The sequence below is a fragment of the Anser brachyrhynchus genome (genome assembly GCF_964034855.1).
Source record: "Anser brachyrhynchus genome assembly, chromosome: 2".
NCBI classification, from domain to species: domain Eukaryota; kingdom Metazoa; phylum Chordata; class Aves; order Anseriformes; family Anatidae; genus Anser; species Anser brachyrhynchus.
Window position 1 is genome coordinate 98,537,058 of NC_137695.1, and position 60,948 is coordinate 98,598,005.

The window sequence follows — 60,948 nt, forward strand, 5'->3', positions numbered from 1 at the left end:
CAGACAGCATGTATATTAATCCTGCAGATTGTTGCATTTGAAAACCCTTGGTTTCTCAGTGAAGAGATGAGACATTTGGACACCAGCTGAATAGATGTTGCAGAATAAATAATGTTTCAGAACACAAGCCTAGTTTTCTAGGAGCCTATTATTCTCAGGTGGTAAGATGATATACCAAGAAAATTGCAAGTTAAATCATCAGATAAATAAGAAACAGAACAAGTGAGATGAACCATATTGCCTTATGCACTCTGAAACTTTGATAGAACTGAATAATGGAATGAGTGACCTACTACAAGGGATCTCCATCTGTCAACAACGTCAAAGGTAACCTAACAGAACTGCAGAGAGTTTTAAATATCTATCTTCAAAAAAATGAAAATAAGGACATTACTTACTAGCATCTATTTATCCTGGTACTGTGAACATTGCTTCTGTCACAATGAAATAGCGATGTTTGCATGTTTATCTATAACATATTTTTTGATTTTTTTTCTCCACTGACAGTAACTGCTAGTATGATCTTGCAAAGATAAATCAGAAGGGAACTGTGTTTGCCAACAGAACACATTGCAGATATGTTTTCTAAAGTATATTCTAGCTATTTTGTTTTATGATTCTGGTTTGTACCCACTTCCAATCAGAGCATCAATCCCATGAGATAGACCCTGGACGTTGCACAGCTTATAGTAAAGCAACAAAATAGACTGGACTAAAATGTGAAAAGCTATCAAAGGGCAATGCAGATACAGTTGAGACTGCAGAGTCCCTTAAAGTTGCTAAATAATTAGCTTACAAATGCAGATGCAACTTTACATATTTTGATTCAGAGAGCTTCATCTCTAACTTAGTTACTGTTTTGGGGCTGTGGGGAGGGAGAGGAGGTTGAAGGTCTTTCTAGGAATGTCACAGAACTGGTGTGTTGGTAGAGGTTTGGCTTTTTTTTTTTTTATTAAACAAAATAAAAATATGTATTTCAGGTACTGTTACATCATGCATAGATGATGCCTCACATCTGGATGTTGCCTCTAGCAATTACTTTCATAGACTGCAATGCCATTTCTGTCTTCAAACTTTGTCTCTTTGTTTTTCAGGTAAGCATTATCTCTTCAAAGTTATTTGTAGTCCCCTTTCTTTGCAAAAATAAACAGTTCCTCTGTTATTTTTAATTTCCAGGACATAAAAATGTATGTGTGTTTTTAATTATTATTTGTACATTTGTAACAGTGTCAATTACCGTTACTTGAAATCTCAAGGTGTTTGCTTTGAAGTCACCCTCACTTATGTTATTTAACATTTTGTTAAGTGTGTTGATATAATTACCAGAAATTATGTTTTTCATGTATTTCAAAACACTGAATATACAAAGAAAATCTTTGTGCAATCAGATGTATTCATAAGCAGTTCTGCTTCACAACGCAGGTACACAAGGTTATTCACGTGGTATGAGCTACCCTACAGCAGCGTTCACAACTGAAATGTAATTACAGCTTCTAAATATATGGTTTGGAGTCTTCTCAGCCACTAGGACTGCTCCAAATAATATAAAATGTATATACCATTTCTCCAATTTAGACATTTCTACTCTTTGTACAACATGCAATACATAAAGAAGGCTTTGCCCTGGCAATCTCAGTGCATTTTTTCTTGGAGTTTTCAGTTTGGGGAAAATTTCTGATTTTAGAGCATCCTATTAGGTTTTGTGTAATTAAATCAAACAAAGAATAATTTCATTTCTTTAAATATTTCAAATTAAACAGGTACCTTTCAAATTGGATTTGTATAAAAACAAACTGAAGAAGCCATGTTTCCTCAATTATGATTTTAAGACTAAAGTTGCTTGAAGGAACTATCCACACAATATGAAAAAATAAAATAAATCAACCCTCTTTTGGTAATCTAGCATACTGAGAAACATGGTTTCTCATATCAGCATTGATCTTCCTCAGAAATTAACTAATTTTTTTTCCTAATAGATCTTTTGGCATGCAATTAGGGGGAAAAAAAGTTGTACCTTTAGAAAGGCAGTGCTACTTGCCTTTTAAAAAATAAGATAACATTAATTACTTGCTTCTGAATATGTGTATATGCTCTTAAGTTCTATGCAAAACTAAATCACATAAATAGCTTTTAAATAGAAGGAATTTAAAATATCACTTCTTGGATAGGAATCACTATAGAAGTGAAAGAGCCCATATAAATCAGAGATACAATGTTTTTTATACAATTGGGCATAGATATAATTAGATAAATAGTTCTGAAGGATAAGTGCACATTAAAACTGTCTTCTTTTCCTCAGTTTTTTGAGAGAGGCATCATGGACTTAAAAAAAAATAAATGTTTTTCCCAGTCCTGACTAATTGTGCATTGAAAGAGCAGAAATCTCAAGGCAGCAGCTTTACTTTTATGAGATTTTTTTTTCCCAATCAGTGTAACAGGATCTCATAGTCTCAGATAATCTTTGTCAAGTACTACCATTTGAGCATGTAATCTAGAAATATCTGCCTAGATATGATAGCAGCATGAATCTGAACAAAACCATTATCCCCAGTTGAGGTTTGAAGATAAATACAATATTGAAGCAAAACTTAATCCAGAACTGAAGTATACATTTTTCTGTTTGCTTACTATTTACAGTTCTTTGAAAAAAAAAAAAAAGTTCTGTTTGTTTTTGCTTTTCTCTTACACAAGTAAGACATATTCACTTTCTGTCCTTCAACAGATACTTTTTTTCCTAGGAATAAACCTCAAAACCACAGAAGGGTGAAGGCTGGAAGTGTTCAGTGTTACTATTTTTCAAAACAGCAAATTTCCTTTTTATTTTTAAGCTTTCTTCACTAGGCTTCCCTGTTTTTTCCACTACCAGGGAGGTGTCATTAGGCTGGATCTTCTATGACCTGATCACTATGGCTTGTTTTATAGTCCATATTTTCCAGTATTACCATAGTCTGCCATAACACATATGTAGCATTCCGTTGCATTGAAAAAATTAAGGCTAAACTTCAATTTTTAGTAAGAAATTGGCTGCCCATTGTTAACTTAGAAAATGGACATATACCAATTTCTTTTCTGTCCTCAGTGAAGTGAAGAATTCATGCTAGAAGAACCCATGAGATCTGGAAAACAAAAAGATTTCAGAAGCATTTTCTCAGCAGACGTTTCATCCCCTGCATGCAAGTTCCTGTATTTTCTAGAGTGAGATTTATCCTTACACATCATGAACATCTCAAAATGGCAAGCTCTGATATGAAAAGTCATCCAGAGATGCATACCTGTGGTGGGTTAACCCCAAAACGTGAGCGAGGCATTGCTGCAGGCTGAGGGATCCCAAAAGAAGGCAAAACTCTGCTCTCACCTCCCTAATAGGGCATCCAAGCAGAGACCTGCACTACTGGTGTAATTGTAGTTTATTAGAAGTAAGTTTATTAGCAGGTATCATTTTACCTGCCTTTCTGATGATTAATATATACATACATACATATATATATATATATATACACACACACACCCTTGCTTAGCTAACCAACATGTTTGCAAGATAACGTACCCCACATTGCTGGCCAAGCTGGTGCTTTACACTGATTCCTGAATTTTTAATCTGTCCCTTGCTGTAGCCAAATCAAAACCTAAGAAAGGGTTGAATTAGTAGCAAGTGCTTCAGAACTATTTTCTTAATTTACTTCCCCCCCCCCACTATTTTCTCTTTTCTGCTAGGCTTCAATTTTATTCCCATTGAAGTTAATGATAAAATTAAATTGATTTAATGGGGGCCAGCTCAAATTCCCAAAGAACATAAATAGAGTTCAGACTGCACATCTTCTTATCACATTTTTTAACATCATTTATGAAAAATAATTCTTTTCTGGATTCAGTCAAATACTCCTGAACACCAGTGTGCTATTACTCAATTAAGCTTGCCTGCTCAGTGACTTAAAGTTAAGCACAGATGATGGAGCATATGTGAGAAGCAGAAAGATCATAAACTTCCATGGAAGATCCTGGAATACACAATACTGGGATACTGTGAAATAATAACATTGAAATATGCCATTATCTATATTTATGCTAGCCTGTGGCATTAGAGTTATGTGTTTTCTAAGTATTATTTTATGTGAAGAAGAGTCATGATTTTGAAAAATTATAAAAATGAAACATGCCTGTAAGACAGATAAGATACAGGCAGCAATAAATAACCTATTCTGCCAAAATCAAGAATACTCAAGATAATTGCTTTCTGGATAAGCCCTAGAGACGGAAAAATGTTTCTCTAAGAGAAAAACAAGCAGTGCAAGTTGAAAAAGAAAAAGAAAAATCCTGGGAATCTGTCTGAAGAAAGCAATCCCAGACAATAAGATAAGATTGCCTCATGATTTAACACAAAGTGAAGTTTCTGCAGTTCTGAGGAGAGCGTAAATACTCCTTGATGAATTGCATTTCCTATTAGTCCTTCCAGAAATAAATTCAAAAGGATGTTGCATGTGAGTAGATGTAGCTCCATTCAAGCTGTAAGAAAATGATGAGTTCAGTTAGTGTTAAGACTGCTAATACAGTATGGGAAACACATTAAATCTAAAGGTTTGTCATTTGTTTGAGGTAAAACTTTAACAACTACAGGAAAGAAAAATACAATATTTTTACACAATTGCTTTAAAATATTTAACAAATAAATACTTGTTATATAAGTAAAATTACCCATTTTTGCACACTCTTCACTCTCTCTTACATCTGAAAAAGAGCTGTTTTTCAGGAAGTTTGAATGAAGTAAAATCATATGAGAATTATGCCATATAAAATGGAATTATTAAATATATAGAGAACTACATTTAGGACTCAAACTTATAAACAGCAAATCAATTAGAGGTGCAAACATGACATGCAGTAAAGCATTACCTGCATACTTTTCCACAGAAGTAGAATGGCTTTATTTCACTTTAAAAGAAGCCAGGATAATTCAACTGCATTTACACTGTGCATTTCATTGAAAATCCAGCAAAGCTGTTGAAAGGAAGAATTCTGATTTAAAAACCCAACTAGACAAAATTTGTGAAAACAATCACCTCGAATGGCCACACACTTTACTGTTGTATAAAGAGCACCGTGAATAAAAATCACACACTGTTCCCATATGAAATTCTAATGGATAGACCCTTGACTTACTGCACACCCCACCTAAGCTTCTGCATCAAACCAACTTACAGATAACTGATGGCACTATGCTAAATTATTGCAAAGCTCTAGTAAAATGTGTGAGGACTATTTACTCACAGGTAGAATTTGCCCCTCCAGAACCTGCTGCTGAACCATTACACTGTTGGGAATGTACAGACTGGGTCCACGTCAAGGTGCATCAACTAGAAAGAATAAAAAGAGGGAAAAAATAAAAAGTAAAAAGAACAAGAAGAAAGAACTCTGGCCTATCCAGTCTAGATAAGAAAGACCAAAGGACCTTATCAAATGACTCTGGCAAAATTGTTAAATATCGGGGTCTTCCAACCTGGGTATCAGCTTCTCATTTTAAAACTTTGATGACTCCATTAATCTCCAACCCAGTGCTGTTAGCACTAACAAAGAAAATAAAAATAAACAAAATAAAATAAAATAAAATAAAATAAAATAAAATAAAATAAAATAAAATAAAATAAAAAAGAGCCAAGTGTTGAACAATAAGATTTGGATCCAGGGGAAGACCAAGACTCAGGATAAAGAAAAGGATAAAGAAAACAGGATAAAGAAAATCTGCCAAAACAAAGTTTCTGTGCCCTCTGGAAAAGAAACTAGACCACTACCTAACTCTTTGTTTCCCAGAATGGCTGTAGTGGGTTTACGTGGCAAGGTTTTGGTAGCAGGGGGCCATAGGGATGGCTTCTGTGAGAAGGATCTAGAAGCTGCCCCATGTTTGGTTAGGGCCCCACTGCTGACCAGAGCTGAGCCAATAAGTGATGTTGTTTTCCACCTCTGTGAGAGCATATTTAAGACAGGGGAAAAACAAAAAAAAAAAAACCAAAAAAAACAATGCTGCACCACACAGCAGCTGGCAGAGTGAGAGGAGTGAGGAACAGCCTTGCAGGCGCCAAGGTCAGTGAAGAAGGAGGGGGAGAGGTGCTCCAGGCGCCGGAGCAGAAGTCCCCTGCGGCCTGTGGTGAGGACCATGGTGAAGCAGGCTGTCCCCCTGCAGCCCATGGAGTACCACTGTGGAGCAGGGTCCCACACTGCAGCCCGTGGAGGAGACCACGGTGGAGCAGGTGGACCTGCACTGATGGAGACTGCGGCCTGTGGAAGAGCCCTGCTGGAGCAGATTCCGGGCCGGACCTGTAGCCCGTGGAGAGGAGACCCCGCAGGGGCAGGTGACCTGGCAGGAGCTGCTGCCTGTGGGGGATCCAGGTTGGAGCAGTTTGCTCCTGAGGGATGGACCCCGTGGTATGGACCCATATCTGGAGCAGTTCTTGAAGAGCTGCTGCCTGTGGAAAGCCCACGCCGGATCAGTTTGGGAAGGACGGCATCCCGTGGGAGGGACCCCACGGCACAGGGGACAAGAGTGACCGAGAAGGAGCGCGGAGAAGCGCTATAGACTGAACATAACCCCCATTCCCCCGTTCCTCTGCGCCGCTCGGGGGGAGGAGGTGGAAGAGGGTGAATGGGGAGGAAGGTGCTTTTGGTTTCTTTCATTTGTTTTTCACTTCTCTAGCTTGTTAGTAATAGGTAATAAATCTTACTGTCTCCCTATGCTGAGTCTGTTTTGCCCGTCACGATAATTACTGTGCGATCTCCTCGTCCTTATCTCAACCCTTGAGCCCTTTTCATCGTATTTTCTCCCCGTTCCTCTTTGAGGAGGGAGAGTGAGAGAGCGGTTGTGGTGGAGCTTGGACGACCACCCGGGTAAAACCACCACAGCTAGTCATTCTCTGATTATTTTCAGTGGCACTAGTCTGGATCATTTTGTCCTGGCCAGATAACACACAGATAACACAAGATCAACAAAACAGAGCACAGAAAGACACCTTGTCCTCCAAAAGTCAACAGTCTTTATATCATCACATAAACCATAAAAATACCTTTTTTCAGTTGGCCTACCATCATGGTAAAGAATTAGATGTTTCTTTGCAGGTGTTTCTTTGATAACTCACAAAAATGTGAGTTATATCATTCTATTCTATTCATCTGCTCTACATGCCTCCTTTGGAGCCTATTTCTTTTGTGGTGCGTTTGCATACCTATAACCCCTATAAGTATTACAAACCCATTTGTCATGTTATATGGGCTATATAGCCCTAGCTATTTGACATTTGTCTCTCAATACTACCAAGAAAGCATGAGAAATTTTTGTGTACAATTGCATTCTCCATGAAAGAAATTAGTTTATTAGGGATTATTTTAGGGAAAAACTGACACTACAGATTCTTTTGACCAAGTAACCATTGAAATGACTGCTACCCATCCAGTCATCCATCAAAACGGGTTAGAGACTGACTTTATACGAGTTTGTAAGGGCGCAGTATGCAATTTAACTGGAAAATAAAGTAGTGGATATATTCCAGACAATTCTGAAATTATTATTGGAATGAGCACATTAAAAAAAAAGAGGCAGGCAAAGCAAAACAACCCAATATTTGGAATTCGTGGGGTGGGTTTTAAAACATATTTGAAAATATAGGGTTGTTAGGTAAAAAGAAATTGTATAATATTCTATTCATATTACTGCTGTTAGTCATACTGCCTGTGCATATTCAAATAATTCTCTGTATGGTAAAATTGTGTATTAAGAAATGCAGAGATACTGCTGTAATCATATTAACCCCAGCCTTGAAAACATGAGTCATGTACCCAGACATGAAATGAACGGGTTGGAAATAGAAGAAAAAATCCAGAAGCTGATGTTACTCAACCCCCAAGCCTAGGGGCAAGAGCAGATGACAAGACAGCACGGTCTGAAAGATGCTTGGTGTTTAGGAGAAGATGTCTGTGGCTTGTCTTCCATACTGTAGGATCCTCTGGGGACTATGACACTACAGAATCTCAAAGGGCTGAATGCAGAAGCAGGACTTGTTAAGCCTAAAGATTGGTCGCCTATGAGAAAGAGGTCACTGCCTCTGGGCACTGAGGCACAAAGCACTAACCCTGCTTGGGCATCTCTCTGCTTCCAGGCCTGCTCCTCTGTCTCTCTCCCACCTCCTGGGCTGGACTCTGGACTCTGTCTCTTCCAGATAACCAGTCCTGGTGCTTCCATCTCAACTCAATATCAACTTGAGAGGCCTTCCTCGGGACTTGCTGGCGTCCCTCTGCCTTGCCCTGCCCCGCTTCCTGAAGCTCCTGCGGCAGTTCCCAGCTGTGATTAGGGCCCATCTCCTCTGAAGCCTGGCTGTGCTGGAGCCATGATTGCCTCTTGCAGGGTCAGACAGGGTGCAGGGGCAGCTGACCCCCGCTTTGGGAGAGCAGGCAAGCACCTCCTGCCACCACCCTGCCCATGGTCCAGGACCCTATGTCAGTCCTAGAGTTGTCAGCCCCTGCCCCAACAAGGCCGCAGAGCAGATCCTTACAGCCCTGCTCTGCCCAGCCATGGACCCTGCCCAGCTGGGCCCACACATGGGCCCATGTCCAGGTCTTGGATGATCCCTGTCCCCAGGGAGGCGCCCATTGTTTGGGGTCTGGGCTCCCCCTGTGCCGGATCCTGGTGGGGTGGTGGGATGGGCCCGATCTGGGAGGCTGCCCCATGGGGAGCTCCCAACGCTCCTGTCTCCCAGCCATGGGGAGCCATTGTCCCCACAGTGCCCTGATATATACACTAGAGATTCTTAGATCTTTGCTACCTAGTACAGGATAGATTATTATAGAAGAGCTGATGATCAGCTGTGGGTAAAATGGAAAAGAGACAGCAGCAATATCCTGCAGCTCCCTTGTGAGAGTGAACTGCTGAACATGTAATTGGCTTCTTCGTTAGTAAAACCTAAAACGACAGTCGCAGAAAGGCCCTTGGGGAAGAATTACAGTAACTTGCTACTTGAAAGACCACTGTTTTTTTTTTTTTTTAAATAAAGTCAATATTGTAATAGGAATGAATTAACATACTGTAAAAAAAAGTTTTGTTTCTAGTCTGCCCAGCTGAATTACATGAATGGAGATCATGGTGCTTCTGAATCGGAACGTGTGTTGATTGTCTTCTAAAACTTAATACCCCTTAGTAATTCACCTCAGCATTTTACTGATGGTCACTACGTAGAGGGGGGGACCTCTGAACTGAGAAACCTTGAGAATTACCCAAGTGACTGAACTAAGTTGCTGACACGCTGAAAAAGTGTGCTTTATTTGGTTATTTATCTATTTGGCCTGGTGGGCATCCTCTGAGAGTAAGTAGGACAGTGTTGTCCCTTGTTCCATTGCCAACAACCACAACATCAAGAGTAGGAAAAGTCTTGCATTTTGGCACTAAGCTAGTCCAGTAATTAAAATACTGACTGGATAGAAGCCCCGGTAAAACTTTTTTTTTTCTTTTTTTCCTTTTTTCCCCTTATAATTATCAGATAAAGTGATAAAGATGCCATAGTTTCACCTAATTTCTCACGTGTACAGCACAGGTTTGTCTCTTAGAAAGAAAGAAGAAGAAAAAAATATTACAGACAAACAAGGCATGGAATATTATGATCTATCTCATATGTTGAGTAAGACAACAGTTCTTAGGAAAAATAATATCAGTAAAGTCTTGCATGTCAGCTTGTATACAAGCACTGAGATAGCATTGGTACTGTTTAACCTGTTTGCAGCTTTAATATTCTTTGAACTTGTTATACTAAATTGCAGTCAAAAGATGTGCTAAGCAGGTAACAAACACATGAAACATATATACCTCCATCTTACTGATAAAAAAGTACTTTTGTGGCATCAATGTTTTCAGTTTAAAACAACATCTGTTATTGCAGGTGAAATTGGTTGGTTAACCAAACTATTAAAAGCAGATATAGCAGATATAAAACTCCATTTTATTCAACTGTTATTAGTTACATTGTGTGATAACACACAGTAGTGTGCAATTAACTTCATGACTGCCCCTTACAAATTGTGCAGTTGTATCCAGTTTATTTTCCAAGATCTCTATTGCACACAATTTTTGAGCAGTTTGTTACCAAGATGCCAGATTACAGAGTAAGATTTCTTTCCCTACAAAATATTTTTGCCAATATGTTTTCACTTGCCTTAGGTATCTTTTCTTCCTGCTTCTGTTATTTTAATTGCTGTGTGATATTATCGTATTTTCTGACACAACTGGGACTGATGAATGCTTGTCATAGTCATTCTCTCCTTACCTAAAACAAGCTAAGTACTCTCTAATTTGTTAATTAATTGATTTGTGTAGTCTGGAAACTATGTATTGAAAATTGAAACAAAGTACAGTTCAATGTATTAAAGGCACAAAATCAAAGGACTTAATCCTAGCAAGACAAACTAGAAGATTTTTGCCCTGAAATGAACAGGTGCAAAGCAACAAGAAAATTATTTCTATTTAAAATATACTATCTTTTTATGAGTCATCAAGGAAATTAAAAGCATTTCACCAGAATTTCCTGACAAACTCTTTTACCTTTTATAGGGAATGTTTTTTTTACTGCGATAACACTGAAATGCTAGCAAGTCTTTAGCAAATTGTTGTACAACCATGACTGTTTAATTGCAAATGGCTATTTTAACAGCTTAATATTTTTGAATCCAAAGTACCACATAAATTGCTTATTGAATTGCTGACTAATTGTTGAAAATACCCTGCAATTCCTCCTCAAGTCTTAATGCTGACCTTTACAAGCTTGGCAAATTTGAAATAATTTGAAGCCTCGCTAGCATCTGTTTTTAAGTTGCCAGTAACTGCTGTTACTGTGTAGTAACTGTACATTACTTTTACTTAGGGCAAACTATGATTTCTGTAATACTCATTTATTTCCAAACAAATTTGATGGATATAAGGCATGCTCAAAGTTCAGTCCTCCAAATGATGAGTCATTTGGCTTCAGTCCACCAGAGCAATAGTTGTGTAGAGTGATCAGCTTCTGGGTATAAGCATTAGTATAAGGAAAACTTTTTTACTCTTCTTGTAGGACATGGACATACCATTTGTCTAGTCTGTGTTGGTACAGCCTGCAGTTGTAGCTAAATGATTAAGGAATTGAAATTAGGGTACAGTATTCATTACTAAAAGGTGTCTATAGCTTTTGATATCTCCCCTAAGCAAGAGTTATGAAAAATAACTGGGATCTGGAAAATGCTTTAACTACTACGAGACTTGGATGAAGGGTAAAAATGTTGGAAACCTTTCCTATCTCGGTGTCATCAAAGCAAATATTTACTTTTCTTTTAATTTGTACCTGAGAAAAAATGCACAGAGTATTGTTAATTCTCAAATGGTTTTCCGCATGGAAATACCTGTGTCTTAATACAGTTGTTGAATGCTTCTGTTCAGTATTGTTCATCTATATCACCTAAAAGTTACATATATCACGTTGCAGACATGAAAATACATATAATTACTTAAGAGTAGTTTAACACTATTTTTTTTTCATCATTTAACAAAACGGTACTTAAACAGCTTTACTAGCAGAGAAGTATTTGGCAAGCAGCTGAAGAATTTTTTTAAGTTATTTTATGAATAATTAAAAAAAATACAAGTCATTTACATTTCTAAAACTATCTGGGAAAACAAAACAATACAAAACAAAAAACATAATTTGTCTTCCTATTGCATGCCCGCTTCCAGAAAACAAGTGAACACGAAGGTATAAAAAGTTTCAGAACATGAAGGCTTGTTCTTTGGGTATTCAAATGCCCACAAAATGTACATTGTTTCCTGTTGAGTGGCTTAGGCATATTGCAGAGGATGTTAGAGCAAGTGTTTTGTTTCCTTTCATTGTTATCTTATAGAAGCAAAAGCAAAAAAAGCTCCAGTTCCTCGTAAAATTATGGGGAAGATTATTCTGGAAATTATTGAAAAACACCTGAAGGACAGTGCAGTCATTGGTAACAGCGAACATAGATTCACAAGGGGAAGATCATGTTTAATAAACTTGATTTCAGTTTACAACAAGATCACTCATCTAGTTGACCAAACGAAGCCAGTTGATGTAATCTTTCTGGCTTTCAGTGAAGATTTTGACGCTGTCTCTCACAGTATTCTGGACAAAATGACCAGAATACAGTTAGATAAAAGTGTAATAAGGTGGCTAAACAATTGGCTGATGGGTCAGGCCCCAAGGGTTCTTTTAAATGGGGTTACATCAGGATGCTGACCTGTGGGGTTACCAGGTTCCCCAGGTCTCCATTTTAGGACCAGGCCTCTTCAATGTTTTCGTAAACAATTTGTATATAGAACTTGAAGTTTTTTTCAGCAAGTTTGCGGACGATACCAAATTGAGTGAAGCTGTTGACTCTGTTGAGGGTGGTGAGGCCTTGCAGAGAGATCTAGACAGGTTGGAGAGCTGGGCAATCGCCAACAATATGAAGGGGCAACCCTGGCTATACACACACACTGGGGGATGAGGTGCTGGAGATCAGCCCTGCAGAAAGAGATCTGGGGGTTTTGATCAATAGCAAGCTGAATATTAGGCAGCAGTGTGCCCTGGCAGCCAGGAGGGCCAACCGTATCCTGGGGTGCATCAAGCACAGCACTGGTAGCCACTTGAAGGAAGTGATTGTCCCACTTTTCTCTGTGCTGGTGCGACCTCACCTCCAGTACTGTGTGCAGTTTTGGGTGCTGCAGTATAAGAAAGACATAAAACTGTTAGAGAGTGTCCAAAAGTGAGCTACAAAGATGTGAAGGGTTGGGGGGGGGGGGGGGCGTATATGTATAAAGAGCAGCTGAGGTGCCTTGGTTTGTTCAGCGCAGAGCAGAGCAGGCTGAGGGGAGGCCTCATGGCGGCCTGCAGCTCCCTCACGAGGGGAGCGGAGGGGCAGGCGCTGAGCTCTGCTCTCTGGGGACAGCGACAGGACCCGAGGGAACGGCATGGGGCTGGGACAGGGGAGGGTCAGGCTGGGCGTTAGGGAAAGGTTCTGCTCCCAGAGAGTGGTCGGGCACTGGAACAGCCTCCTCAGGACAGTGGCCATGCCACAGAGACTGCCAGAGTTCAAGAAGTGTTTAGATAACACTCTCAGATGCATGGTCTGATTTTTTGGGTGGTCCTTTAGGGACCCAGGAGTTGGACTTGATGATCCTTGTGGGTCCCTTCCATCTCGGGATATCCTATGATTCTATGAAAGGACATTTTGGGGAAGACCAAAATATTTCATACAGCAATCTTCAGTTTAAATTGCTGTTTTCTCATGAGATATATTCAAGAAACTGTAAGTGATAAACATCTAAATTTACTTCTGTAATGTACATAAGCACAATTATGGTATCACTTTAGAAACACTTTTTAATAATCACCTTACTATGGCATAGGAATGAGTCATAAAAAATGTTCATAAATCATAAAACCAGAAAAGCAATAATCCCCTGCAGCAACACACTTCCTGAATGGAAAAAAAAAAAAAAAGATTAATCAATGTCATCGTTTGTGTAGCTATTGTCAAGCAAGTCAATAATAAGATAGAAAATGATAACAGTAGGTAAGGCTGAGAAGTCTCCAAATGCACACATCATTGCAATTGTTTCATTTTACTCAGTATTAGTTCCACAATATATTCATAATAATTTTGAAACATTTTTAATTCAAATAAAATAATTTTTGGACATGAATTTTCACGCACTATAAATCTACAAGCATCTAGAAAGAATATTCATTTTTAATATATTGGTTTTGTCTCATCAAATCAATTTTTTTCTCCTTTATATAGTAGCAGCTGAAACTGCAACAACCAAAATGGAAATTTTCTGTATATACAGTGGAACTAGGCATTTATTTTGTTTCTTCTTTTTAAAGAAAAATATCGGAATAGATTAGGGTGATAAATTGACTGACAATATGCCATATCCCTGCACATCAGAGCATGCTGATGATCTTTATGTATTAGAAAAAGCATATATTCAAACCCAGTTTGGGACAGCTTTACATTTTTACAGACAGAGTTATGTTTAAGTAGCAGTCAAAATATGCACCTTATGATTGCTTTATTTTAGTTAACAACTTCATGCCGAAGGTTTGAGCTTCTCACTGGATTTTCTTTTTAAGAAAAGTGGTTCTTGGAAGATTGCTAAGGAGCAGCAATATGTACTTTCGTAATCACTGTAATTACTACCTTATCACCAAACTCAAATAGCCAGTCCTGTCAGTCAGCATTGTTTCAAATACTCATCTTAGATTTGCCTTGATTTTTAAGACTGTTTTTTACAAACTCTCTGTTCTCATTTGTGTTTTGCAGTGTCAGATGTGTGTCAGGTGAGGAGGAGGAGACTATGTTCATGTCTTGTGCTCACCTGTTTGCCAGCTGTACCTTTCCCAAGATGGTGGGGGAAAAACTCACGTAAGGAGCTCTAGCAAACTTGTGCATGAAAGGGCTGCAACAACTGTGAAAATGCCCTCAAAAATTCTCACTCTAGCATAAGAACTTGTGAATGTATAATACTAAAAACAAACTGCTTTTATCATCTAAGTCTTCCTGATTGCTGCATGCCTTTGAATTATCAAGGTGCTGTAGATCACTTACAGTGTCACCTTTCTCTTACTGCTTACTCCCAGATTACTAAAGAAATTGTAACCCATAGAAAGATGTAATTTCACTTATAAAATGTTACATATTTATTTACTAATTAATCCATATTATTAAGGCCCCCTTTCTTCTATGAACTCTTCTCTAGACAGATCCCTAGGTCCCTAGGAGAATAGGGATATGCCATGCAGACACTTGTGCAGGACTGAATATGAATTTTTCAAGTTCCAAAAATCACAAACCTAGTTTGCAAAAAAATGAATGTTGTTAACCATGCCATTTATAGGATTTTTTTTTGTTTGTTTCTGCTAGTTTTGTGTGTGTGTGTGTGTGTGTGTGCTACAAACATAAATGAGTTGTTATATGTATGGACATTGCTATGTCATGCTTAATTAAGTGAATTTGATTTCAGTTTTGGAACAAATATTTAACACCAGAACTAAGTATTATCCTATCACCTAAGTCTGCCACACATAGCTATATAACTATTATTACATTTCATGGTAAAATTTTTGTTATATAGGGCTTTTCATTGAGAAATAGAAAAAGAATAAATCACCTATCTACTAATTTTGATATGGAAAGTCTTTTTTTTTTTTTTCTGTAAAAGGTATGGGTATTGCTTGTTTAATGGCTTTGGCTGTATTGTCTTCCTTTTACTGCTACACAGATCTTTAAAATTTATGCTCATTTTTTCCATAATTACAGATAAAATAATCAAATGTCATTTCATAAACAAATAGATCAAAACCAAGCCTGTGCTAAGGGCCTTTAAAAGGTATAATTGCTCTGCATGAAAACAGTAGTAACACACACGGTGACATCCCCTAAAAGGACCAAAAGAAACATGCATTTCATCTGATAGGATTATGGAACTCCTGACATTAACCACATGCTCTCTAACACTGAAACGAGGAGCCTATTAGTCTGGGAAAAGATGGGCTGAATGGTCATACGTGCAAATGATTTACTGGCATACCTACAGACATACACATTTCAATGTTCACTGAGGGATTCAGCAAAATATCTCCGTAGTGGATTAACTTTAATAAATTAGAGATAATACACTGAGGATTTGTAACATCTCCAGACTGTCCTTGTGCTACATTAAGTTAGCTTCAGATCAAATAACAGAACAATGACCTGAAACCTCCTGAGGCACCAAGGGAGATCACGGGACATACCTGAATTCAGTGTAGGCTATTGCCAAAGGAGACCAAGGCAACTTTTTTTTCTGTAACTAATTGCCTGACTGCTATAAAATGTCCTTCAAAAAAAAAAATAGAATTGGAAAAAGGTTGTAATATCTTAAAAAGAGGTGAACGATGGTACTTCTGAAGGAAGGCTTGTGTCAGAATTAAAAGATCTTAATTTGCTTCTGGGAAGATTCATTCATAAGAACAGACAATGACAGGGTAAAACTATTTTAATTCTAGATTCATTGTGTGTGTGGTTTTTTTTTTTTTTTTTGCTTGCTTGCTTGTTTTTAGATGAATATTTTCATTAAGGAGGTTATCTGTTAAAAAAAAAGTTCTGATTACTACCCAAATGTTTTTGTCATTACATTAAGAACTTTTTCCCTACATGCTTAATCTGGCTTTACTTATATAATTCAGCAAACAAAAAGGTTTTGAGGTGTACTGTGTCTGTCTGGGATGGAGTTAATTTTCTCCACGCCATCCTATACAGTGCTGTGCTCTGCACTTGTGGTTAACAGCTCTGGTATCACACCAATGTTTTGCCTATGGCTGAGCAGTGCTGGCTCAGCCTCAGGACTCCCTCCAACTCCCCACAGAGCCAGTGGTGGTGGGCGAGAGGTGGGGAGGGGACATCACCAAGGCAGCTTACCTAAACTGTCCAAAGGGGTATCCCGTACCACCTGGTGTCACACTCAGCATAAAATGCGGGAAAGGGGAAGTAGAGGGGGTCACTCGATATGAAGATGTCTGTTCTCCCAAACAACTGCTACGTGTATTGAGGCTCTGCTTCCCAGGATGTGGCCGAACATTGCTTGTTGATGGGAAGTAGAGAACAATTGAATAATTGTAGAGAATATTTTTCCCCTGTGCTTCCACATGGCCTTTGCTTGTTTTTCCCTCTTTATTTTCCCTTTAATTAAATCATCCTTATCTCAACACATGAGCCTTTTTCTTTCCATCATACTTTCTTCACCCCTTTTCTTTTGAGGAGGGGGAGAGAGAGCACGATTTTGGTGGAGTTTAGCTCTATGGAAGGGTAAAACTACCACAGTCAGGGCATTAAGATTTGATTTTTTTTACCCCAGGTTCTTATGTACAAATCCTACTCTCATTGCTAGCAGGACCATACAATCCAAAAGCTGCCTGCATGTCTGTGAAGTTAATTGAAATGAACTTAATGAAGCTCTTGTTTCGTGATGAGCTCTGCCAATACAGAGATCTGCTCGGACTTATTTTTTTTTTGTTGATAGTCTTGTTGAAGTCCTTTGCACCAGTATTAGGTCAGATTGGCTTGCTGATAGCTGGCTCTCTGAAGATGCATCTGTTTCAGACAAAGGGAGGTAGGCAGTCTGCTTGGTTCATTATCAGTTACAAGCTTCTCAAGGACTGAAAGTGATGGAAAAAAAAATCCGTATGTGACAGAGGGGTGGGTTTTGCCTCTTTGAGCAACAGCTGATCAGGAAAATGCACCCTCTTTAAAGGGAATTTTACTTTTATTCCCTTTATGGGGACTGACACTTTATATGGGAAGTCCCCATATTTTTTAATCGAATTCATTATTTTGATTTTTTTTTCTGGTCTCAGAACAGAAGGTTTATAATTTAATTATAACATTAGCAAAATTCAAGGAGAAACCAAGCAGAACAAAATTATTTAAGAAGATTTTAACTAAGTGTGGATTTAGAAAGTAGAAAAAAAAGTAGAAAATCAAAGTGGCCAAAAAGAATATCCATGAAACATATAGTATGACATAAAGGTTATTAGTATGTGTAACCTGTGATAAATTATTTGACTTTTCTATAGTGGTAAAACGTTTTCTATGTGATAAGAACAAATGAAGTAAGTTCTACTGCATTGCAGGTAATCAGAAGAGTGGGTTACTCTTACACATCCACATATTGTTTATTTTCAAATAATTCCCCAAAACTCAATTTGTCTCTGCTTACAGTATATGGCATACTTTTCTCAGTGTTCTAGCATGCCTGCGGTTCATGAGTCATACAGACTAAAACATGATAAGAAGCAGATCTAAAAGATTAAATTTGAGTAATTAAATTAATGCAGTGTAATTACAACACTGACCTTAAAATCTAGCAAATTATTCATACTCTTTGATTTTTATGTTGAAGACAATGTCCTAGTGTCAAAGTCCATCATATGTTAACTTTAATTATAAGCATAATTAATGACAGTCATACTGCTCAAGATCAAGGTGATAGGAAATTGCCTGCATCAGTTGAGCATGAATTGTGTTTGAAGATATGACCAGCTTAGCCATGCCTTTCTTCTAATGATATTTCAGATCATTGCTATTATCATTGCTTTAAGCAGCGTCTGAAATCTTCTCCATGTTAGCACAAGAATGAGCAACAAAGGAAAAAGAAAAACAGAAGTTAGGGTATATCTGATGATTTCAAAAAGGCACCACATGAGAAAATCTGCAAAGAAAACCAGAGCTTCTATGGCAGCAGTGCTGAGCTATGCTCTGCAGTGCCCAGCCAAGAAGGTGCAAATCTGTCTCCAGACAGCAGCACCAGAGGCATGTGTGGGTGGTTCAGGATGTCCCCCTACCCTAACTGTCCCATACATCCAGCTTCCCAGGAGCCTCCTTAGACAACTTCCAAGCATTCTCTTTTTGCCACCCTCTTCTTTCTGCAACAAAGATGCTCACTGGGTATTTTTCACACTTTCTCTGCCTTAGCTGTGACATAAATTCAGAAGTGTGCCAGTGACTACAGTTATTGAGATGCCCAAGCTCTACCTATATTCTGCATGAGATGATTAGACCAACTAGACCATGTATTTCCTTGATCCCTGCTGCAGTCATGCAATACGAGGAGTTTTAGATAGTTTGTCTGAGAGGCAGGATATTTATGATGGATTAGAATGGCCTGTAGCAATGGTATTTCTTTCCACAATCTGTAATTAAACAGACAAAATTTTTGCTGCAGAAACATGAAGACAGACAAGCAGACAACAAAAACAGACAAACAAACCCTTCTGTGTAAATGCAAAGATTCCACCCATGTCTCAGAAAGTTACAGAGGAATAGGGATTTATTTCATTCCTAGTCACTCTTCTGTCCTTCATTCTTCACCCTCTTCTGTTCATTCTCAAATGCATATCAGTAGCTGGTCCATGTGGCTCCAGCTGGGAATGGTGTCTTGCATCAGGAGTCTGTGAAAGTATAACATCTACAAGAGGCAGGTGGGTTTCATCGTGAAGAGATCATACGTGGGGTGAAGAAAAATCAAAATTTCTCAACTTTGCCATATAACTGAGGACTTCTGGCTAAATTTTCATATTCATTCTACTTAGTGGTTTTTCTTTTTTTGTATAATTTTTAAAATCACTATCATATATGAAAGTATTAATAGCTGTAACATGTCAATAGATCCAGTAATCTTTCAGCTTTTTATTTTTTATTTATTTTTTATTTTTTTACTTTTTGTAGAAGGAATGGTAAATTGAATATGAATCCAGAGACAGCAAAGACAGCCCACTGTATTTGCCTTCATATATCTGATGTTTGAGTATATCATGTATTTTAACATTTCCTCATGTATTATGTTAAATATGCCCTCTTCTTTCAGGTTCTTAATGTCAAAATGCTTATGAAACACAGCAGATTTGTGTTAAATATTAGGAGACATCCACTTGATTCTGGCTACCAAATTAGTCATTAGTTATTTTGTACCAGGAATTAATACAACTAAGAGTGAATTTTTGTTCTCAATTTGACCACAACTCATGCTTATATCTTCATTCCACCATATAGTTTATATATATGTATAAAAATTAATATATACTTTACATATGTGTGCATATAGATATGAGTAGTTTATATGTGTATATGTAAAAACTACATATATACATATACAGGGAAAATTAAATGCCTAGGAAGGTAATTAGCTACCTCCTAATGAAATATTTTCAGGGAAAATACTGTTCAGAATTATTTAATAAGTTGAAAGATATGTAAATCATTTGCAGCAGTCACATTGATAACAATGCTCTTTCAGTAACAACCACTTTGGAATGATGAATCTGTTATGGTCCTGATTAGTCAGCTGATACAAAATTGAATTTTGCAAAACTTCCTCCAATTTTTTTTTTTTGAATGTGAATATTTTTCTGAAACTAGAGTCACACAGAACTACTGCTATTTTCAAGTGCAACAAAACTAAAAGATCAAATCTAAAGGCTAAGTTCTTATCCCAGTAGGATCCAAAAGACTTTCATCAGTGGGATGAAGTTATGAAGAAAGGGAATAAACGTTAGATAAAGACACATGGACATTAAAGACCAAATACCCAAAGCCCTCTTGTTCAAAATAAAACTTTGTATCCTGCTGGATCTGTACATTCTTAGGACAATTAGGACCATAAAACCCATTGAAGGTAAAGTTCCCTGCTCAAATCTCACTGAAAGTAACCTATTTAGCAACTTAAAAATTTCCTGTTGTATGATTGTAATACTTTGACATCTAGAACACCTTTGCAAATCTGGACCTCAAAAGACTGCAGGTTTTATTGTAGGATTTATTTTATTTATTTAGGGTCACAAAAACACTGTAAGTAAAAGGCACATTTTGCACATTTTCTAGTGCCTGAAGCCTGAAGCTAGGAGTGGGGCAGCAGATCACTTCAATGCAGCTGATGATGCCCATCAAACCATTAAGTTTGCTCCCACTGCCTAAGGAAAAGAACAGGCTGTGTAGCATTAGAAGGCAAGTTGAGTTTTCTTTTCTTTTCTTTTTTTTTTTTTTTAAGAAGACGATCTCTGTTAATCAAGATGTTATTGGAAATCTGCCAGCATTAAAAAGATAGCTTCATGTGAGAGGTACCAGACTAAATTCATCAGTTAGAACTCCATTTGAATCAGTAAGTTATCCTAGGATGAATTTAGGCTTCCCATTTAAAAAACAAACAAACAAAAAAAACTTACAAACCACCAAGCAAATTTGGAGTTAACTTAATCTTATTTAAAAAATAACAAAACTGAAAATGCAGACAAAAATAGTCTATTTCCTTTAATGAACTGATACTTTGCAACAGATATGATTCTAGTTACATTAAAAAGTAGGCTAAACAGGAGTTTTGTTTATCTCTATTTTCAAAATTTGAATCTGTTACCATCAGTGCTCAGTTTACAGCCACAAGTGAAAATGAGAAATCCAAAATTGAATTACTTATTGAATTACTTGCCCTCGATTTATATTCATTAGAAGAAAACACTTTAAAGGAATTACACTTCAGTCAATAAAGTAGTTTCAAATGTAATTGGAAAAAGGACAAATGAAAACATCAAATTAGGAAAAGTCTGAACTGCTTTCAGCCACCCAGAGGATATTGATGTAACAGCAAGTGAACCATGCTGTTATAACAAAAAACAACAGGTGTGACTGTCCATAAAATAATAACAGTTAAATCATAATAATGGATCTTGGTAGATACTGTATTGCCAGCAAATATTTACAAGTTTGTGACGTATAAGATGAAATCATTCAAGGGAATAGATATTTTTAACCTGTCAGTTTCCAGAAAGGATAAGGCAAAGGAGGTAAATGTGTGTGTGTGTCCATATATATCTAAAGAAATCCTAGCTTACTTGGCTGATAAAGATTAGTCTTTCCACATTTGGGTAGTTAAGAGTGACGACATCTGGAAATAGTTGTGAAACTCTGACATCAAGTCCTCATTCAATAAGTGTAGAGCAAATATGCCCATACAGCAGGCTGAATGTCTTATGGTGTTAAGGTAGGAGGATGAAGAAAGTGAAGAGAAATAGGATGAGAAAGTAAGTGGTCCATGAGTGCACCCAAAGAGACTCAAAGGTGCTGCTGCCTCCCTCATCGCTGGCAGTAACAGCTGACTAGATCCTGCCTGAGAAAGCAAGACCAGGCCTTCAGAAAGGCAAATGGAGACAAAGGAGATTCTTTCTTGAGACTATTTATCACTCTTTCTCAACTCTTTTAGCTCTCATGGTAGTTACCATGGAATTTTCTTTATTTTGTTTTATAACTTTTCTCTTACACTGCAGTTGGAGACACTTTTCCTCTGTGGATATTAGCAGAAGGCCTTTCCTGTTACTGTTTTGTTTCTACCTGTTCTTAAATATGTAATGTCACGTTATGATACAATTCTAAGAGTCCTGTGAGATATCAGCTCTAGTTCCCAAAGAGATTGAATGGAAATTTTCACTTTCTTGACAAATGAGAAACAAAATGGAGGTAAAACCAGCTTCCTAATTCCTCAGGTGGGCTCAGTGCTGAAAGTAGCTCACATACTACTGAAAGAGCCCATCTATTTTTATTTTTAGTACTCCGAGAAGAAGTTACACCTGACTGCAGAGGTAGGAACTTTTCCCTGAAAAATTTTCCCTGCTGTGGTGCTTGCTGCATGTTATTGCTTGTTATTACCAGCAGCAGTGATGCCTTTCTGTAACGTACTTAGTATTGCTCTGCAGGGAAATAATTACAGGATTTTGGTTGTACTGAATCTGGTCCTCAGGAGAGACTGATGGTATTGCATGTACAACGCTAGACAGAATTTCTTCACTCTGCTTTCTCACTTCAGTAGTTTAGAGAGTATCTGCTAGCTTAGGAAAAAAATAACATTGAAAGTCAGCTTCCAGTTTTAATGATCTCATAAATCCATAGTGCATTTATGAATGCATGGGAAAATATTCAAATATTTAGGTTGATATTACTATTTTTTCTAACCTAAAGAAAGTATTTTTTAACCAAAGAAAATAATGCAAAATGCATACAGAGCTAACCAATTTTATTTGTTTTTGTCATAGCTCCTGTAACGTAAGTCAAGGTTTTATTATTTAAGGAAAATAGCACTTTGACTTTCTTGGGATCTGAACATAAACACAAAGTAAACAGAAATAGTACAGAATACAGACGCACACACACAGACATTTACACTCCTACCTTTTCTTAAAATGAAGCTGAAAGCTGCAGTTTTGTTTAAGTCAATCCTTGATGCCCAAACTGTATTTCTAAGAGAGGAGCTTTATTTTTTTTTCCTGGAAAAAAGAGACAGACAGATAAATAGATAGATATGGACACTTCTTCAAGAAAAACTGAAGAATGAGATAATTTGTTTCATGAGTTTTTATTCTATTCCATGAGCACCACTTAGCCCATGAAGTGGATCACATTAGAAAAACACTTTTACAGTTAAAATGCTATTGAGCAATTTCTTTTGAAGGCTATCAAGGACAAAAAAAAAAGAGATTGTGTTATTTATGCATACAAGATACAAGTCTTGATTGCATTCACTTTATCAGCCAATACTAAAAAAAAAAATAAAAGAAAAAAAAGAAAACCATGACCAAGACCTATTTTAATGGTAAATCATCTGCAATAGTCAAGTTAGATTTTATGTGTATAACAATGTCAAAGTAAAATATATCATTGGACTAATACAAGGATGTTGATAGTATTGCTGCTCATCAAATCTCATATATGAAAGGATGACCATTTGCCTTTCCTTTCCAGTGATGATGATGTTTAGCTGACACGTTTAATCAGTCAGTAGAAAGAAGAAAACCTGTTTTGCATTCGTTTTACACTTGCAAACTTTTACAGGTAGCCAGCTGGTCAGAAGAGGTGATTCACCCACTGTATTTAGCATCGGTGTGGCTTCACCTTGAATATTGTGTGACATTCTGGGTTCCCCAATATAAGAAGGATGTTAAGGTCCTTGGAAGCCTACAGAGGAGGGCACCAAATCTGGTAACGGGGCCGGAAGGCCTGTCCTGTGAGGAGAGGCTGGGGACACCTGGGTTATCCAGCCTGGAGAAGAGGAGGCCGAGGGGCGGCCTCTCGGCGCTCTGCGACCTCCTGAGGAGGGGACGCGCAGAGGAGGCTCCGGTCTCTGCCCTGGGATCCCAGCGCAGGACGCAGGGGAAGGGCACAGAGCTGGGCCAGGGAAGGGTCAGGCTGGGCACTGGGAGCCGTGTCTGTGCCCTGAGGGTGCTCTGGCACTGCAACTGGCTTCCTAGCCAGCTGGATGTATTTTCACCTGTCTCAGAAGATTTTTTTTTTAAACCATTCTGTCATGTAAATTGATCTATCTTGATATTTTTCAGCGGCAGGTATTATTCACAATCACAAAAAAAGGGGTTCTGCTTACATGACCCACTGTCAGTATCTATACATACACCTGCTTCTAAACTGCATACTTGGTGTTCCTTCTTTAGGGGAGCATAGAAAGAGGAATATTAGGACACAATTAGTCTAATCCTTAAGTCAAGGTTTAGAATTAATCAGATGAATGCTGCAGAACAGCCCATTTTTCCTCCTATGGGTATGAAGGGAGCCCAGCACGCCTAATTTAAATGAGGAAGTATGCATTGTAGTTTTCTGAAGTTAACATGGTGAACACCATAGCAGGTGCCCTGAATTTATTAACATTCTTTTAGTGTCCCTCTCAGGATCTAACCCATAGGGGGATTTCTATTGCCATTGCAAATTAATTTGAGGTTTTTGATTTTGAAAGAAAGTCTCTCATAGTTCCATAGAGATATAGACTGGCAGTTAATAAATAAGAATATACTTTCAAAAAGGTGGCTAGTGTTCATCTAACAGCACAAAGGGAGTTCTTCATTTCCATTTGAATATTCACTAGATTACTTGATAGAGTATGCGTATCCTATAATATATGTCTCTGTATCCCAGTGAAATGTCATTTGAAATGAAAGTATCATGGACAGTGTCTAGAAAAAATTTTCTAGTGAATTGACTGAACTCACGCTTATCTTTAAAAAGACTTTAATTAAGGACTACTCCTAAAAAAGGTTATTGATTGAGCACTTTATGCATATTATAAGTATCCTTTACTATTGAGACATAAAATCTGTTTTACAGTGAACAGAATACATTTGACATTTCGTCTTTGGCGGTGACATAAAATAAGGAGTAGTTGCAAAAGGAGATAATAGCCTTGGAAGATAATGAATTAAAAAAAAAAAAATCAACAAAAGATAATGCAACTTACTTCTCCAGTACAAACCTTGTCAGATCATTTTCTATTTGTCATGGCTTTTACAAGATGGCCATAATGACCTGACAATTACACAATTTTATGTTATGATGCTGCATGTATTTTGGTTTTGACTATATGAAATGAACTAGTACAGCTAATTTGATAAATCCCCTCACAGGGACAGTAACCAGCAGCAAAGTTCTGAGAATATTTTGTTGCCTGTTGAAAGCCCTCCCAGTATACCACACAGAGTTCTTGCTTTCCCCACAGTTGCTAAATAGCAGCTTGACTGTATCTGAGTTGATGTGACAGCTGTTTTTGTCATCCTTCACTGTGCAAACATACTACAGATGCTTGCACTGGTGGACTTTCAGTAAAAAGAAGTGAATTATAAATTCATTCAGAGAAAAGGTGTTAGACAGATGTGCCACAGTTATGTAGTTATCAAGTGAAGGAATGGCAAGCTTACTCTCACAAATAAAGAAGAAAACATGGTAATGGTGACTTCTGTTTTTTCCATGGAAATATTTTCTGCAAAACTGCTATGAATTTTCTAAGAAAGAAGTCTAAAATGCAGGGAACAATCCAGCAGTGGGAGTACAGCTTGATTATGCTGGGTGGTACCTTATTGATCTTAGATAGGTTGTCTCTTGTGAGAATATATGATTTGCGTCAGAACGTTTGTCCTTTTTCCCACGTGTATGTCATTTTGGCCAAGAATTAATTTGAGCATCAAGACTCTTAGATGCATGTGTCCAGGGCACTACAATGCATCACCCTAAATATGGAAATAATGAATTTTTATCTGGATCTTGATAGCCATTGTAAGAGTGGGTAATTAATGGAAGAAAAGGTAGTGTTTGATGTTGTTGTTGTATGTTTGTAGTATTGTCTTTGAAGATGTTGGTTTATTCTTGCTGGGGAGAAATTCTACTCTACAAGGAGTTTTGCCAGGAAAATCAATTTCAAACTAACATGAAGGGATACAGACTTTCTCTGATGACATGAGCTTTTTATTTATTTATTTATTTTTATTAATTTAATCAGTAGAAAAGGATACCTCTTTGTATTTGGACAAATATATATTTTTTTTAAATTTTTGAGTATATAGTGATCTCTGTTGAGTCAATTCCAACTAGCAGCATCCAAAAAATATTTTCTTCTTCCATGTCCTAACTTTCTGAACATTTCTATTTGGCAATAAGATATTATCAAAGCAGATTTATGTGAGTACATAAATAATATAGCCCCTGAAATTCTAAGAACTGTATCTGTGAGTTTTCTCAGAAGGTCAGATGCAATACCTGTATATACATCATTAAAGCTGCTGGTATCCTTTATACAATGTCAATCATTTCTATGTAAAAGAGCATTTTTTATTCTTCTTCTACTTCATTTACTTTTCTCTCATTTCCCACATTTCGTCTTATGAGTTTACCCATCAGTCTCCATATTATTGAGCCTGTCATTGTCTAGATTTCACCATGATAAAATCTTTCCTCACATCAGCACTCCTGAATTTTTCATTTCTACAAATCCCTATTCCATGACTTCCAAAAATCCCAGATCTCTAGACTGTGGTGCATACAGACAACTGCAGTCCTTCCTTTCATTTCTCAACTGCCTCAAAACAATTCAAAATAACAATCTTATCCTGTTGAAATGTCTGCTCGCTATTAAAATCTTTGGGAAGCTAGAGATTTGTTCTCTTGGCATAAACCTGGAAGATGGGTGCAGGCTATTACTTTGCTATAGCTCCCATGTATCACAGTGAGCAAGTCAAATGCTACCACCTCCTTTAAAAGATATGCAGGCACCTGCTTTGTCTTGGAACTCCTTAAGTCTTCATGGTAGTAACATTATCAACAAATTAACATCTGCCAAAATAATTTCTGACCTGTTATTTAGCTAATAAGTTGGTCAGAGCCCAACTTATGTCAGAGCTAAAACAACCCAGAGAGATTTTGAGACTAAAGAGTAGACTCCAGCCTCACAGCAAGGCACAGAGCACACCAAATCTGTTTACTTTATATACCTACTCTTGCTAAAGGCTTGCTAAAGGCAAGCTATTACAGTCTGCAGAAGCAATTTCATGAGAAGATAATTGGCAGGCATAGAGAAGTCTGGACAAGCATCAAACAGATACCGAGTCTGAGACAAGAGACAGCTTTCCCAGTGGGTACTGGAGAAAGTAAGCAATCTGGCAATACTGGCTCAAGGATCCTCAGAAAAAGTAATGCTTTAATTTTTTCATCTTTTTTTTTTCTTTTCCCCCAGAGAAAAGGCTCCAAGAGGCTCCTGAGACATCCAGAATATCCTATTCCCTCAGCATCCTTACTTTTTTTCCCCAACTCCTTCAAAAAAAAAAGAAAAAAAGAATGTTTTCCTCAGACTTCCAAAATGCTTACCGTTTCCATCCTCCTATCATTGCTAATGCATCACTTACCTTTGAAGCAGCTCTTTAACTGTGTGAGAAATAATACGTTGCTGTCCTGAGGTCCCATCTATGCCGATGAATCTGTTGACTGGCATGTATTCAAGTGGTTTTAGTTTTTCACAAAAATCTGTTTTAATGAGAATTCCACATATCAGTTATAGATTGCAAGAGAAACTGTATCTGACATGAAGCTGTATTGTACCACTGTTAGGGTTGACTGTCTCAGGATCTCTCTTTTTTTGTACAAGCCTTTATACTGACTGGTGTCCAACATCCTCCCAGTTCATAAAGCCTATGAACTGAAGCTAGTATATTCATCAAATTGTTTGTATAAGGAGCTTTGCTGAAGAACGAATTACATTTTTTTTTCAAGTATTTTGATGTCTTAGCAGTATGAAAACTGCCACTGCCAAACTTAGTGTTAATAACAGAAAAGCCTTGCTGAAAGCTAATTTACCAGGATCTCTATTTAATTGCAAAATCTTATTTCATGTAGATGCCATCGTTTTTCATCCAGAGAGAAGGCTATAAGGCTAACTCTGAAGTATGGTCATGTTTAAGATTTTTCCATTTTGCTGTATATGTTTTCTCCATTAAATAAAGCAGTAACATAAATATGCATTTCTCTTGAACAAGCATGGGAAATAAGGTACCACAGTAGTTATGTCTGGCCTAGCTTACTTGTTTCATTGCTGTTGACTCAATGCAACTTTGAACTTCCTCTCACACTTACTGGAGAAGGAGAAACGCCCAGATGGGCTACAATTACTAGAATTGAGCAGATGATTTTGTAACAGATACAGAACTGGTTGGATTTACCTCTGCAGTTCCAGGAGGACTCTGATAAATATCCTGATTTAACCTAGAATATTTCCTACAGACTTGTGGGAAGATAACTTAGTTTCAGAAAAGGGCTTTTAGTTCAACTTAGTATTGGTTGCATGGAAAATGCAATGGAATACATGGAACTGACACAACAATCACATGGAAAGCAATCTAACTGGAGGCTGTCTGATGGTTATTCAGCACTTTGTGCTATAGCCTCCTTGCCTCTGAACTTTGCTCAACATCAGCCTAGGGAGGAGGCAAGGCTGATTTTTAGGTAGCTGTGTGTTTCCTGTATCATACCTCCAGCACCGGCTTTTACAGAGGAAAAAGGGGAACCTCAGTCTGTTCTGATTTATACTTATTTGCAGTGTATGGAGCATTTCCCTGACAGAGAATAGTCAGCACAGCAGGACTGGGCTATACTCCAGCCTTTTCCCAGGATTCGCCCTGAGCTGGATACCATGTTTGCAGCCACTCTGCCAGATCTACACCCTTCTGAGGAATTCACAAAGCTATAGCCTGTCTTCAGGTTAGGGCCGCTGTCCCCAGCAGAATTAGGGACATAGAAATCACCATATCAAATTAGAATAATGGGCTGCCTAGTACAATATCCTGGGACCAGATGCTTGAGACATTTTTTCTTACCCAGTTGTGGAAGATGGCACGTGATTTTGTGATATTGCATGTGTGTAAGCACATTTGCTTACTTATGATATTAATCTTTCCTTGCAGGTGCTAAGCTGAGGGAGACTAATATGGAAAGTGAGTAACAGAATAATGACAAAGAGGAAGGGCTGCCATAGGGAATACCGCGGGTTATTAATGAAGCTGTCACTGAGAAATAAGCCTTTCTCAAGCACTCTCTGCTGGGAATGCAGACTCTTCCTTGCCAGAACTTTGAATCAGCTTATATATCACCCCTGATTTCAGAGGGTGAGAAGAGAACTTGATGGAGGGTCTTGTCAGTAACATTTACAAGTGAGTTTAACATGGAGCAAAGCACCTGACATGTTGTAAAAATTAGGATGTTTATTTGAGATTTATGGGAGCACCTGACTGTGGAGTCATTTGTAGTTTTCACCGTCTGGGGATAAACACCAAAGCTTTTAGGTGGTATCAATATTGCAACATGTTTGCAAGTTAAATGCAGCTATAGTTCACAATACGTGACACAATTTCTCATGTTTATTTTTATGGCTGTTTATCATTGGCGACAGAACCACCTGTGGTGGATGCAGTAGTGCAATACAGCAAGTTTCAAATCCAGTTCAAATAAAGCAGAAAGGCTTTCTTTGAGGGTATGGTACAGTTACATCTGGAAGCATAGACACTAACAAAGTGAAGGTGATGCATTTTCCTGGTTACTAACTACATGCACAAGATATTCCAATTTTCCTTGTACAAACTAATCCCATATACATTTCCAATCTCATGAATAAAAACCTGAAAAAGAATAGAGTTGGCCACAAAGCTGGAAGTAAGGCCCCCCTTCAGGCCTTAGAAAGCAACAACTGCTCTAACTGCTTCCCTGTCAATGTGTTATCATCTGTCATAAAGCATCTTCATGACCAACCCACAGAAAGTATAACCTTAAGGCAAAAACATTTACCTTCTGCAGAAATGGATTTCACAATGTCTTCATTTGGCTTCCAGTGTGCAGACTCCAGTCCTGTAGGGTCTTGCCTACTGGGTTCCCATGGGGCATGGTGTAGGACGTTGCCTTCATCACGCCATCCTGCTGGGCACTTCACCTTCTCTGGGCACCACTGGCTGGCCTCCACAACTGGGGACCTTCCACTGGCATTTGTCTTGCAGCCTGGGCTGCTAGTTGAATCCAGTTTGCATATGATGACTGCAGAAGATATATTTACTGCAGATGTGGGCATATTGCCCATCCCCTCAGCAGCTCTCCTCCAGCAAGTCCGGGTAGCCATGCGAAGAGGACCCAGATGGACACTATTTCAGTGCAGAGCAGAAATCTTGTGAGGATACAGCTGTGCACTTGATGCTAACCCACGCTGAAATATTGGCTGCTGCTTCTCTCTCTGTCTTGTCACTAACTCTATTTAGAAGGGTGGGATAAAGCAACTATCTTTACCTGTGCTGGTAAAGTCTTATCTGGAGCAAGCAAGCAGCAAACATTTATTTTTTTGTCGTTAGTATTAACAGTTGTGACTACAGATGTGCAGTCACTTTTCAAGAGCCTGTTTGCATGCAATCTCAGCACGTTTGCTCGCTATTCCACTGTCACACTCTAATTCAAAATTCTGGAATGGTTGGTTCTGTCAGCATCAGCTGCAAATTAAGCAATTGTCTTCTACATATGCCCCAATCACATAACACAATACCCTGGGGAAAAATAAGCTTTCATTATTGATGCAGGGAAAATAATACAGTTGGCACTAGATGGTGTACTGTAAACCAGCCCAGAGCAAATTTGGACAGCTACTTTTACGTCCAAAAAAACCCACCCACCAAACCCCCAAAACCAAACTGATACAAATTAACTACAGGGAGGTGAACTGGACCCACAGTAATAACATTACAAATTACATCCTCAATTAGCTGATCTTAGTTTGTTGTCATGTAAGATTTGGGTTTTAATTGAATTTTTCTTGGCTTTTTTGATACACTTTATTTTGTTTGAACAGAGATGCTTTATGTTTTCAGTGTTTGGTATCAATTCTGTTCTCAGAGTAGGTTGGCGTAGTAAGAGTGAATATGCAGTTGCTGTGTGCCTTTTGAATATATATATATAAAATATTACACTAGAAGAGTATAGAAAATCAAGACAAACACAAAGGTTTCCTTTAGAGATATCAACGTGACTCCACATCATGGACAGATTTTATTATAATAAGCAAAAAAATGTGTTTTTAAGCATGTTAGCTCTATCCAATTACATCAATACAGCCAAAAGCCTCACTGAGAGGAAAATTGTCTAATGAAGCTAAAGAGTATGCTCCATACAAGATTTCTCTGCTCCCTCCTCCCACCCCACCCCCAAGAAAAACCCAGCCAAGATACATGAAAACAAAACAAAACAAAACAAACAAACAAAAACACACGTTGTCTTGCATGCATACAAATTTTCTTGAGGCTACAAGAGCTACCTCCTTCACATGGCCTTTCCTGTGCTAAGGTGGGACCAAACTGGTTGCCTCTAGCGATGCCACTGGTCAGCTTCCACAAAGCCAAGATCTCTGACTGAAGCGTATTCTTCCTAACATGCACAGAAATCTGAAGCACAATTTGTCTGAATTAAGTGATCTTTCCTACAGTTAAACATTTTAATTTCTCCTTTGCTAAAGTCTCTCATGTGTTGACAGTAAAAGTAAGTTACTATCTGAGTATACACTTTGTTCCAAAGAGCTGTGGCTGGTACTTGATATGTATGTTTCCTGTCTTTAACCCCCAAAACCACAAACCACAAAGCAAACCAACTAATGAGCAAAAAAACAAACAACAACAACAAAAACAACAACCATCAAACAACCCCTGGAAGCCTTTTTCAAATTAGTAGACTTAAAAATAATTATTTGATGCTGAAAGGAATTATCATATGTGCTTCACTGTTCCCATAGCAACCTGTGAGAGACAAAAAACAGAGGGGAAAAAATTCTGTCTGTGGTCCTGGATGCTGCCAAGCACTGCTGGGCATACCCAGAGGGCTCCCAGGGACCAAGCAGCCTGCAGAACATCTCAGCAATACTGGATTGAAAAACACTGTGAAAAATGTGAGTTGCTTCACAGGAAAGCCTTTGCAGAAATATCATGAGAATGTCAGTGTTACTGGATGACTAATGAGAGTGGCAATGATTTCCTGGGCATCCTTCTGAGGCTTTCAGAGGACTCAGGTTCAGTGTCGTGTAGATGTTATATAGGGAAGTGACTGCCAGAGCATGGACGTTGAGAAGGACAGATCATTTTAAAAGCAAAAAGTCCATGGAACACAAAATACCGGAGAATTCAGATATGTCAAGCTAGTCACCAGGACTGACCAGCCCGCCTCCATAATCTCAAAGGTATGAAGTATTTGCAGGAAGAATCACAGTCCATTCAGCATGCTTGCCACTTAACAGCCTAAAATTGCTGTTAGGTGCAAAGTCCAAGCAGGAAGGTTGGACTACTGCAGCTGTACATTTACATATAATTATGATCCGGGAGCTGCAACACTGCAGACATATCAATAGTTAGTTTTGTGGCAAGCAGCAACTCAAGCCTACTGAGAGGAGAGTCCGCACCCTGGGTGTTTGGGATTTTATTTTTATTTTTTTAATTGATCATTTAAATAGAATAAATATGATTAAAATATATTAAAATATGATTGTTCATGAGGAAAAATGGGCTATCTTCTGGAATTATAGACACAGCTGATCTGACACTGTATATAAATGTGGTAAAAACAACAATACAGACCTTTTTGAATGTTTTTTTTTTGCTCTAAAACTGTAGATTTCAGTCAACAATCAAACATAACCACCATGTCACAGCACACACTACATAAATATAGATTCACTTTACTCAGATTAATAATGTTCCTTTGTGATATGCTCAACTTCCTGTGTCATGACAATCCCTTATGCTGACAATCTATACTCATCCCCTCTGCTCTAATATTAAAAAGAGCATGTAAAGCACATTTTTTACCTTGGGGAAGTGTTGAACTGAAAAAGCCTAATATCCTGTAGCAGTGTTATGGCTGGTTCATAAAAATTCTGCCTTGTGAGAAACCTGACTGAGGGCAGCACAACAGTTTGAGTCTTGAGAAGCATTTTTTTTTGCATGAAATAAGGAGTAGGCCTGCTGGACTGCAGTGTAACTGAAAATCTTACATAAAAACAACAGATTTTTTTTTTATGTTATTGAATATCTGTAAATAGGGAAAAGCTTTGCAGCATAATTTAAGAATACTCGCTGTAGATACTCTTGGTGACAGGCTGTTACACTGAACTTTCCAATTTTAATTTACAGCTGATGAGTTCGAATAGGCTATTAAATGTATATATATCATAACATGTGGTATATATATATCAATAATTCAACATCAGGGTTGCCAAACTCATGCCAAACTGGATTGCACTTTGCACTCCCATCGCAGTCAAAAGTGAAATTACATCACAAGAGAAAGAAAGACCATTTTCTGTAGTGAACCTGAGGGGAAGGGGAACAAAAGCAGCCACATTCAGCAAATCTGTTGTTTTCCTGGTTCAACTAATGCTGATTCAGCTTGCAGCACTTCAGTGAAATATACTGAGCTTTGGCTCCAGCATTCAGAGTGAGGGAAAATGTCACAGAATCAGCCCCCAGAAAGTTGGGAAAGAACATTAAATTCCACTAACAAAAGCAGGAGCTTGGAAATAAACGTCAGAAAAATTTCATTTTGTAAAATGTGCTACTTCCCCCTGCAGTGTGGGTATGTGTCTGGGTGACACTGTTCAGCCCATAAGGGCTTCATGGCATTTTCATTGCAGAGTCAAACTATCCTCTGCAGATCACTGTTTGGACTTTTGCTAAAAGAAAATCCAGTGTGGGTGTTGTTGTGGCTTTTTATTTTTATTTTTCTTATGGTACTGTCACTCCAGGTAAGGGAAAAAGCTCTATGACTCTTAATAACACTCCTTACTCATACCAATAAAGTACATCGATTTTCTAGGTCAGCAGCCTGGAAGGAACGTGCAAGGTTGCAGTTAAGCTACATCCACAAGTGGTTTATCAGCAGCAGCATTTTGTGTGAAGGAGTATTGGAGCACCCCCGCTGTTAGATGCTGCCAGAGGAGCAGCTGCCTTGATGCATTTTGGCACTGCCTTTCTTTTAAAACATGGTTCCACTCACAGTGAGCTTGGTGTGGCAGTGACCTTCTCACCCATCAAGTGTAAGTGTAAATGCGGCATCAGAGAAGACCAAGAACATTGTGAAGATGAAGAAGAAAACCTCTTCTGCAGAAATACCTTTATTTTTTCTCCCCATATCTATTTTATAATTCTTGTCTGCAAGCCATCTTTGTGTTTGGGTGCTTCCTTCTTTCTCTGAGGCAAGCAACCTCCTCTCCATTTTCCTCTCTCATCAAACTTCACTTCTGGGTACCTTTCAACTTTGATATAATTTTCTCCTCCTCGTTTCCTGTCTCATCCTGGGTGGCTGTGATAAAAATGAAATAAAGCCATGCTGACAAGATACACTCAAAACTGGAAAACTACACTTCTGGTTGCTATGTGCTAGATTATATTAATTTATCTTGGAGAGACATATTTTCAAAGGCACATCAATGACAGTTGGACAGTCCTTGACCTTCTTTGCTAGTGGGGTGTTTTTGAAAATTGTCATCATTCATTGCGCTGGCAATGAATATTCCTTCTTTCAACAGTGGTATAATATTAATAGCAGATAATAACAGATAGAAGTAGCTGTATCTCTACTTCCTCAAAGTGTTCTCCAAAATGTCAGTCATGCCTTGCCTAAAATGTCACTGTTATTGCAATACTTAATGGTATAGTGATATTTTTTTATTATTAATAATGTTCAAATAGAATGGTTCAGAAGTAATTTGGGTAACTCATAGACGTTTCTTTGATGTGTTGACTGAATTTTGCCAGTTATGTCTCTTGTGTGCAAAATCAATAGTATATGTTACAGAAACCGATCACCGTGCTGAAGTCTTCGCAGATATATTTCAGCTCCTCTTGGTGTTTACACATTATCCCAGTAAATATGAGGTTTACACAGTAAATATGAGCACTAGACCCATGGCTGTGTTACAGTTATAAATGTAAGCACTACTAAAACAGTGAGAAGTTCATGCTACCAAGGTCTTACCATAAAGGCAGCACAAGTCCTGTGCCTGTTTACAAATAGCCCTGCACATCACTGCATCACACCAACCCTGCTTCTGCCTCTGCCTAATTATTGCCACCGTTTCAGGGAGATAAGATCCAATTACGCCAATACTAAGTACCCCTTTATCCTCAAGGTCTCTTGCTTGAATGTTTCCCCAGAAAGATACCTGCAGTTATTTTAAACATGTAACAAGGTAAATGAAAGGTAATAGCAATAATAAAAAGTTGCAACAAACCCACTGAAGATGCTGTAATATTTAATTTAGCATTTGGGGATTGTAAAACTCGCACTTCAGGATTATATTTCCAATAAGCAGTGACTCTCTAGGATATTTAATTCTATTTCAATGAGTTCAATATACCCATCAAAATACCCATACAGACCTAGGAAGGAATTGCATCAGTATTAGCAGGCAGTTTTACTACAAAACTGTGCTATTGGAAAGCAGTCAGATTGCACCATGTTCATAACTCGTTGATGAAAAAATGCTAGGGTGTTGTCAATGCTCTAAACTCTGTTCCTGCATAAAGATGATCCACTAATGTAAGGTATCTGTAGACAATGAAACCTTCTTTTTTGTATGCACCATCAGTCTCTTGGAAATAATTATGGTTCAGAAAATGATAGAGTAGCACTTGTTCTCGGCTCTCCTCAGGATTTTCCTCAGGCAGTTGCTCTCTCTATTGTCAGCTCTGTAGTTTATTTCCTACATTTTCCTTCACATTCAAGTTTAGTTTAGATTCCAGACCACCCTGCTGATTTGCACAGAGATAAGATTGAGAGAGACAGGCTTCCATAGGGCCTTGATATTTTGTTCTCGTTGTGTATAAATTCCAAAGGGATTTGTGGCTTTAAGGTTTTAATACATTTTGATAGAGGCTTTTGTATGAAGAAAGAAAAAGACAAATAAAAAGACTACTAGTAGTACCTTTTCTGGTTGTTTATTTAATTTGTCTTGCAAGGGATATATGAGAAATAGGTATTGTTTCAATCCATTCATATTGACTACTGAACTGAGAAATAAGTTTGGAAGTTTTGTAGCCAAAATGGATGATGCCCAAGGAACTGCTCAGGATGTAACGATATATTCTTATTTCACATTAAAATGTTCCGAAAGCTTCATAAAAAAAAAAAAAGATGTAATTTGATTTTTCCTGGGGTATATGAAGATCTGAAAGTAGGGACTGATGGAAAAAAAAAAAAAAAAAAAAAGAGAGAGAGAAACTAAGGAGATGCCAACACAAGACAGTATGTAATAAGCAAGATCCTTCTTTTTGGACCTCTTTTAGCCATGCCTAAAATTTCTGTGTTATGATGTTAAGAGTTGCGGCACATGCTGCTTTCGTCTAAACAGGCCCTTGTTAGGTGAAGTTGTAAGACATGACTCAGATGGTGCTTTTGGCAAGCAGGCATTATGTTAGATCAGCTCATACACAAAATTGTTATTTTTAATGCTTGTCTGTACTAGCCATTGTAGTGATGAATGGGCTGAAGCCTCTAACGGGAGAAAGTACCTTCACGTCATCAGAGAGCGTACATTAAAGGGCTGTTAGTGGAGTGATTCAGAAGTCATTACCAGTGAATTGATCAGAGCTATAGACTGCACTTAGTTAAGATCATCCTTAAAAGCAGGAAATCATTTAGGATTCCAAGAAAGGAGAGATTCTTACAGGGATCCTTTTAGCTCACAAAGGAGAACCCAGAGACTGGTCTTTAAACTACTTTTGTGCTTGGTCAAAAATGCTACCATTGGTCTATTTGCTGTCTACAGAGCCAAGTAATCCATTTTAGGCTGGTTGGCACTTACCAGAGTGATTTGATTACCCCGTGGACTGCACCTTTCTCTCAAGAGCTCCTCAAGTATCAGCAGGGCTGCAGAAGGGATGGCTTTCTTTGGAGCCATATACTTTTGGGCCAGGATTTTCTTTCATTTCTGGGAAATGCTACACTTGTGCAGATCAAGAGTGCTGCATTCATGTGGTAACTTCTGGTCACCTGCCAGGGAAGGAACCTCGGGCAACAAAGCTTGAGGAAAGAGGCTCTCCTCTGTTTCTCTGCAGCAAATATCTTAGATGGCAGTGGAAAAATTCAGTAGTTCATGTAGCAGAGAAAAGTTAGAGCAAAAGCTGGGCTTCAGTCCAAGCCCTAATTAAATATGGCTGAGCTTTGGAAAACTTTGATCTGAGTACTGGTTCATAGCATCTTCCTCATAAGTATCTTCCTCTTTTCATCCTCATTATAGTTTGTTCTAGAAAATAAAGTAACTGGCATGTGGCAATGCAATGTTTTCAAACTGGAGTGCAATTTATGTAAGAAACATCTGCTCTAAAATTTGTGATGGGAATACCAAATGCCAACAAACCTAATGAAAAGCACGCAGCAATTGCTAAGCCTAATAGCATTTTACCTGAATGACTGATCTTTGCATAAACACCCAGTCATGGTGGAAGCATAACACCACAGCTGGCCAAAACCCTTCTAATGAAACTGAAAAAGGAAAAATTAAGTGAATAACGCAGACGGTCATCTATTCAAACTGAGCAGCTATTACCAAATCAGCATCTAAACATTCAGTGCCTGAATGTGGTGGTTTTACCTTGCTGGGTAGTAAAACTCCGCAACTGCTCTCTCACTTCCCCTTCTCAGAAGAAGAGGGGGAAAAGAAAGTATGATGGAAAGAAAAAGAAAAGGTTCATGGGTTGAGATAAGGATAATTTAATTAAAGGGAAAAGAAAGACGGAAAAAAACATGCAAAGGCCATGCAGACATGCAGAAGTGCAGAGAGAGAGAAAAAAATTATTCTCAACTTCCCATCAACGAGCGAAGCTTGACCACATCCCAGGAAGCAGGGCCTTAATAAGTGTAGTGATTCTTTGGGAGGACAGATATCTTCATACGGAAAGCCCCCCTTTCTTTCCCCTTTCCCACCTTTTATTGCTGAGTGTGACACCACATGCTATGGGATATCCCTTTGGCCAGTTTAGGCCAGCTGCCCTGGTGATGTCCCCTCCCCACCTCTTGCCCACCCCCAGCCCACTGGCTCTCGGAGGGTTGGATGGAGTCTTCATGCTGAGCCAGCACTGCTCAGCAATAGGCAAAACATTGGTGTGATACCAGAGCTGTTCTAGCTGCAAGTGCGGAGCACAACGCTGTATGGGATGCTGTGGGGAAAGTTATCTCCATCCCAGCCAAACACAGTACACTGAGAAGTAGCAAACACTGCCTATGTGTAGAAGTGAGGTTGCAAATATGTACAAAATGACATTTTTTCTTTATGTCTATGAATTACCTAATATGGTCTTGCAAGTTAAAAAAACTTAATGAAATAGGAATAGTTACAGGAAAATCAATTCAGACAAACAATCAGTAGCAAAACCCACCATCCAAATCTTAAATCACTTATGTTACCTTTCCATATGATTGTTAGCAGTCAATTTGCTTTTATTCCTCCAGAGACATCCTTCACTTCCTGGTTTTGATGAGGACAGAAGCCTTAAAAAGGTTATTTGGAAGCAACCAAGCCCCAGTTTTCAAGGTCTTCCTACTCCAGACAGGTTTTAAACCACACTGTAACAGGATGAATCAAATCTGTAGACACAAATACTCACAAAAAAAATGGATATGACAATGTGGACTTGGATCTTTTCTTTGCAGAACTTCTGCTAAATTGTGAGCAAACTATTTCCTCCTGTGTGATGTCCAGCCTTTCTGCAAATTGTTAGTAGGGAGAATTACAAAAGCTGTAAGAATTCTTGGTGTCAAAATTTCATAATAAATAATTATGTATTATGCTTGTAAAATTATTCTGAAGGCAGTTTATCAGGAAGTCTATCCCATTCTTCAGATCAACACACACAATAGTGTGTATATCTGTGTGTTTGTTTGCATTCATATTTATACATATATCTATGTATGTATATACATACATACATATGTATATACATACATATGTATATACATACATATGTATATGTATATACATATATATATACATATATATATATACATATATATATGTATACACACATACAGTGTGTGTCTGTTCAGTGTAAAGTGTTACATTAAGCTACATCAGCAGAATATCCAGCTCTCCTCTTTTTGTCCATCTAACCCTTAGAGTTTAGAAGTTTCACCAGCTTTCTAGTTTTCTTTAGTTGTATAGTTACTAAATGCTTCGGAGTGTCTGATTCTTAAATTTATGTTCCATACCTTTCTTTTTCGCTTGATAGACTAACAAAGAGTGTATAAATCAGAGTCTGTAATGGACACTGATTACAACTGAAGTTATGAAATCAGGATCATGACTTTGCAATATGACACTGGTAATGGTCTATAGCTGATTTATAGCTCATTATTACCGCTCCTGTTTGTAATGTGTTGTGGAGAAAAAAGACATTAGAGTAATGGGAATTTGCCTGAATATGAAGAAAATAAAAATTCATTAAGCACTTCCTATGTGGCTGTATATAAATTGCACGGAATAAATCCATACACTTTTAAGATGGGTTACTTTGTAATTTTCTTGGCAGGCTTTAACTGGTTATTCCTTCATATTTGAATAAATGCTACTTAGTACAATGAAATACTTAAGGCATAGTAAGCTTTTTCTGCATTTTTATCTAGTTAACTAAATAAATTTGGTGATGAAATGATAGTCTGAAAGTTATAGACTGAATTATATACGTGCTTGGTAATTTCAACACGGTATCACAAGTGTTACGTGTTAAACTATGTGTCATGGAATCACGGTACATTGCATGTTACAAGATCAGCTTGGAATTGACGGGTACCTCTGTTTAATGACTTCATTTCATTCAGTGAATTTCAGAAGTGGACAATCAGTTAATACTAATAGCATTAAAAATTATCAGTCAAGTACTTTATTCTAATAAGGCATAGCCAATAGCCGATACATATAGTTTGAAGTCTAATAAATCATTTGCCTGACGAACTGAAGATTTGTCTTTATGGTCCTGGAAAATTCAGAATTGTTGAAGGACCATAGCTCATCTGATCAGAAATCCTTAATCTGGGTTTCATTCTCTTAACGAATTCCACAAATAATTTGGAATTACATGAGAAATTTCACACTTTATCTTCAATATCTTCACAGATTTTTTCTACGTTATTTCTGTTAACCTTCTTTCTTCCATTGATAGCTACATCCCCATGGCACAATCAAACTGATGCCCTCGACAATGAATCTTGGGATAAAGATAATTGTTGAGGTTATAACTGATGAAGAAATATTATTTTGTTTCCAGAGGCTGACCTTTTATTTTCCATTTCAATTACTTCAGTACAAAGTAAAGACCTAGGCTTGTCTTCATATCAAACTCCAGCAGAATAACACAAACAAGAAAAATCATTTACTGCAGTTATTTTATCTACCATCACCACTAAAGACTAAAATGTCTTCACAGACTTTACAATCTGTTGAATGAAATCAGACCTATTTTTTACCTTTATAGACATTGTTTCTGTTTCAGAGAACTCTTCATAGCAATAAAAAATATACAAGAGGTGATAAAATTAAATATTATAATTTTTACTGTCACAATAGGCTACTGTGTTGCCTATGAATGACAACGCTCATTTTACGACATCAAAAATTGTGAAATAGTGTATAAAAGAGTCATTTAATATTACAGACTTTGCTTATTTCTACTCTTATCTTCACTTTCCTAATGCTTCTCTGGTGTAGCACTTTTGAGAAAAACAATAGTGATTGATATAAGAACAATTTGTTAATGTACTATATAGTTATGATGTTATAAAATCAATATTTAACTTCAAAGAAAATTATTACCTCAGTTCAGCATGACAAAACAATATGTTTAAAAATCAGCAAGGCTTTATTAGTTATACTGCTGAATTGAAATCTAATTTTGTTACACCATTTATTTTACCTCTTTGTGAAATAAAAAGAGTCAGAAATCAAATACCGTGTCTCAATGCATACATTTTTACTGATGTCAGAATGTAGAAAAACAGAAATAATGAAGCATAATAAAGAGATTTAGGGAAGACTGATATGAATTAAGTTTATCTCAGCCTGCTCTAGTTATTGATTTCACTTGTCCTTTAGTCTGTGGAGTAGAGCTTCATAGTAAACTCCATCCACTCATGTTAACAGCAAACAAGTGAGTACAGTGACCCCAGCTTCCTTTTCCTTTTTTCTTTTTTTTTTTTGGCATATTTCATTTCAGATGTAGCATAAAGAGAAATTAGAACTTCTTCCAGATGTTGTCTCACTTCTTGGAGAATTTAACCTTTGGGGATATTTAAGCTCCATTCTTCTAATCCATGCTGGGGTTTATTTAGTTCTTCTCTTTTCATTTCTGTAGCATGCTCTGGCTGGTGACCCAGCAGAGTTTACAGTCTGTCAGGCAGGATTAAAGCTAGGCAGCATGTTTATCTGCACAGTTGCCACCCTGGTCGCATCCTTAATCTTATTATGCGAACAACAGTTAAAAAGTTAAAAGCATGGCCACGTCCAGTGATCTCATGTGAGTATGCCTCCACTTAGAGTCATACAATGTCATCACGGTCACAGGGAAGCACTGATGCTTGTCGACATTGTGGCTGTATCCTCTTCCAAGTCTTGAAAGGGTCTCTGCTGAGAACCGACTGATTGCAGGTCACTGTTGGGGTCAGCTATAACAGAGTGTATCAGCCAGTTCATTTTGGCATACAGCTTAATGCAGAACAGAATGTCAACTGAGATTAAGACTGGTTTACATAGATGACAACTCTCTGTTAAAAGGCAGTGATCCCAGGAAATCTTTTGGCATCTCAGGCAATATTTTATCATATGATAAATGGGCTTACACAACCAGATTTATTGGTATATTTAATACTTAAAGATGTAGGCAGATTTATAGCAAAGTTTTCTCAGCTGCTTTAATGGAATAGCAAACAGTAAACGTATTTCAGCATTTTTAGAAATGCCTATAAGGGCCTGCCTACTTTTAGGTACATAAAACATTCCAGGCACAAGGAAAATTGTGAGAAAGGAGGAAATATTTATGGAAACATAACAGATATATGGATAATTCCTTGTCAGGATAAAAAAAGGATGATCAAAGAGAATCCCTGCTTATTTGACATCAATTCATGGTTCATCAGTGTAAGATCTGATAATCTTTTATTGATATTCTCCATATTTTTTTCTTCTTTAATTTGAATAACCATATTGAAAGAAGTAAATGTGCATTCAATTTTCTAGTAAATTGCTAGTTTCTCTTTTAGTTGTATGCCCATAAAAATTCTGATTAAAATCCATGCAGTGATTCATGGTCCACAGCACTCACATTGTAGTTCTCATAAACAGAGTCAGGCATTAACAGTTTCATACACCTAGCAATTAACATACAGGAAAAGAAATCTGATATAGAATGCATAACACTAAAAGCAGAAAGTATAATTATTCTTTAACAATCTATATTCTTACAAGATTTAATAAGGAAATGAAGATTGCCATCTTGCATTAGGCATATTCTCCTACTAAAAGTTATGACTTGGTAGGCAATATTACTTCTGTGTATAGTCAGTATGTTTGCTTTAGAGTATGTTAGTTTAGTCTTCATTTACCATAACACAGAGAATAGTAAATGACATGTCAGGTTTTAAACATTACAGAAGAAAATCCATGGGCAACAAAGAGTTACTGACCAAAGACTGGTATTGAAATATGTTTTCTTCTTATAAATTCTAATAATAAGGGAAAAAAATACATTTATATTTTATTTTTTTTTTCTTTTAAAAGAAATTCAAGAAATATGAACAAAAAATTAAACTAAAAAAAAATTGCAGCCTGTACTCTGCATTTATACGCACCACCACTAGCTATATAAATGATTACATTGCTTTTCTTGGGACTACACACTTATAGAATGTTGCATTGTATATATGGCCAAGCTTAATGAGACACTTTCCAAATATTTTGTACAAGAGTGTGAGAAAGAGAAATACAAATTTTCTAATTTGCAATAGTATAAATTTATCCTCTTTAAATTCATTTTACAACCTAGAAGTTTATCTTTCATTTTTACTATTTAAAGCCACTGAACATAATTAATTTGTATACATAAATTTAAATGGCTTGTTTTCACTCTGTTTAGAAATTCATGACAAAAAGTTCTGAGATCTTCTCTTTATGCAGACTGTAGGATTTCCTCGTGCTATGCATCTGGAAAAAAGAAATGCAGTAGACAGCTTTGAAAGCTAAGAATGAATTTTTGAATTGAATAAAAAATGGGTAAACAATAAAAGAAGAAAAGTAGGGGGGGGGGGGATGGGGGAATGGAGGGAAAAATATACTTCTATAGACCGAATTCCTTTTATTTAGATTACTTCACACTATTTTAGAATACTCTTTGCAGAGTACAGGTGAGTACTTTGGGATCTGAAGTATCCAAGGGGTAAGGCTGGTACTCACTGGGTGAGAGAAGTGCTAGCTCTCATTGGAAATCTGACCAGCTCCTCTTTCTGTGAGTGTGATACCACAATCAATGGCAGCCATTTCCAAAGGGAAAGAAAAAAAAAATCCCACTTACTGATTTTTTCATCACTGAGTAAGTCCTAGGGACTTGACATGCTGTAAGCAAAACCGTCTTACTTTAACCCCCATTTATGAATTAAAATGATCATGATTTTGCTGCTATGATGATTAAAAAGTTAGTCATGCTCTACTGAAGCTGATATAAATAACTATCACTTAGATAACTCTGCAAGAAACATTTTTCTATTGTATTTAACTGAAAGGGTTCAACAATTTTGTCTTGCTGAATGAACATTACTCATGATTCCAAACCCAGGAGCATGTCCACATCCATGTGAGCTCAATCATATCATTAGGAAGGAAAAACTTAGATGCCAAATTAGTATATGCACAATGGCTCAGAACCCACTATAAAAATTCTCTAAAATCTGAACTAATGAATTAGCTTCTATAGGAAAGAGATTGGCTTACACTCCTTGCAAGGAATAGAAAAGAATGTAAGACACCTGCTAAACAGTAATATACGTCATTTGGAAAGAAGAACCCCACTCTGATGTGCTAGTATTGAAATTTTGAAATAGGTTGAATTTGAAGTAAAATTTTCTTTGTACTAATACCTTAAAATTTAACTTAGGATCCTTAAATTCAAGTGTATTCTCGACACTTGAATCCAAAGACATCAACTGTGTTGAAAGAGGTGGCCGGGACAGAGAGACAGCAAATGGCAAGTGGGTTATGTATACAGATCTATAAAATCTAAGTACCACTAACGATTTAAAAAAGCTGAAAAGAGATAGCTTTTAAAGGTTTTGTATAAATTGTTATAATTGGAACCTTAGCTCTGTCTGCAGTATTTAATGTCACTTAAGTGTTTTCATTGTCACATTGAGAATTTTCTCACATTTCATCTCCTAGCCTCCAAAAGGTAGGAGGGACAGCAGCCTTGGTATGTGCACTCAGAAAAGATCTCTGGCAAATTTCAAAGCAGCCATTTAAAGCATTTTAGTGAGAGGGGACCTAGCAACAAAATAGTTTTTTGTCCTTATAAAAAATTCTGCAATTATTGAAGTGCTCAAATATGCTGAAAGAGCCACAAAATCCAAATCTCAGAGAGAAATAACCCTCTGCAAGGGAAAATGCCATTCAATGCTCCATAAAGCAGTGAATTGCTAGAGGTTTAAGACCTCTGAAAGTCCTCTTTTCTGCACACAATTGGTGTGACTGCCAAGAGAATTTTAAAAAGTTGTTTTAAGTGTGGAGGAGCCAGAAAACTCTACAAGAAGAACAAGAGAGATTAATTGTAGTACTGCTGGAACAAACCTGTACGTAAGCTGTTCAGGATCCAAATACAGCAAAAGGATCATCTGCTTTGAAATGTGATCTATCTCTGTTAGATCTTCGACACAAGGTACTGGAGACCCAAACACTTCTGGACATTGTCAGGTGGAAAAGAAACAGTAAGGGAGAAGGGCGATGCTCCAACAAACAAAATCACATATAAAGCAAGTGTTTTAAGAGAACATGAAAAATGTAAACTGAAACATTTTCTTATTTTCTTTCCCACCAACAGGCCTTTTTTTTTTTTTTTTTTTTTTTTGGTTCACATCATTCCACATATTTCAGTTACAAGTAAGACAATGGTTGGTACTTAGATGCTTCTTCAGCTATTGCAGATGTATTCCATACATCTAGGCTTATGTTTACACACCTTTTAAAGTAGGATTCCCTTTGTACAGATTTTTGAACCAATTTTATGTCCTATTTTCTAAATGTAAGTATTAGATATAATGTTTGGGAATTTTACAATTTATTATGGTAACCACAGAACTACAAATAGAATTTGCAATCCTGCTAGCACCTTTTGTTCTGTGAAGTTATTGTAAAAATACTATTTGCCAGATATTTGTCTAAAAATCTTTAACCCGCATACTGAACTAATTATCTGAGGATTTTCTTTCTGGAAAATATCAGTTTGTTTCCTTCTTCTTGTTCCTGACTGAAAACACACTATTTACTTTAGATTATAATTTGCATAGATTCACCTCATGTTGCTAGTACAAGCTACAATAAGAAACCTTCTGACAGATCAAATCAAAAGAGATGTCACAATAAAAAAAAAGAGAAAAAAAAAGTAGACTTTCTGTAGGTAATGGAAAACAGAAGAGACTTCTTAGAGCAAATGGATTTTACAGCTGTAATGCCAAAATTACAAAACCAACAAAGAACTTAAACAGGGCAAAACCTTTTCATTTTGTAAATATCTTTCAAAACTTTTTAAAGTTATTGGATCTAAATAAACCATCAGCAAAAAAATAATATTATTAAAATAATGAAATGTTAATTTTGTTTTAGGTAAACTTTTGTCCCATTTAATATGTCACTCAATTTCGCTATAACATGGAGTACTACACATGGAAACGAGTGCTTCAGAGTAGATCTTCAGAGGTCTGAGGTGTGTAGTCAACCACGCTGGTAAATGAGCTGAGAAATCATAAATGCTAGCAAAAAAAATAGTGCTAACCTACACATGCAGTACAATAATAAATTAATTCAGTGTAGGAAAATCATGAGAAGAGATCAAATAGATGTATGGGGTGAAGGTTTTCAAGTAGCAGGGGATGCAGGTCTCCTCTGTGAGGAGAGGCTGGGGCTGTACCATGCTGGACACAGGCTTAAATACTTGCCTTCTTTGTTTCTCAATACCCAAACTGGTAATTAAATATTTATGGTAAAATGGCAATAAATTAAGCTAAATTAGCCTAGCTGAGTCTCTTTTTCTCAAGACAATAGATAGAGCATAATTTTGGTTACAGATCAGTTATTTGAATTACATTGGCCTGAGAAATAGATTTAATCTGAATTTCATTTTTGCTTCTAATGATAATTTTGTCCTTAAATTTAAGCAGCCTGGATTTGTCAAGATCTTTATTAATGCCTTGCAATTGTGTAGAGATTTTCATGCTGAAATATCCCCAAATATTTTATAAATTATAGCCTACTGGACGTCCATCTTCCTGTCATTTCAGTATAGCCAGCAATGAAAGGTAAAGAATAATTTTTTGCAATAGAGATGACAGACATGCATAATTTTCACAGGCATTTCATTTTTTTCATGCCATTCAACATAATTTTTTCAACTGATTTTTGGAAAAAAACACACACCACAACACCATACACTGACTGCCTTCCAGGAACAAGAATTCATTACTGGAAAATTACCTCGAATATCTTCTCAGAAAGAACATTTTGTGGAGTCAGTACGGCTAGAGGTGGGAGCAGGAGTCATGAGGCTGTCCTGCACGTGTCTCTGCCATGCCTGCAACTGGGGCTCACCAGGGCAGGAGAGAGCTTGGATGCTGAATAAAGCAAATCATGGCCAGCTTCTGCGATGCTGAGAATCAGCTAACGATTTCAGAGAACTTCCTGCCAACAGCAAGGAACCTCTTCAGATTGCCTACACGTGCTCTGAGAGGTAGCCAGGGAAGAATCAGGACACCCAAAGATTTGGCGCAATTTCCCACACTGCCAATCTGTTAGATATGGTGGTGGGTTATTATCGCCCTATATCACACAGTAATTTCTCATATAGAATACTAGCAGCCTGCTAAGGAAATAGTTACGTTCACATACAGTTTTCCCAACCTTCTGCAGAATGCTTTCTTCATTCACAATACAGCAGTGACCTCTTTTTTTTTTTTTTTTTTTTTTTTCTGAACTTCAGCTCAGTAGGAGAGAAAGAACTTTTGCTTACATTTGTCAGTTCTGGGAGAAATATAGTTTAGTCTATTGTATTTTAGTATTGGGTCTATCCGAAACATCTCTGAGAAAAAACAGTATTCTGTCCTTGGGCAAAATTCAGAAGTGTATGGTACACTTCGTAATCATACACTGTGAGGCAAGGTACTCTTCATGGTACTTGGTGAAAACAAATAAATATATAAACTCAATTTTCTTTCACTGGAACTTCATATAATGGAATGTGGCAGCCATTTTAACAGTGCATTGTTTTCTGAGCATTTTGGGAGTGATCATTGCTCTCATATATCTGCTAGATAAAGCATATTCTAGCATATTCTTCAACAAATTTTTAACATCTCGGAATGAGGTTATAACAGCTTGTGACTAGACAGTTAAGAAATATTGCATTACATAAATTTAATTTTCAGTTTGTTTTTTTAAAAAAATCTAATTGATTGTATAGCCTGTGTCAAATAAGACAATATATTCAGTTATTTTTTCACGTTGAGGACAAGTGAGCACCTAAGGTTAAAATTTTCAGGTAACAGTGCATGCAAATTTCAACCTTTACCTATACAAATAGAAAAAAATAGAGTATTTTAGACAGAACATCTTATATTTCCTTTTAGCACTCTTTGTCTTTTTAAAATTAGCATAAAAATTGCAAAGCCATTATATGAATAATTCATATTGAAGTCATCCTGGGCCAGATTTTCAGAAGCAGATTTTTTGTTGTCTTCATGCTCTGAATGCAAACATAAATGCCCTTAAGTGGAATATGTGTCTTTGTACACTGGTTATACGTTCAGTGGTTTCACAGAAATGGAAGCATATTCCCTACTCTGCTCCTTAAAATTGTACAACCTAATGATTTAAAAAAAAACACAACACAAACAAATAAACAAACAAGCCAACAAAACCACAGTGATATGAAGTTCTATCATAATTATTTTCTGGTCCTTTCACCCTCTGGTCATTAGAGGTGGGATATTTGCTAATTCACGTTGACATTTCTCTAACCCTCCTAGTTTCTTGTCCTCAGCAAATCTGTTGAAGTGCATCTGACAAAGGAAGCTCAGGGTGATGAATAATCCATGACTATCAGGGGAGATGACTGGGAAAAAGGGGAGAAATGTAACTATTCTCTGCTTTAAATGCTTAAATTCAGTGAGATGTCTCAATCTGAATCAGATTCATTTATTCATTTATTATCTCACTGTTTCTCTTCTACAATAGTTTGCTTTCAGTTTTCAGGACATTTCTGGAAAGTTTATTACTGAGCTTATTACCATAAATTGGGAAGCTGCAGAAAAGATGAGCTTCCAACTCCTGTTTTTTGGTTGTTTTTTTTTTTTTTCTTTTTTTTTCCCGAAAGCATTTGCTCCTGATGGATGTAGGTTACTGATTTAGGCTATGTTATTTTCCTCACATATTACGTATGAACCTTTGATCTTAGTGTCCTTAAGTGTCTGAGGGAATCACATAGAAATTAGAAAGGTCATTGATAATGAGATAACTTACTGTCCTTGTTCTTTTAGTTAATGATTAGTGATTTAATCCTGATTTTCAAATACACTACTAGATTGTACATAGTGCTCTAATCATTTAGACTAATTAGTGCATTATATCTGCTCTTTTCAAATATTTGTTTCAATTACCTATTGAGAGGCAATTGTGGGAGGAAGAGAAGGTGTACCTTTGTCAAATACACCAATATTTTCTTTGCTGGTGGAAGAGAATGGCAAAATAACAAATAATTTTCAATGAAGGAATAGTGAAGCAAACCCCTTATCATCCATGTTAAAATCCCTTGGTTTTGGTACTGCAGATATTGTTATCAGTGTTTCAGAGTATTCTAATTGATTAGTTATAATTACGACTACACAAACACATCAAACCACAGTTCTTTTACTCATATACACCTTTCTAACCAATTGGCTGGCTTTGCCTGCTCCCTGTGCCAAAGTATGATTGTTCCAGAGGACCTGGTGCTAGTTCAACTACTATTAATTTTTAATTATTACAATGCCAGTACTTTAAAATCTATTAGATACACAGATGGATTCAAGTTTGGCATGAGGCCCTCTACATAAGTACTGTACAGGTGCAGGAAGGGCCAATATTTATGCCCACTATTCATTTACCCCAGGTTTCTGTGTCATTTCACGGCCTCCTCTTTCTATGTCTGGATTTGGTCCATGTCCCAGTCCAGTATGAGTCTCCATGGGACATAAATAAATCAAACTAATTCTCAGGTAAGGTATTTGAAATAAAACAGTCTAATGCAGCCCAGATACACCACCTGAAAGACAGTGAAAAAGTCCACGAAAGTACAGAGAATTAACTTACCAGAGAATGTGGTTGTTAAAAACTAAGTCATCAAAATTTTTTCCTTAGATTTACAGCTAGCAGCATTTGGGAGGGGTTCACTGGAGGAGCTAAAGAGAGACGTTAATTAGATTTATCTTCCAAATTTCATTTTAAACAAGGGAAGATCTGAGGGTCTTAGGAACAATTGACCCATTTAAAAATATTTAAACAAACAAACAAACCATAAAGTAGCTCTGAAAGAGCAGTTCAAATGTTCAAAGTTGGCTAAAATCATGAAGCCTTACATTTGAAAGTGATTGCCAGCTTTAAAACTAGGTGTTTGCATCTACATTTAATGATGCAAAACTACCGGAGGGTTAAATATCCATAAATCCATAGCTTTTTCTGCAAAGTATTAAAAAAATCCAAGGGGATTTTTTGCAACTAAAAGTAAAATTAAGCTATTTTTCTAGATTTTAAATTTTCACTCCTGTAGAAGATAATATTTATTTCTTCTAGTAGCTTTATATATTTCAAGGACTCTTTGGTGTCATGGAGCACTAAACTAGAAAATATTTCAGACTGTCTCTAAGAAATAGAAGCTGAATTTTTCACAAAATAACGTTTGGTGCAATTTATCATAAATCTAAATTAAAGGAGGCTCCAAGAAAGGACAGCTGATGAACCTTAATTTTTCCACAAGTTATAAGGCCACACATAAACCCTTATCACAGAGCAGCTGTTTACACTCATGCTTTGCTAGTAGTAAGTTGTTTATGTAAAATACTCTTACATCAGTTTCAGTAAATATCTCCTAAATAGCTCAGCAGCTCAGGTTTCAATCTTCTGTGATGTGGTAATTCTATTAGATCTCCATCCTAACATTATTTCCACTGTTCCTTTCAGTACTGGTGTATTTTGTTTCTCTGACCAGTCAATCCCATTTTCAGGAGCCAGTCTTTCATATGGCTCAGCTTTTCCAGTTTTTGAATGCTGTTGTATGTTCCTAAGTTTTTTTTCTTACACTATTATAGAAAGCTCATATTCATCCTAAGAATAATTAAACTGTTACTTGTCTTCTGTGAATCTACACTTAGAGAAACTATATTTCAGCCTTTCACTCTTTAGGCATTTCTTTCAACTTGCTAGTGAACTTCACTTCTGCTTTCTGAAATGTCTTCCATTTAATTGACCCTTTTTTTCTTTTTTTTTTTTGTTGTTTTGTTTTTAATCTGTTAATTTGACATTAGACACCTCAGTAGTTGACTTTTTCTTGTACAAGTCTCTGTCTGTAATTATCTTTCTGTTCTTTGACTTAAAAAAAAAAAAAATGTGTTTGTGCCCTAAATCTCTACTGGTGACTTTTCCTGCAGTAAGCTTGATAACATCGCATATAACTGACATTTCTTCCAACACCTTCTCCTTTCCTGACAATTAGTTTCCAGGGTTCCCACAATGAATATCTGCCAACTGTATTCTTTCATTTCCCCTGATTTAAACAAAAAATAAGTTCATCAGACACCCTCTCTGGGCTGCTTCGCAGCATCCCAGGGAGAGCCTAACACCGTGAGCTAGGGAACATAGCCTTCCTGTTACCCTTCCACTTGCCATTTGGCTGCAGTAGGTCTGTCCTCCATGAGACAAAGGCACTTTTACATACATAAGCCTTCAGTTGCAAGTTCACTACAGTAACCTTAGACTCTGCTTGGTTCCTGTCACATTCTCTCACCAGGATCAGCAGAAGGACTCCAGACCCATATAAAAGGTGCAGCATGAGAATTTCATATGAAGAATCAAAGGATCAGGCCTACCACACCAAGTCCCCTGCTCCACGGCAGCTTCTTCCCAGACAATGGGGTTTTGTTCCACTCTACTTAGTTTTTACAGGGTATTTTTATCTGGTCTTTTAAAACCTGACTTCACTGACTCGTTTCCCGTAGCAGTTCCTTGAGCACAGCTGAAGTTAGTTGCAGTTTTCTCGTGATATGTTACTTAATAATTTTATCATACCAAAATCAATTTTATGTCTAAGGTAGATGATAAATACAGTTTGCTTTCCAAGACACAGATGAAACATGAGTCTTTGCATAGGCTTTGCTTAGACAATACACTCTAATGTGGATTTAATGAGCTATATAAAAAAATAATATTCGACATGATTCTTTCAAGATCTATTAAAACATTTTCACATGACATGAGACAAAGCAGGAGAGGCTGGTATTTGCAGCTTCTCTTCTCAGATTTAGTTCCCAGGTAAAACAGTAACCAGAATACAAAGAAGTAGGTTAATGCTGTGAAAGAAAAAAAAAATACTAATGGTACCAAGAAGAACCCTGCTTTTTTCAGCTTTATCAGCAGATAAGCATAAAGAAAACTGCATTTGCTTTTATAAAAGATTTCCTGTTTCTACAAATGATTTACTGTTGACTATTTGTTAAATTACTTCCTGGCAATGTCCTTTCCCATCTGTATACAGAACCTTCCCAGATAGACAAGTAGTGTGTCCAGACCAAGTTAAATCAGAGAACAGGTTGAGCAGGTTGAGTGATGTGGGATTACAGAGGTTCACAATATCCCACAGCCAAACAAAGGAAAAGCATTTTCTCGAGAGCGTACTGTAGGAAAAGCTTAAAAAAATCAAACACATTTAGAAGGTCTACCTTAGCAGTCTGAACAAGGATTTATTAATCCCGAGACAGTTTTCAGCTGTGTGATATCCTCGGAAAGTGCTGCTATCAACTGTGAGCCGTCAAGACCAGGGGGATCAGCAGGTTTTCAGATCTCTTCCCTCAGATTCTCCTCCCCTATTTTTCAGGCAAAAGCCTTCATGTGAGCTGCTTATTCAAAGCATCAACAGATAGCATTTTTTATTCTAGTACTTTATATGACTGGTGCTTCAGAAACTTTTTTTTTTTTCTTCTGGAATGACATAAGAGAAAATAAAGAGTTTATTTCAAAGAGAATAGTTTGTTTCAAAGGTCGGTACAAATTCCAGGTTTCCAGGTCAGTACAAATTCAGTAAATCTCTGAATTTGTTACCAAGGAGTTTCACAATAATGGTATGCCAAGAAAAAAAAAGGAGGGGTGTGTGTGTGTGTGAAGTTCTCTCTCCCTCTCTCTTTTTTTTTCTTTTCTTTGTTTTTTGATTATTGGAATATACATCCATGAAGATGTAATTTTAAATGTCAGTGCTGTAAGAGGTTTTACCTTCAGCTGAAAAACTCTATTTCAGTTCCAGCTGCTCAATATGATGACCAAATATTAATAACATAAAACAGTAAGAATACTTTAGTTCACCTTATTGATCAAATGAAATCTCTCTGGCTATCAAGAAACAGCATAAAAATTCCCCCAAACTAATAAAAATTTTATTATTTTTATCTTGGTGAAGCAGGATTCTTCTGAGATATTTATGTTTTAGTGACGATCAGGAAAATGGATAAGATACATAATGTGCAATGCAGATGATCAGACTTCTTTTTGAAGTCTTGCATATTAATTCAATTGTCAAAATATGGAACTGAACACGATATGACCTCAAAACATTTTCCATTTTCACTGTTTGTGCAGAAAAAAAAATAATAATAATAATTAAAAAAAAAAGATGCTACTGTGAGGCAGAAAGATTTACTGTAGAGAATCACAGGCTACAAGACATACATGAAGCACCTGTTCATCTGGTATAAACTGATATATATTGGCCATTTTATCATGCCCAGCAGTACACTGCCCTTTACAACCACGTTTTGCCTACAACTAGAATAGATTCAGACTAAAGAATATTCTCATAATGCATGGATATCTTATCCCTGAGATATAGTCCTGGGGACCAATTGCTACGGTACTTGTATGTGCTCATGTATGTGGGAAGGTACAAAATGTACACATAGTGCAGTGAGCTGGCAGTATGAGCTGTTGAACAGGAATGCCAAAATGCTCTACTAATAGTTGATAGATGTACTAGACAACATAATTTTGTTTCCTTGATTTAAATGTGATCAGAAAGGAAAGGTGTACAGAGGAGAGGCGTCTCATTTTTCACTGCATGTTTTGTGTATAGCTTTTGCTTCATGCTTTACAGTGATGAGACATCACTTGTTCCAAATGATTAACTTCAAGATGGTATCTCCAGGTACTAAACGAAATATCCCTATGCCATGTAGGTAGGTCAGATTATCCAATTACCCCTAAATGTTGTTTTTGTTTCCATGGTTACTCAGGTGATTCTAGCATTTTTCTTCCACACTATTGGTTGCCAAGGATACAACAAGTAGTTACAAAATATAGCAGCTACAAGTCGAGATTTGCAGGGGTACGGTCCTTCTGCATTCAGCAATTGCTTGTAGCAAATCTTGCTTGATACAGCATTTGAATCCTGAAGGCATTCTCAGCAGAGTTCTTCAAGTTAACCCAGTTAAGTTTGTTATAAAGGAGAGGGTGCTCACCAAAGCTATCGGACATAACATAACATGGATGTGAGACTGGAAAAGCTACACTGCCTGAAATAGAGCACTTGGATACCTTCTGGCAAAAGATGGGCATCTCCTGATCCTAATTATGTTATTCTCAAACAGAATCCCAAACCAAATCAATGGAAATTGATTCAGAGCAGAATGTTTTCCACATTTAGGGCCAATATTGCCTTACCAACAAGAATAATCTCATGCACTGCGCAATGGCTACTTGAATTGTGAATATTTGCAAATGTCTGCTGCATTGAATAAAATGACAAAATAAGACAGCCTATAAATACAAAAAGGGACAAAATAGGTCATGCGCTTAGCTAGGTTTATGTTTTCCACCCACAAAATTGCAAAGACAATTTTATGTGGATGTTTATATGTCAAAGTATCTGAAATGAAGGCAGAATACACAGCTGAAATAACTGAAATATGTTCAGAAATGGAACATTTAATGACCTACATCAGATAACATGCAAAACATAGGTGCTAGTTGTAATTTTTCACATCAAAATATTAAAGAATTAAGTCATATATTTTCATTAGAACACAGTTGTCTAGGATCTAAGCTTTTCAGTTATTAAAAAATGAAACAATAAAGCAACAGCTGGAATTTTCGGGTACATATAACCCAATAAAAAATAAACAACTTGCTGAAAATAAATCATTGTATTGTGAAAAACTCCAAAACTTCTGCCTTGTGTTATAAAAAAAATATACAGCCCTCATAGCTATATTTATCTTTAAGAAGAAAAAGCAAAAAATAATTTTAAAAAATCTCACCCGTGAATGGGTGCAAACATAATATATTCCTTTTGTAAAACAACAGGTAACTTTTCTCAAGTATAATGTGACTTTGAATAATCAGAAATAACTTTCCTCCCATGAAAGAGATTTTCTTTTTTTAAGGATCTTCATTTTCTGTTATAGAACAGTTATAGAACAGGAAAAGGTTTTTAAATACAAATATGTATTTTTTTTTCTTTACTAAAATTGTTCCTGTGTATTTTTTTTCAAGCTGATTTCATTGACTCACCATCATGTTTGCATTTTCAGTTTGTTAGTTGATTAAGAATGTTAGTAACCAGCTGATTAAATAACAGCATGAAGAGATCTGCAAATTTATAATCGTAATACTATATTTAGGACCAAATTCAACTTCAGTGGAAATTGAAACGGTAGTTATATTCCTCTAACTAGTTGGGGAATGACTTCTAAAGCTACTGATGTGGTTTGTAAATCTAAGGATTAAAATAACATTTGGAATTTATTAGAAACTTGTAAGCTTTATGAGGAAGCTAGTCCCCAAAAGACCTTGAACCAAGGAGAAAATGTTCTAGTAACACTGTCAAATGTGTTAATATAAAGTTTAGAGCTAACCGTTTGCTATCTCTATGATTGTCCAGAATATAAAAATCAAACCCAGATGATTAGCTCCATCAGGACCACGTTAGGATGTTTTTGAGTCCAGGATCTTGGTGTGACCCGTTATTCAAGAGCTGTTTGAAACCAGCTTTATAGAAGGGTTGCACTCTAATTCATGAAACACTTTTCAGTGCATTGAAAAAAAGTTGCATATACAATAATGTAGATATGATATCAGAAACAATATGCTGCAAAATTTCAACACTATAGAAATTTATACAAAGAAGGAACATGCTGCACAGTGCATGGTGTGAGTGCTGAGGAAATCAGAATTTTCTGATGTCTTTTCTGAGCCAGTTCTTTGAAAATTCAACCTCCTTGTGGTTTCTATCAACTACCAAGTTGTGTGAGGTTGAAGCTATCAAGATTTGTAACTTCTTGCTGGTGGTATACAATCTAAGAGCTAACACACAGTCAGAAGGAACCTGGGCATTCATTGGGTTGAGTGCGCTTACATAAGAAATATTTGAAATTTCATTTTAATAGAGAGCTCTCAATTATAAAAGAAGGTAGGAAGGAATTTCACATAAAAGACTGTGCTCAAAATAAAATTACACCATGGGGTATAAAAACACTTGAAGCTCTGCCTGGACAATTGCAAATAGCTTGGATTCTCTGTTCTGGGCCCTCTATCATTCCCTGTAACTATAAACAGTACAGTGATATGGTTATAAAATGGATCCTGATGACACCGTTTCTTTTTCCAAAAACCTCTACCTGCTTTAATATCACTGTCCCAGCTGACTATTCCTTTTTACAAGGGTAGCCTAGCCAGGTTGTTTCTAGTGGAGTATCTTTGCCAGCCTCTTTTAAGCTTGGACCTCTTTTAAATCAATGAGACAGATGAGAAACCAGAAATGCAATTTTACTGTAATTAAATATGTGCAAACTATGGCAATGTGTGTAATTCCCCGATCCTTTCCACAGCTGACTTGTTTTCTGACATGTTTATAAGGACTTCAGTGCTATGGGAATGAACTGTTGTGTGCAACAAACTTTCACCACTCAAGGGAAAGACTGCTGATGGATGCAAAGGTGAAAGAGCCACCGTCTCAGCTCCTGGCAGCACCGTCCTGCGAGGCATGGCCATTTTGGGTAGGGCAGGTTGTCGGTTGACCACATGTATCAGGTTGCCCTTGCCCTACAGCCATTGGGCTATGTGCCTCTGTTGCCACAGATTATGACACTCAAGTAAAAATATGAGAACATAGGAGAGAGTTAGTCAGCATGAAACAACGCTTGCTCTTAAAAACTACAGCTCTTCATTATTTTTGTCTTCTTGAAGGGCAAGCATGATATGACAGCATCTTAAAATATTACTATAATATTTTAAAGGAACTATTCTCAGCATGTCCAAAAAGCTTCGCAGCAGTAACACTGGGCTTAAAAACATTAGCACGAAGTCTCATGAAAGCTAAGCCAAAAACCTCAGCACTTGATTTATTCAATCGTGTTTTCAAATAACTGAAAGCTCATAAAATCCTAAGATACGTTTTGCTTTTTATGGAAAAGCTCTCAGACATACCAGCAGGAGAGAGAATATCTGGAATTTGGACCGGGTGTTTTTATTATTATTATTATTTTGAAGTGGCTTTTTATTATTTTTCATTTTAACTTATTTACAATTGCAAGGGAAATGATGATGTTAAAAAAGTGGGGTCTCTCTCTCTCGCTCGTGGTCCCCCACTCTGTCATCCAGACATAGCCTCCCCACTCCTCTCCCCCCTTCTTTTTAACACTCCAGTATTTTATACAGTAGATCACACAGAATATTGGCAAGAAATATTCCTTTGACCTATGCATGCTTTTACAAGGAATGAATCTGGTGTTAAATTCAGTTACTCCCTCCACATTAAGTGAGAACAGTGCTAAGTTGATTAGACTGAACGCTGTGGAAGTTACACTCTCCTTTCTCTACTTTCAACAGATGATAATTGCTAACTCCATAAAATGCTTCTTAAAAATAAACTAGTCATGCTGATACTGGCCCTACATCTCCAAGTTTGGGAGTGTTGAGACTCTGAATTTCGGTTCGTTGTAAAATTGAGTAACAAGGATTCTGAAACTGGAAATTCACTTTTGAATCAACAGAATTCAAGTTAGAGCACACGTTCATTACTTGAAGACAGTTTCCTCTCTCTCTTTTTTTCACAAAGTGCTTACATTTCAAAAATGAGAAGAGTTGATTCAGTTTTTTATATATAAAGTATAAGAAGTACTGGTGTGCACATTCCCATTTCATTTAAAGTCATGACAAAGGATTGAGTTTATATCTTAACCTAAATATAGAACAATTAGCCATTTTCCCTTAAAGAAACAGGACATTTTTAACAAGAAAAATATTATATACAATATTACCTTTTCTGATAAATAAAATTATGCTTTATGCAGCCGATTTTTTTCCATTATTATGAGCTTTGTACACTTGCAATAATTAACTATTTAAGCAAATGTTTACTATGTATCAATCCAATAATGTTTGCAAAGTGCTGCTTCTCAGACAGAAGGACAAATAATTATTTAATTGCAAAATGACATGCATTTAATTGCACATTGACATGTCAAACATATGATTCATGAAAAACAAACAATTAAAACACCGGCATTAGCCATTAGTAACTTATTGTTTATTTAGTCCATTAACATCTTAATCTAGCAGAAGAATGGACATCACAGTAATAAAAATACAGGGTCTTATCTACCTACTAGCATTGACTTAGCATTGATCAGCAAACAAATGTTCTGTTTTAATATCATTTTGTGTCTTTTAAATTGATTTTTTTTTTCAATATAGTTCAATATAATTCTATAGTATAGAATGAGGCTGAGATATTTCAGAATTGTCTTTTGATAAAGAAGTCCAGCTGGTTTATCTGCAATCATGAGACATTTAATAACCCAGAGGGCAAGAAACCTAGTTAAAATGCAGGAACCCCAAGCTGCTTTTCAAGATAAAGTTAACTAACAACAATCTTTGGCTATTAGCTCTTTTGGAAATTTTTTTTTTCTTTTTTTTTTCTCAATTTTCCCTTGTTATTTCTGTGGCAGCATCTGCATTTCAAACACAGGTGTTTGATTCAGATTTCTTCGTATAAACATCTAACACCATTTAAGACCCTCTGAGGTACTGAAGACACCCATATGGAGTTAGCAGATATGACATTGTCTCTATGGGAGACCCAGATGGTCCAGATGATGGACCCAGAGGTGTGGTTGCTGGTGGTGGTGGGATAGGAACTATTGCATATTTAAGAGAATACTATGTGCTTATACCTGGGCAACTAAATTGAAACCTAGATAGTTTTCAAATATAAGTTGTGTCAAAACAAATTTATTTACTTGACATTCTTCAGCATGAGACTAAAGCTCAAAAACTTCTCATCAGCTCTTTCCACTTCTGCTGCTGCTAAACAAAATTTGAATAAAAACTGCATATAAACTGCATATAAATTGCAAAGATAGAAGTTGAGATCCAGGCATCATTATAGTTGCCTTGTGGAACCCTTGTGTCCAAGCCAGTAAACACAGCACTGCTTCCCTGAGGATCTAATGAGTTTTGTTCTGCACATATGGCGCGACATGGCTCTGTAAGGACAGCATGCCTTCTGGTTCTACAGCCATCTTGGGAATTGTGCAATAGTTTCTTGTATGTGATAAGAACATAAACATTATATCCTATGCTTCTGAAAGCTGTAAACTTTCAGGATATGATTATTTTATTCCTGTATTATCAGTTCTAAAATATTTTTTGTTGTTGTTTTTGTTGATTTACCTGTAAGAAAAGGCAAGACCACCTGATGAAACCAAACAGGTACAAGTCTATGGGGCCTGATGACATGTATCCCAGGGTCCTGAAGGAATTGGCTGTCAGAGTTGCCAAGCCTCTCCATCATATTTGAAAAGTCCTGGCAGTCAGGAGAAGTCCCTGGTGACTGGGAAAAGGGAAACATTACTCCCATTTTAAAAAAAAATTGTGCCTGGGAAGATCATAGAAAAGGTCCTCCTGGAAGCAACGCCAAGGCACATGCAAGACAAAGAGGTAATACTACAGAGGGAAGGGATGCCATCCAAAGGCACAAGTTAGAGAATTGGGCCCACATGAACTTAATGAGGTTCATCAAGTCCAAGTGATGCAAGGTGCTGCACCTGGATCAGGACAATCCCAGACATGAGTATAGACTGGGAGAACTCATTGAGAGCAGCCCTGCAGAGAAGGACTTGGGGGTTCTGTGATGTCTTTTCTGGTGAAAAGCCTGGCATGAACCAGTAGTGCGTGCTTGCAGCCCAGAAGGCTAACTGCATACTGGGCTGCATCAAAAGAGGAATGGACAGCAGGTTGAGGGAAGTGATTGTGCCCTTCTGCTCTATGTTTGTGAAGTCCCACCTAGAGTGCTGCATCCAGGCCTGGAGCCCCCAGCACAAGAAAAATGTTGAACTGTTGGAATGGATCCAAAGGAAGGCCATGAAGATGATCAGAGGGCTGGAGCACCTCTTTATGAAGACAGGCTGAGAGATCTGGGGTTGTTCAGCCTAAAGAAGAAAAGGCTCCAGGGTGACTTTATTGCAACTGTGGATGCCCCATCCCTGGAGCTGTTCAAGACCAGGTTGGATGGGGCCCTGGGCAACTTGACCTAGTGGGTGATATTCCTGCCCATGGCAAGGGAGTTAGAACTAGATGGTCTTTAAGGTCCTTTCCAACCTGAGCCGTTCTATGATTCTATGACTCTTTCAGAGAGTCCTAATATTAATGGACCCATAAAAAGATAAAATGCTTTAAGAAGATGTGAAGAACAATTTTATCTCAGTGGTTTGAAAGATTTTGCTTTTACACTAAACATATTGAACCAAAGTCTGAACTGAGGTGGAAAAGTGAATAGAAAATGATATTTAATTAAATTTTAACAAAAGCCAAAAAAGCAAACTAATGTGAAGACAAAAGCCTGGAACAGGATAATAGATGAAGTGGGATAGCATAATCAGGTAATAGGGTAAAATGTTTTAATTTTTTTTTTTTCATATTGAAAAGGCTCCATTCACGTTAATTTCTTAAAATAATTGGCAAGGGAACATGTATTGGCCAACAGCATATTCACATTGTACAATACAGATAATACATTTTATTAATAACTTAGAATTTTAATACTATGAAATTTAAATTTTCAAATACTTGCATATTTATGAAGTCAGAGTATAACCATAGGAGATCTTTGATCTATACTAGGTGTACATGAAAGCTCTGTGCTTGCCGGCAAGAATATATTTTTCAGTAAAGAGGAGCACATCTTTGTTATAAGTAATTCCACTAATCCAACTTTTAACATTGTTCGTAAAATTCAGATCACTAATGTGTCTTAATTGTGCCAACAGTTTGATTTAATTAATGTAAGGTTACCTAAGTGTTAATTAGAACAATGTTTTACAAATTTAAAAAAGTATTTATATCTATTTCTACAAAAGTTACATACTTATGAAATAGAATTTAAAGTATACACTAGTACTCTGGGTGCTGGCACTAGTGATAATGTTCATTTAATCTAGGATGTATACACACCTGGATATACATCTAATTCAGTGCATTCCAGTGCTCAA

The 60,948-nt window shown here is 37.0% G+C and overlaps 1 long non-coding RNA gene across 2 annotated transcripts; it reads right to left on the reverse strand.

The window, feature by feature from the left end:
- Positions 1 to 41,525: 41,525 nt before the first annotated feature.
- LOC308189862 lies at positions 41,526 to 51,721 on the reverse strand. Of its 2 annotated transcripts, none has more exons than XR_013946658.1 (5): positions 51,286 to 51,721; positions 49,514 to 49,602; positions 44,747 to 44,855; positions 43,364 to 43,413; positions 41,526 to 43,114 (listed from the first exon to the last, which is right to left on the reverse strand). It is a non-coding gene; the product is annotated as an uncharacterized lncRNA (long non-coding RNA). The 2 variants fall into 2 exon arrangements; XR_013946659.1 differs by having other exon boundaries at positions 51,204 to 51,721.
- Positions 51,722 to 60,948: the final 9,227 nt, after the last annotated feature.